Source organism: Chanodichthys erythropterus, chromosome 2 (genome assembly GCF_024489055.1).
Source record: "Chanodichthys erythropterus isolate Z2021 chromosome 2, ASM2448905v1, whole genome shotgun sequence".
NCBI classification, from domain to species: Eukaryota; Metazoa; Chordata; class Actinopteri; order Cypriniformes; family Xenocyprididae; genus Chanodichthys; species Chanodichthys erythropterus.
This window is the reverse complement of record NC_090222.1, coordinates 3,530,338-3,591,403: the sequence shown is the minus strand read 5'-3', so window position 1 is coordinate 3,591,403 and position 61,066 is coordinate 3,530,338. Positions and strand designations below refer to the sequence as shown.

The 61,066-nt window shown below is 39.0% G+C and overlaps 2 protein-coding genes across 2 annotated transcripts; both read right to left on the bottom strand.

Moving 5' to 3' along the window:
- Window positions 1–3,448: 3,448 nt before the first annotated feature.
- Window positions 3,449–52,060, bottom strand: LOC137025114 (CUB domain-containing protein 1-like). The gene is made up of 9 exons (XM_067393147.1): window positions 51,991–52,060; window positions 44,695–44,910; window positions 33,926–34,249; window positions 33,471–33,833; window positions 11,841–12,038; window positions 5,699–6,082; window positions 5,120–5,473; window positions 4,934–5,015; window positions 3,449–3,836 (listed from the first exon to the last, which is right to left on the bottom strand). The coding sequence occupies exons 1-9, from the start codon at window positions 52,058–52,060 to the stop codon at window positions 3,449–3,451; spliced, it is 2,379 nt and encodes a 792-aa protein (XP_067249248.1).
- Window positions 52,061–54,715: 2,655 nt separating this feature from the next.
- LOC137024307 (transmembrane protein 158) lies at window positions 54,716–56,318 on the bottom strand. Its single transcript, XM_067391688.1, has one exon. It carries the CDS (start codon window positions 56,122–56,124, stop codon window positions 55,462–55,464), a length of 663 nt encoding a protein of 220 aa, XP_067247789.1. The 5' UTR covers window positions 56,125–56,318; the 3' UTR covers window positions 54,716–55,461.
- Window positions 56,319–61,066: the final 4,748 nt, after the last annotated feature.

Sequence of the window (61,066 nt, the reverse complement as noted above, 5' to 3'; positions counted from 1 at the left end):
GAAGTCTAAGCATTTGTGTTTTCTTTTTTATGCACTTTTTTCCCCACAGTGTTCAGGCCCGGATTGGCTAATTGGGAGCACCGGGAGAATTCCCAGTGGGCCGCGTCTGTTTATTTGGCTGCGACGGCCGGTGTTGTCATGGCACTGGGTTGAAATATGGATGCTGTAGAAACTGTCGACGCGGCCAAATGTACTAAGCTGAGTAGCCTAACTTTTTCCTTAAAACCAGTCAGTGATGGATTTAGGCCTGGACGACATGGGCAATGGCCCAGGGCGGCACGGGGCACCCACGCGGTGCAAGAAAAAAAACAAACAAATGAATGTGCAATCAAGTTTTTACCGCTCATTTGCGTAACGTCAATGATATCATGTCACTCTTTGAGTAAATTAACCTGGTCGGACTTGGGAGGGACTTGGAGTGTGCGCCTGGAGAAGACAACTCACTCAAAAGTATACGAGAAGAAGGGATGAGGTGACGTCTGTAGGGACAGCGGGACAAGTTCTAAATCAACACTAAATTATGGTAAGGCAAACAGTCTAAGCCACCGTAGACCGATTTAAGTAACGTAAATAAATAAAAAGGAAGAGGGGAAACATGCAAAAGATAAAGGCCTGTATGCAGCTATTACTCATATCATAGGCAAATAATAAAATATAGGGCCTATTACTTATGTTATTTTGCTTGCTATGCTATTACACATTGGACAACAATATTTATTTTTCTGTCCAACTAGCTTACATAACTAGACAGTAAAATGTGATTTTGTAACATAATGTAACTTTTTTTTAAACAAACTTTAAATAAATGCTTTAATATTTTACTGTAAAGTTGTGCAATTTTGGGGGATTTATGGTATTTTGTGTTATTTATTTGCCTCAAATTGTAATCATTTAAGTATTTACATTTTTATAAAATAGCAAAATTTTATGTTAAATCCACCTTAATAAAGATCTACATTTCTCAATTTCATTCATAGTGACATACATGAACAATGTGCCTGGGTTTAGTGGACGATTGCTACCATGGAAGCAAACACTAAATTACACTGTGTGCAGAATTATTAGGCAAGTTGATTTTCTGATCATATTTACTGGGTTTTTAATAGGCCTTATAGACAGACAGCTTGAGAGTGACTCCTGAAGGACCAGCACCACATCCTCTTGTACCACTGTTTGAAGAATTTATCTTCCAGAATCTGGCAGTAAGGTGTGGGAGTTCACTTTTAGTCCATCTCTTATCCTGAAATGTCCATCTTGCAGAGATGGACTAAATGATCTTCCAAAACTTACTGCCAGATTCTGGAAGATAAATTCTTCAAACAGTGGTACAAGAGGATGTGGTGCTGGTCCTTCAGGAGTCACTCTCAAGCTGTCTGTCTATAAGGCCTATAAAAACCCAGTCTTCATGTATTTTATAACACTTCAGCTTGTGATTCTTATTAAGAGCAGGTCGCTTTTTAGGATTCTTCACCTAACCTAAGTCTCTGAGATCCTGACACCTCACACTTCTGAAGACTCCAGGTAGGTTTCAGTACTGGGAAATGGTGGCGCTGGAGACTAAAAGGTTCCTGATGGTTTCACACTTAATTCTTCACCTTAATTCTTAATTATTTTGCAGTTAACGTGTCTTTTCTTCTCCAGCTGTTTTTGTATGACCCCGCTGACCCAATGAGCATTTCACTGTCCAATGGTCATGCTTTAACTTTGCAATTTCTAGTATTACATTAGTATTGCGTCCTTCTCATGAGTATTTAATAATTTTTGACTTTTCAGTCTTGAGTTAAATCTCTTTTTTGGCTCATTTTATCTGTAAAAGAAAACCTGCCTAATAATTCTGCACACCTGAATATAGGGCATTTTTCATTTCCAGCCTTCATGAACAATTATATATCACTTATAAATGATTAAAAACAATATTAATAGTAGTTATTAAGATTGATGTGGATTGGAATTGGTAAAATGTGCTTGGAAAAAAAATATGATCAGAAAATCAACTTGCCTAATAATTCTGCACACAGTGTAAATTAAAATTAAAATAACATGAATTTTTAACTACAGCCACTAGATGGCTAGAGTTAATCAATGCTTCACATTTTAAAATCATTATTATAACAATAAAAATGACTGTATATCAAATTTTCAAATTTTTTGTAATATAATTTTTATTTTTTATTATATCTTCAGTATTTGAAGATATTTTTGAAAAATACAATTAATTACAAGGCTGTATATACTTATATACTGAGGTTTTAATTACATTATTTTAATATAGTCATTCGTGAATTAAAGTGGGCCGGTCTAAGGCATGAAACTCCAGGGCTGAAAATGAGTCCCAATCCGGCCCTGACAGTGTTGAGCATTATAACTAATCACATGTTTCCGTGTGTATGCAGTGGCCAATTAGAGGTGTTTAGATTCACTACATAATTTATTTACTTTATGTGGGCTATTTACTTTACATTATAGGAACACTGAGTATGCCACCTTTGAGCTGCATTAAACAGTTGGTGTAAATAAACATTAATGCAGGTTCTATTCCACCTTTGCATTGTAAAGACGCTTTTGTTGATGTTGATAACATTTTATTTGTAATATAGCTATAGTATAGCACTCTGAATGACTGAACTAATGTTAAATTTAAGTATCTGACATAAAACACAATATACACAATAAGATACATTCAGATACAATAAGGTAATTATAAAAATGCCCTTAAAAAATGTCAAAAAAATGCTGCACCTTTAATATTAATTTCTGACCCTGATGAAAACCTAGCCTGGCCATAGTGTCCCTGGCACCGCACCACACTTTAGTTTAGTTTTAAGTCTAGATCGAAGAATCATCAGTTTAATAACCAGACACAATTAACAACAGAAGCCCCCTGTTTTAAGTGGCTCAGCAGATTCACAAAAGCCATAAAACAAGAGTAGTTTAATGGGTTTGCAGTTGAGCCTCCAGCATCTTTCCTCTTTTGGATCATCTATATTGAAATCCAGACAGCAGAAACAGACAGAATCTCTAACACTCTCATGACAATTCATAACTATATTATGTTTTGGCAAACTGGTGGCTAATTAATTAACATTTGTATGCATTTATTCATGTTTTTTTTTAATATATATCATAAGTTTTCATACAATTAAAATTGTACAAATTCATTTGAAATCACCAGCTATAGTGAAATAGTTATCTTTCCCATGAGATTGAGTCACACTCACATATTCAGTATACACCAGCGAGCAACAGAGAACACTTTGCAATATAATAACATTTCTGGCAAACAGATTTCTTTTTCTAGAAAATGTGTCTCCTAACTTTATATAAATTAAGACGTTTTAATATCAAAAACATACAATGTTTAAAATATGCAACCTGTTCAAACATAAAATCACTAAATATACAAACGTCTTAGACACTTTAAAAAAATGCAGTAGAAAATTCAGTTCCATCAAGGACTCTCTTCTCTCACACACAGTCTGGTTTCACAGGCCTCGTCCTCAGAGGTTTTGATGGGAGACTTTGGTGAGCCAGATGTAGTTGACTGTCCCTGAATATAACCATAGAGCTCATTGTCAACCATCCCGCTGCCTTTAGTGACTAGGCTTTCACCTTTCCTGACTGGTCTGTCAGGTAAAGGTGGGCTGCTTTCATCTTTACATTGTTCATTTTCAGCTTCATTTTTAAGCAAATGTGAATATACTAGAGAATCATCTATGTACACATAAGTGTGAGGATCTTCTTCTTCCTCCTGTGTTTTGGGGATACCATGGAGGCCTGGAAGGAAAGCTTTGGGATTGTAGACAGGCACTGTGGGAGTCTTATTCCTCTTCTTTTGCCTTGTGAAATATTAAGATACTTTGTTAAGAATCAAACATTACCGCACAATACTTGTCAGGGTTTCAAGGGCAAAGATCCTAATCAGAACCAAAGCAGTTCAGAAAAATTATCTCGAGATCTAATATCAATAATTATCCCCCCAATTTTTTTTTTTTTTTTTTAAATCTTGCCAAATGTTTGAAGAGGGCATGGCCACTTTCACTTGAATGTCTATAACTCTTGAATGGAATGAGATAATTTCACCAAAGTTGGCACACATGTATGGGCTCACATGTTCGGTGGTGCTATAATGGAGCAAAAGTTGAAAATGGCTACCATGCAAGCCAACTATGCAGTTGGCACAACTGTCTTGAAAATTTGCTTTCGGTGTCTTTGTCCAAGGTACTGTACCATCATTGTCTATGACGACATTGATTTTAAAAAATATGGCTACATTAAGCCAATCAACATTCAGAAGCTATTAGACAATATTATCAGAAGCCGATCAAAATGAAATGATGCTGTTTGACTCATGGCCTCAAAAGACAGTGAAAAATTGGTAAGAAATTGCCATTAGATGGTGCTATCAGGTTTTTCATGTGTGAAACTTGTATACTGATTGTATATTATTAGATATTTCACACATACAAACGTTATTCAAATCATATGTTGGATCTCATAATTTTGACAAAACTTTTGCTCACCCTCAACAAAACCAGTGTAGTACAAATCTCAGGACTCGCTAGATTAATAATTATCACAAATATGTTGAACTGTAGAATTTGGATGGCTATAGCACAGTCATTTCAAAATGGCCTTGAGTCGTGCCCCATATGCTTTACCTAAAAGCTTTTATTAAACAAAACCTCAAATCGTCACAAAATTAGAAAGAAACGTGCGACATATGATTCTAAACAAGCATGTAAACTTTTATAGAGATCAGGCAATAGATGGTGCTAATTACCTGAAAATTTTATTTTTTCATTGAATTAGGTGGTTCAAGGCTAATAAACACATAATATATTTTTACACATGCGCCTAAAGGCCTTAACATGCTTGAAATCCTTTAATTGCTTCTTTTAGCTATATTTAAAATATGTTTTTTAAAAACTCTCACCTGAGAACAATCCAGATGACCACTGCTGTTATGATCATTAACAAGATGCCTACAATACCCAGGATGATGCCCAGATGGTTCTCTGAAAACATGAAAAGACATTTCACTTTATCTTTCCCTTAGTAATATAACATATGGAAATTCTATGCAAAATCTAGTGGACAGAAGAAAGTAAGGCTCTCTCACTTGAGTTATTCTGCAGTGTGATCTCCATCATTGCTCTGAAGCTTCCTGTCGGGGACTTACAGTTAGTCATGTTAAGGTAAAAACTTTCTGGGACCAGGACATCATTAATATTCTCATCCTTTTTAGTACTGTAGACTATCATTTGAGGCACAATGGTCTGCACTGCAATGTTTGTTTGCAGCTCCGTACACTCGGGTTGGCTGACATTTCTGAACTTCAGATTGCTCTTAAGCTGTGGCTCCATGTTAATGATCCAGGACACATTGCTGGAGGGTTTCATCCCAGACGCCCAGGCTGGGGTCGCCAACACTGTAGGATTATCCAATTTTGGTGCAACAGTGAATATGTAGTCCTCTGTATGAGAAAGGCAGAAAAGCAAGACTCAATAACTGTTTTGATTTTTGATATCAAGTCACTCACACTGAATATAATCAAGCAGGTACACTACTATTGAATGGTTTGAGGTCAGTTAAATTTTCTTAATGTCTTCAAACTTGCACTTGCTTTATAGTTTCCTCAACATAAAAAGCAGTTTCCATTTGCAGTAATGTATAACAAATACATAATGAAACACTTTACCTGATATATCTTGTGTAAATAAATAAGTTAGAAAGGGTTTAGTTGCCAAATTCCAGTCATTGAAATTTGTAACAGAGGCAGTTACTGCAATCTTGGATTCACGGATCTGGATTTTCTCAATGGTTCCCTTTGGACAAAACTGTCCAACAGTGATGCCAGGGTTATCATGGGACACATTAAGGAGGAGGTTGCTGTTGCTATTGCATTTTTCCTCAGGCAGACAGTAACGCAGACCGCCTTTAGGGGACTGTAGCTCCACTGAACTGTTCTGTGGGCCATGGAGGAACCATGTCATCATCTTCAGAACTACTGGGATACAGATCTCCTTGTAATCGAAGGCTAAAGAGAATGGAATGGATGCACAGTTTTTCCATTCCTTACATTCTGTTGATAAAGAAACAATGTAAGGGATGAATAGAGGAATGTTTAACATTATAGGCCAATAACTGAAAGAGCGTAAAGGCCCATTCACACCAAGAATGATAACTTTAAAGACATTTTATAACAATAACTATATTAGCCTCCATGCCAATGGATGATAACATTCTGTTTACTGTATTATAAGCACAAGCTGCAGTTGTGTTGTCTGCCGCTTTAAATGCTTGAGCTTTTTATGTCGGTGGATTCTGACTGTCAATGTTTTAATTTTATTGGCTGGAAAAATTCTGAAAGTGATTCTAAACATATCATTCCCTCTTAGGGCTGTGCAAATAATCATATTTTCAATTTCTGCTTCCAACGATTATGAAAACAGTATAATCGAGGTAAAATGATTACTGTACCACTGCCGCATTCTGGCCAGCGCACCTTTCTTTCCTTCACAGCGGTACGCTTTCATTCTTCCCTAACCCAAACTTAACATCCAAATCAGCCGAATAAAGGCCTTTTAACACTAAACAGAAATTCGGTGCGAATGGCGCTCTTGAGTCAAAACAATAGATCCCTATGGGGCTTTTCACACCAGGTGCAAACATTTATGACGTGAAAGAGTGTGTAAATTATTAAATAAATGTGTAAATTATTAAAAAAACCAAACAGATCATTAGTAAATGGTTTATAATTTATTAGTTTATACATTATCACGATTTATTATTATAAATCATTTAATTATTTGTCAACATTGTTTTAGTATCATTATCTCAATAAACAACTGTTAATCATGAACAAATGATGAACAAACCATTAGTAAATTATCAGTATATGATTTATTGATGAAGTTGTAAGCTGGTCAGTGTTCAAAATCACAAACATGCAGGTATGCTAAAGCACTGATTTTAAGAAGAGCAATTTATTTGTTTTGAAGTGGATATACATTTATAAATGCCTCACAATTAGGTGATTCCAGTGGTTTATATTAAATTCTTTCACTCATCAGCACAGACTTGTGTTCTGTGTGGAGTGATAAAGTGAACTAGTGATAAAGTGAACCTCTGAACTAGTTTTACCTTCCACTGAAGCTCACATCAGGTGCATATAGTTAAAGACTCCATGTGTGTCAGAGAAGACAGCTGTCTATACCCTCACCAGTCAGCACTTACACTCAGTACACACTACAGTGTTCAACACCTGTTATAAATGATGTGTAAATGCATGGATAAATCATTTACAAAATACTTGGTAGCTTTCTGCATCCCCTAATCTAAAGTGTAATCTATTCATTACTTGTAAATGTGTTACATATCATCACTTTAGCCAAGCCTGAACTACATTTAAAATATATAAAAAAAATAGTACTCTGCCACCGTTTAATCAGCACTTAATCATTTCATTTTTATTTAGTTTTTATGGGACAGCTGCTCACCATAACATGAAAACGCAGCATAAATTGATCATAAACTTAGTCCATTATTTTGTGCATTTTGTGCGTTGTACGATACCACAGTGTGAGGAAAACATTCTTATTCTGTAATATAATCCTTAAATATTAATACTTGTAAATATCCGCCAACTCATATCTTTAAACTTACAAAACTGGCTTTTCAAACTAAGCGGCAACCTCCCCCAGTTTCTCTTGAAGCCAATACGGAAGTGACTTAAACTGCAATTCATCGACTGGCCACTAGGGACAGGCTCCAAAAGAGAGCAGAATCTCTTTGAGTCCCTTGTTAAAACTGCCAAATTTACAGTAGAAAAAAAAAAAAAACTTTGTCTTTTCTTTATACTGCTTTTTGTAATGTTTTAAATAAAGTATTGTGATTACATTTATCTGCCTGTTACACTTTGTATCTTGTCAAAATGGTTATGCTTAAGGCTATAGGGTGGAGTAGGGAGCTTAAAATTATTCTTTTTTGTACAATAGCATATTAACTAAGATAACAGTCACTGTAAATATATCTATATTGCGATTTTATTTTTGTGAAGTGGCTAAAAAGTGGTCATGTTTTGGTATAAGGGGTGAGATAGGGGCTCAAAGATATATAAATATCTATATAATAATAAAATATATTTGCATAAAGAATATTTATAATTTAAATATCATATAAACGGATTTGTATAGATTTTTATATCCTGTAACTGAAAGGTGTACACGAACCTTTGCATTAGGCAAATAAATGGTAAGTTTTCAAATTGCAGTTTCAAAAAGAAGATCTGCAAATTATATGTAACACATTTACAAGTGATGAATAGTTTACACTTTAGATTAGGGGATGCAGGAACCTTTGTAAATGATTTATTCATGTGTTTACACATCATCTATAACAGGTGTTGAACACTTTGTAGTGTGTAGTGCAGTGTAAGTTCTGACTGGTGAGGGTATAGACCAGTGGCAAGCAGTGACTTTTTTAACCGGGTATGCTGAGTGGTGTGTCATGTAATGTGGCCGATGCAGTTACGTTGAATGGTATTGTTAGATTAATAATAGAGACGCTTAATAATAGGGACATTCTAAAACGCTTAACGTGAAAAACACTTAACTTGGCTTAATGTGCTAAGACAGTGATATTAACAGACCAAACTCAGTACACATCATACTAATAAACCATACTATGTACAGCAAAGCAGATGATCCCAGAATATGAATGCAGTTCATTTAATTAAACATTGTGTTTTCCTCCCATAGAAAACTGTTCTAAATATGTAGCCTACTAAGTGATATTAAAAGATAAAATTCTGCACAAACCATTTTTTTCTGTATACTATGCTTTATTAGTATAGTGTTTACTAAGTTTGGTCTTTAAAACTGTCTTAATAATAGCCTACATTAAGCCACGTTAAGCGTTTTCTTAATGGGAGGAAAATGTTTAATTAAACGTGTTCAAGTCATATTATGGGCATATTATACATCTGCTTTACTGTACATAGTTTAGTTTGTTAATAACACAGTCTAAGTAAATTAAGCCACGCTAAGCTTTTTAATGTTAATCGTTTTCGAATGTCTCGGTTTAGGGATAATATGCAAGATGCACGCGTTATCTTTGTTAGTTTACTCATTTGACAAATAGTAACACAGCGAAAAGTCTTTCTAATATGTTGGACCTTTTACTGAGAGTAGCCTACATTTACCTGTTGAGATATGCCTTCACAAGCACCTGTAATAGCTTTTGTGATGTTTGAGTCAACGGAGGCGCGATATGCGAAAGGTGCGTTTGCAAAATATGCTGTATTTTTGTAATCTGCTAGATGCCGCTAGTGTCACAGAAACAACATACTTCACCTTTAAACGTTTAGGACACAGATATATCAGTTTAGGACACAGATCTAAATCAGACACCACAAATAAAAAACACCATGTCAATTTAAATGTAAGCCAGAAGTATTTTTTAAACTAATAATTAAAAGTAAATATAACATAATAAGTATTAGCAGCCTATTATAAATAAAAAATAAAATGTTATTATAATAAGAAGGCTATATTAAATAAAAAAATATCATTATTCTTTAAAAAATAAGTTGAAATTGTGCAAACTGACTTTTAACAAATGCACAGACTATTGATTAACATCCTCTGATAGGCCTAGTTACAGTAGGACTGTCTTAAACAAGTTTTCATTAAAAAAAAATCTCCGGAGAAAATGAAATACTATGAAAATAGTTTTAGTTATGATTTGTTTCCCCATTTGGTTAAATCTAGTTAGATTTGTATCAAATAAAAAGTATTTTTGGTGATCTAGATCTGGCAGCAGCTCATTTTTCCTCTTGTTTAAGCTCTCAGCTCATAGCTTATACTGGATTTAATAGTAATTTATAATGTTATTAATAGTTGCAGAGTCCACGAATAGCTTGGGTATGCGGAGCATTCACAGCTTATATGGACTGCATGCCACTGATATAGACAGCTGTCTTCTCTGACACACAATGAGTCTTTAAATCTGTGCACCTGATGTGAGCTTCAGTGGAAGGTAAAACCGGTTCAGAGGTTGACTTCATCACTAGATCCCACACACTCCACACAGAACACAAGTCTCTGCTGATGAGTGAAAGGATTTAACATAACCCACTGGAATCACCTGACTGTGAGGCATTTATAAATGTATATCCACTTCAAAAATAGTGCTTTAGCATACCTGCATGTTTGTGATTTTGAACACTGACCAACTTACAACTTCATCAATAAATCACATACTGATAATTTACTAATGGTTTGTTCATCATTTGTTCATGATTAACAATTGTTTATTGAGATAATGATACTAAAACAATTTTGACAAATAATTAAACAATTTATAAGTGATAAACAATGTATTAACAAATAAATTATCAACCTATCAATCATTCTGTTTGATTTACAGTATTTCATGATTTACACATTTATAAGATAACTTACAACACATTTGTAAATCATTAGCATACCACTTACTAATCATTTATGAACCTATAGTCATGTTTTGTAAGTGATTTGATCATCATTAACTAATAATTCATAAGTGACTTGTAACTAAATTAATAAAACATTCATAAAATATTAACATATCACCTATTTATCATTTATGAATGTATAGTCATGTTTTGTAAATGATTCGTTCATCATTAACTAATAATTTATAAGTGACTTATAACTGAACGTTATAATAAAATGTTATCACAAATGCATTGTTAGTCAGCGCCACCTAGCGTGCAGGCGTGAATTAGCAGAAGATGATCATTTATTTTGCGTTTGGTGTGAAGGGTCCATTCTTCTGCGATTTGCCTCGTATTTTGCTTCATGTTCAGTGTGAAAGAGTTGTAAGAGAGTGACGTAAAATGCAATCTACTGTTGCTAAACTGCGGGACATGCTTGATATTAAACAGTGTTATTAAAAGCGCATTAAACGATGAAAGAAATGCTGTTCCCTAGGTGGCCACCTGTGTGGCCAAGGTGGAACACGTATAAGCAAAGTATACTATGGGCTTCAGATACACGCCTAAACGGTCAAATACGATGATAGCGTAAACGATTGGCCCTTTGGCTTGTGCACAAGTTTTGAGAGGCGTTCCCTTCGAAATGAGCTGTGAAGGAGGGGGGTTGTTCTTACGCATGCGCTCATTTCAAAAACTCACTAACAGTCTTTGGTTTCTCAGTCGACGGAAAGATCCTCTTTAGCACCTTTAACCCTATTGTTTTCATTAGTTTTTTTTCCCTTCTTCTTGTGGCACTTCATTTTGAATGAAAGTTGTGACATTTAGCACACTGGTTGAGGAGGGTCAAACAAGTACCTACATTTAATAAAAAAGTCAAACTCTATAGCACCACGATATGGTCAAAATTCACTTTTGTGTTTATCATGATTATTCTTAGGCCTTTGGGTCTTGGAACATATTTATATTTCCCTCTGGTTCTTTTGGTATTGCAGAGTAGAATTAATCCATTAGTTTGTATCCTTATTATTATTATTTATATTTGGCTTAGATAATCTCCACACTAACCAAAAAAAAAAAAAAAAAAAAAAAAAAAAAAAACAGACTGAAACAAAAGTTTGCAGGGGTTATCACCACCATGTTCTGAAGGTAGCTGACAAGTTTTAGGGAATTCCTACTGATAATATTTTCACCCAAAGTCGTGTACCTGACCTGCTTAAATAACAGAAGTTAAGGTATATATAGATTTTACCGGTGAACCTTCTGTTTCGATAGTGACAAGAACATTTTACACAGTGAAACAAAGCTCAAAACATTTAGGATATTGTCTTATTTAAGGCGTGGATCATACCACACAGTTGAGTACCTATGGTCTGGATGACAGTCAACTCTAGTTCATCCTTGTTACAGTCAAGGGATTCAATGTCATAATAGTCCCCTGAAGCTATGGTGACTGTGTCCAATATGACCGAATCCAGTTTCAACACACAGGCAGACTTTGGATCCTTTTTCATCACACGCATTTGTACCATTTGGTTCTCAGGCAGATTCCTTTTGCACTGCTCTGCAACAGTGACAAGAATAAGAAAAACATAGATATCAAATAAACATTATATGAAGGCATGATGAACAATGAGCCAGTCATTTTTGAAAATTAAATAAAGTCCAATCTGATAGTTCTCAGAAAATGAACTGTAACTTAGTGAATACTAATGACACAAAAATGAGACAAATGAAATGTTGAAATGTCAGGTTTTAAATCATGTTAGTCAAATCGAAAACATATATTCTCTGTTTATGTAATCTGTATGAAAATTGAGACATGTCAGTAGTTCGCAGCTCAGCTCATTATCCACTAATTTGTCCACGCCCACGGAGCGAGAGCTATTCAGACGCAAATTCTGAGGAGATACATGCAACAGATTGAATGCCCACGACAGCTCGGAAAAACACATTAAATTTAGTCAGTTTCATGTACTTTTCATTGTTTTGAGATGCGGTGAGGAATGATTTTAAAAGGATTTGCCTCAGAGGAAGAGTGTGACTGGTTTCACTTTCATTTTAAGGATCAACTAGATCGAGCTGATGATTACGAAAGGTAAGTTGTTTTTTTATCCCAAAAATGAAAATTATATCATCATTTACTTACTCTCAAGTTGTTCTAAACCTGTATACATTTCTTTGTTCTGTTAAACACAAAGAAAGATATTTTGAAGGAAGTTTGTAACCAGGCCGCTTTGGGGCACCGTTGACTTCCATAGTAGGGAAAAGAAATTCTACGAAAGTCAAAGGTAACCCAGAACTGTTCAGGTTCCCACATTCTTTAAAACATCTTCTTTTGCGTTCAACGTTACAAAAAAATGTATACAAGTTTGGAACAACCTGAGGGTGAGTAAATGACAGAATTTTCATTTTTGGGTGAACTATCCCTTTAAGTTCTTTATTCTAATCGCGATATAGTGTCTATATGAAACCGAAAAAAAAAAAAAAAAAAAAATCAATATGAATCCAGCAAGTTTTGTTTGACTCAATGTGAATTAACGGGACAGATCGACATGCAGTTTCATTTACTACACACAACTTACATTAGTAAATTGCCATATTGGCTAATCCCAAACTATATTGCTATACTGAGATGAGTGAAATCGTATGAAATACATAATAAATATGTCTTAAATAAAATGCAATGTATTAAACTGCACATTAACATCTAGGCTCTATATAAAATATATAAAATACCATAAAGGTAATGTAGGGACCCGTTCGACAGACGTTACCAAATGGCTTTATCAGCCAGAGGCATGATTGAACAAAGCTTCATTTGGTCCAAAAGATCCATTTCCTGACAGGGAAAACCTAGCTTTTACAGGAATGATGACGTGACTTCTTTTAACAAAGGACTCTGTCTAAAGGACTTCTTTGCTCATCAGCAATAAACTAATCAGAACCCATCACGTGGGTCTGATCACATTAAATCTATTGATTCTCTCACAAAACCCTCTTGTATTATCGGACGGAACAGGAAAACACCCATCAACGGATTTAAAGACAAATCTGTCCTATCAATACCTCCCTTGTGTGGCTGTCCATCGTGACCCGGTCACCCATGACACCGGTCAAAGTTAAACTATGCTTAGGACTCAATCTTGAATCTCAAAAGGGACAATTGTCGATTACTTAAAGTATTAACTATATCCAGAATAACATTTGCTATGATGTGATTACTAATATGTTGGAGTCAATGCTTTATATGTTTGTAGTCCTGTATGCATCTGCTTTCTCTTATAATCATTGTTTTAATAGGTCATTCTAGTAATATGTGTGGAAGAAGTGTGTCGTGTTTGAGCTCTAAGTGCAGAATTTATAATTCTCTGTAATTCTGTGTGAATGAAACATTGAAATTCAGTATCAGGAAAATATTAAGAAACTTTATAAAGTTGTTAATAAAACAAGAGAATGTCCTGCAGATATCACGCGATGTGATCAATAGACAATAGACGAGGCGTGTCTAATCTCCGTAGCAACGTCTCATTGGAGGATCGCATCCGAAGGATGGAGCCAGAATTGCTCCTTTAAAACTATGCTGTCCGAACAAGCTAAAGGCGGTGGAGAAATATGAAATAAGCTGGAAGTCAGAAATCGGTCAGAAGTAGCCGAAGCACCGCTACTTTGACCACGGCGGAAAAGTCGCATGGGTCATTGAGAACTGATTGACCGGGGCTGATTTTCCATCTAACAGTCGTCGACTTGAACTACGAGCCAAGCCGCTGATCATTCAACAGCCGTTACATCCAGATTCCAAAACCCTCTGCAATACCTGACCAAAGTCTCCCAAGAAGAGAGCCGCTCAAGCCAGACGCTCGGAACAGCGCATCGCACCAGCCAGCAACATCCTTCAAAGCTTCCACGCAACCCACAGGGCTTTCCCGAGAAGACGTCACCTGAAAGACAGCCAATCCAGAACGCGGGACTCCGCTGTACACGAGTCACGGAACAACCCGATTACCTCAGCTGTCAGAGCAAACGCAGGTACAAGCAAACTTCTCTCTCCCTTGCTGGAAACTGGTGAAACTCCTTTAAACCTAAAGAGTCAGGCCAAAGCTCTGCTTTTGTGATTTTCTTCCGGTTATAAGTTAAGTTAGCACTGAACTTGGGACTTTTCATAACTCATCAACTCCGCGAATGTGTGAGCATGTATGTATGTGTGTATGTGTGTGTGTGTTAGCCTTAGTTTCCTGTAATCGTTAGAAGTAGTCAATAAATCTTGTTTTGATTTTCACATATAGTGTTTCTTGTATTGTGTGTCAAATTACTGCCTTAAACTTAAGATCAAGTTACCTCTTGCTTATAATAATATAATAATTATAATAATAATCATAATAAAATATTGTTACTGTTGGCCACAGAATAATATTTTATCCAGAATTGGTAAAATACTCTAACCTCAATTTTCGCTGGACGAATAATTGATGAAGTGTTAAATATTAATTCCGAATCATTTACAGTGAATCATTTACAGTTGATTCAATTCTTATTCCCTTTAACAATGGACTATATGCACGGGTTACTTCCTGGTTGTCGTTAAGCCAGCTCGGGCACTTCCGGTGAACCGTTAGCTGTTCATTCTGTATTCGTTGTACATCGACACAAAACCATCTATGGTTGACTTTTAATGTTGTATTTATATTTTAATGCAGTTATTACATTTACCAATTTGCCAATAAACCAGTTTTATTGATTGCAATAAAGACGAAGCTATTGGGACTGTTTAAAAATGCCGTGTCTGTAATTAGACACACACACACACACACACACACACAGACATTTTTTCCCCAGGACTTTAAATGTTATTTTTAATGCGATGACCACAAACATAATTTGTTCATCCTTCTGAGATTGTCCCCATTGTAAAACCGAACGTTTAAAAATGTAGGAAATTTAACATTTGATAAAAACACTTATTTTAAAATAAAAAAGACAGTAATTAGCACTTTAACCAGCAGGTGGCGGCAAAGTAGTATTTATTTGCGCACATATCAGCCATTTCCTCTAAACGTTTTTCACTTCGTTTTTGACTAAATATTAAACATTATAAAATAACTAGGTTTGAAAAAACATTTTGTCAATGTGAAGTATGAAATACTCACAAAATCTTATGAAAAACAATAACTTTTATTGTGAATTAATTACACAGAAAGAGAGCACCGCGCTCTCCCTTTGTAATCACAGCAGATGTCAGTCAGAGCAGCGCAAGATCAATGATTTCAGCACACTTGTGAAAACACACATTTTATTCAATTAATCTAACTTAAGTGCACAATAAATATTTAATTTTTGAAGCTTTTTTTCACATAAAAGTGTGAAAACTAATGGTCGAATTGAATTTAGCCGAGGAGGAACATTGAGGTATGTCTTTATTTATTTATTTTCTAAGCTGTCTTACGTTTGAATAACTAAATTAATGCTATGCCACACTATTTAAGTGACTATATTCTGATTAAAAACTAAATATTACATGACTGATGCTCAACACACCAGCAAATGACATCTCACCGGAAGTTTTCGAACTGGCTTATATTAATGCGGAAGTTCTAAAGAACGCTCCGTGCATATAGTGAAATTGAGCTAATAAATGACGTAAGGCTAAAGCCCTTACAGTAATATGAATGTTTAGACCCTTTGCATCACAGAAATACATAATTTTTAAGTATATTAAAATATAAAACATTATTTAGATTTCACAGTATTGCTTTTTTTCAGTATTTTTGATCAAATAAATGCAGGCTTGATGATCATGAGACTTCTTTCAAAAACATAAATAGTAATGTGTCCAATCTTTTGACTGGTACTGTAATTTTAAATGTATGCCTATACAAACTTTTTTTCACATGATGTGCAAAAATACATGCATAACATCACAAAAATTGTGTTTTCTGTTAAGGACATTATATTAACATTAATACAAAAGCTGATATGATCCTGTTATCAGCATGCTCACTGAGGGTTTTTTCTTTTATCTCACAGATGTGAGAATCATTGTGACCAAATATTTTGCCAGATGGTGAGATGGTGAGATCACTGACTTGAAGCAGTATTTATTTATTTATTTTTTTTTTTTTTTCAGTGCAGAAAAACCAAAGACCTTGGAATGCCAGGTAAGTGAAGTTCACTTATATCTTTGAACATGATTTATTTCCAGGTAAAACTCTATATTCAAAATGTCTCTTATTTATATTGTTAACTATATTCTGAATAAACTACCAAAAAACTATTTTGTACTTTGTTTCTTTCACATAGCCTACCTGACTGAAAGGGCTCATTATGTGGGTCTTTGTCTTCTCAGGTGTGAATCACAGAATTATTCATGAAGATTCACGTCACCCGCATACTGTCTTTCTTGACAAAAAGTGTCTTACAAAATTTAAATCAATATATTGTTTTATACAAAGGAGTAGCGAGTTTTACATAATTTTGAAGCAAAAATTCTAGTCTACAACCTCCAATACCCAGAAGTCTTGTGAACACATATTAGTATTTGTTTTGTGGCCGTATTTCAACGACTTAAATTTTTGTTTTTTCAATAACCACGCAAAAAGGTAATTCTCTCAAAAATACAAACATGTACATACATGTTCCTCACATATTAAGGTAGCCTAGTTTGTGCTGAATACAGTGTAATGACACTTTTTCCATTAATATGTTTATAAGCAACTGAAAAAAAGCACAAATGTCAGGGCATGTCAAAACTTCTCCATTGCCCTAAAACAGCCTCAGCCTGCCAGAGGGTTAATAAATAGATAAATAACAGACATGAATTATTGTTTTAAGTTAAAATTTGTGGTTGACCAGCAACATTTTTGAATGGTAAATACTAATATCTAGAAGACTGGGTAGCTGCAAGGCGATTTATTTGTGATACGGTACAAGAAAATTCAATGATAACAAACAAGGTACAAAAAAACAGCTGAATTTTACTTCAGTAAAATATGCAAAATTCATCTTGATTTTTTTTTTTTTTTTTTTTTTATATTAGTACTTGAAAAAGGACAAAAAATCCTCAGTACGAAAAGCATTTTTGCAGCATGAATGAATGAGTGAACTATTTAAACATCACTTGCACTTTAAAAAGGGGGAGGAGACTGAAGGAAACCAGGTTAGGTTAACAGAGTAAGTTACTCTGAGTATAAGTTACCTCTCTTTCAGAAACAGGCTTGACTTGACTGCTTTCTCGGGTTTTACATACCTTCCATTCTGAAACAGAAAACCCAGAGTTTCCCTCATTGCAGGGTTAACATACTCTCCTTTCTGAAACAGGCCAAAAGCAAACATTGTATTTGAACAATCCCAATAATGATTTTATCGGTTAATCAAAGTCAAGTCAAGTCAAGTCAAAGTTTATTTATAAAGCACTTTTTTAATTGGGTTACATGTTGTCTTAGTCATTTTATTCCTCTTACTTATTTGAATGTGTGTATGTTTTTAAATGAGTCTGGGTATGCCTCTCATGTGACGGATCACATGACAGGAATCAGGGAGTAAGCCCGTATAAAGGAGGCAGCATGGCAAACATTCAATCTCTCATTACAAACATGATCACCTACTAGCTGGACTGTGGAGTTTTATTTTATGGACTTACCTTTCCAGCAAACCACATCCCTTTTCATTGGATTAACACTTCTGTGGACTTTGTATATACACCGGTGGACACGTTCACATTGGGACTTACATCACGCTGGGATTCTTATGGACTATTTTAGGGTATGGTGCAAACAGACTAAACACTTTTAACAGCCTAAGTTATATTAAGTAAGTTCCTTGTGATTATTGTAAATGCACCTTATTCATTTCTGTTGTCTGTCTTATCTTTTTAAACACCGTACCCTCTCACACAGTTTAATCTGACCCCATTTTAATGTAAACTCGACCGATAGGGCCAAACGTTACACCCTCTTCCAACATATGTTCCATCATTTCGGTCTCCCAGAGGACATAGTGTCAGACCATGGATCTCAATTCATTAGAACGACTGTGGCAAGCCTTCTTCAAGCTCCTGGGAGTTTTCCATCAGCCTCTCCTCCGGGTACCACCCACAGACAAATGGCCAGACTGAGTGGAAGATCCAAGAGCTCGGGAGGTACCTGCGGTCCTACTGGCACCAGAACCAGGACAGCTGGAGCCAGTTCCTCCCCTGGGCGGAGTATGCCCAGAATTCCCTCAGGCAATCCACCACAGGGCTCCCCCTGTTCCAATGTGTTCCTAACCCTCTGAGGTTCCAGCTGTCATACACTGGTTCATGCAGAGCGAGAGGGTGTGGGACACAAGAGACAAGCTGACGCCCGCAAAACATCTACCCCTCATTACCAACCAGGCCAGAAGGTATGGCTGTCCACATGGGATATCCGTCTCTGCCTGCCTTGCTGTAAGCCGAGTCCCTGATACGTAGGTCCCTTCACCTTGCAGAGGCAGATAAATGAGGTCATATACAGGCTCAACTTACCATCTCACTACAGAATCTCACCTTCATTTCATGTATCACTCCTGAAACCTCACACTGAACCTTTGTCTCTCCTCACAGGATCTGGTGGTGATGAGGTACCTCCTCCTCCTGAACTGGCCGATGAAGAGGTCATCTACCAGGTCCATCATCGACTCATGGCGGCAGGGCAATCTCCTAGAATACCTCACTGACTGGGAGGATTACAGCCTTGAAGAACATTCCTGGGTTGCTTGTGATGATGTGCTTGATCCATCCCTTCTCACCCAGTTCCACTCAGAACACCTGAATCGTCCAGCACCCAGAGGCAGAGGTAGGCCCCGTCAACCATCTCTGACACCAATCAAGCCATCGCCACCAGATCAGCACACTCTGCCCACTCTTTCACAATCCCTTGAGTTCTGATTCTCTGCACCTGCATTTCCCCATCAAGTCATCACATATAATCCTCCTCAACCTGCACTCCCTTGTCTGGTCTCGTCATTCCCAACACGTACAGACTCCTTATGCCACTTACCTAGATACTTGCCTGCCATCTTGGATCCCGTCTTCAGTCTTCTCTGGTCTGCCTTTATCCTCAGTGTGTGTCTGTGCTTCCCTACACCCTGTCATCACCACTGCACCTGCAAAGACATTTCAATTACTCATAGGAAAGTCATCTTTTATGTCTCTGAACTGCCTCACTTATTCACACAACCTCATCTTCTCAGTGTTCTGTGTTCAATAAACTCTGTTTAGGACTTCCGGTTATGGCGTCGGAGAGGTCACAGTTTCAAGCTCTCATGCAATAACTGCATTTAAATCCTTTTCAAACCCACACATCACTTTATCCAGTCCCTCCAGGATTTCACAATATTTTTTTGTGATTTTTGCGATCAAAATGACTGATTTTGTTGTGGTAATTTCCAGAAATTTGTGAAAAATTTATTTATTTATTTATTTTTAGAATACAACATTAACCATGTATTATGTTAGATGCACATTAGTCATAAATGGCAATAGAACAAACAAAATGCACAAATCTTGTTTATTGTGGTGTCTTGCGAAAAAAGGTTAGTCCAGTGCTGTACTAGGCTATCTAGCTATAATACCAATTTCAATTACAATGGGAAATGTGACCAAAATCTTACAGGTAAGCCACGGCAATAAGCAAATGCCTAATTATAAAAAGTTCTCAACTAATTAAGAATCAAGAAAACAGTCAGCAATAAAATAAGAATAAACAAATTACAATAGGACAAATAAATACAACATAAAGATACAGATACAAACAGTGCTTTAAGTTTAAGTGCTGTTTGTTTTTCCCCTGTTGTTGTCGTTGTTTGATTAATATTAAAGACACAGACAGGAGCGGGTATATATTAGGTTGCTTTTACTTTAAGACCTACTGTAATGAGCGGAGCAAACACTGACACACCTCCCAAATTTGTTCACTCAAGACATAACCACCAAGATGGACATTTAGGCATAATTATGTGTATTTGACCGTTCAAGGCTGATAAGCCTAGAAATATAACACATTTTGGTATGCACACGCAAGCGTTGACAGGCGGCAAACGCATGCACAGAATCTGCAGTCAGTCAGTGTGTCAGAGCTGAATTGAGTTCTTGTAGCCTATACAGCGCTTTTATCAACTCTTTTTTTTTAGAGCTATCAGGCATATCATACTTTTGCAAAATTTGCCCTTAGGGAGATTGTTCAATTAAAGACTAGAGCTGATTTCCTGGAAACGCAGGTGAAATCGCTGTCAGGTAAAGTTGATGATTTGGAATGCAGAAGTCAGAGGAATAATCTCAGATTGGTCAGGCTTCCAGAGAAGGAGGAGGGAAAGGATATGAGTGCTTTCTTGGAAAAGTGGCTGCCAGAGATTTTGGAGATGGATCCATCTCACTGTTCACTTATCATAGAGAGAGCACATTGGATACCCAGCCAGGGTCGTAGAAGGCAAGCTGGTAACATGCCACCGAGAACAATTATCATGAAGTTTCTTAACTTCAAGCAAAAAGAGCAGGTTCTGAAGGCCACTAGAGCTAAGGGAATCATCAAGTATAAAGATCACAACCTCTATTTTTTCCCTGAGTTATCTGCTGAGGCTCACAGAAAGCAGAGAAGTTATGATGCAGTTCATCAAAAATTACGTGACAAGGGAATTAGTCGACACAGAATCTTTTTCCCAGCTCGACTGTTGCTTATGCATGGAGACTGTACCGTGACACTAAATAGCACAGAAGAAGTGGAAAATTACAGCTCAATTGCTTTCTAAGATCATAGATTGTCAATATCATAGTATTGTAATTTCTGTCCATGCAGCAGTGTCATTAATATATACAGATACAAAATTGTCTAGGGACCTTCCAAAATGGCGGTTTCAACTCGGATGGTTGTTGGACCCAGAGTTTGTTGATTATTTAGGTAAACAAATTGATCTACATTTTGAAACAAATTTACCCGAAACCTATACTGGGGTTCGTTGGGAGGCATTTAAAGCTTTTCTATGGGGACAGATCATTAGTTTTTGTAGTTCAAAAAGCAAGCAAGAGTTGATAGCATTAGAGATGAAGATTAAGAAGCTGAAGAGTGAGATTTATCAGAATGATTCTCCGAGTACAGTTCTGCATAAGCAACTTTTGCTGCTTCGATCCGAGTATAACACACTGTGAGCAAATAAAATGGTGATGAAATTACTGAAATTGAAACAAACCTTTTATGATCAAGGAGAGAAGACAGGAAAGGTGCTTGCATATAAAAAGTAAACAAGCTAAGATAGCTATTGCTTGTACTGAGAATACTGATGGTAGTAGTATTGTCAACCCACGGCAAATTAATGAATCATTCAGGTCTTGTTGTATGCAGTTATATAGTTTGGAATGTTTACAAGGTTCTGATGTAAGTTTGCAAGAAGTAATAGAAGCCATCAAAATGATGAAAGCAGGGAAAGCAGCGGGGCCAGATGGCATCCCCATAGACATGTATAAAAAATTTAAAGACAAACCAATAAGACCTATTTTAGATATGTTATTGGAAGCCTTGGAAAAGAATATGCTGCCTGTCTCTATGAGCGAGGCTTTAATTATTTTGCTGCCTAAACCAGGAAAGCCTAATAATAAATGTGAAATATGTGCCCTATAAGTCTACTAAATTCGGATACAAAAATTGTGTAAAATTTTGTCAAGAAGATTAGAAAATCTATTACCATACTTAGTAGGGAATGATCAAAATCAAGCATTGCGTTGGTTCAGGCGGGCCACGTCAGTCAAGCTTGCACCAGCTGACAGTCAGCTGTTTCATGACGTGTACCAATCCAGTTGTCACACCTATCACAGCGGTTCATTTAAATCCCCATTCATTCTGCCTCTCTCTATTGCTTAGCTGCACGCTGCATTTAACTCCCTCCTCCATCCCCAACTCCACCTGTCTGGATTCTTTTATCTAATCTGTTGTCTATTTACGACTGTCTTTTGCATACAGTAATTTTATTTATCAACCTTCCCTGTGTATTTAGCTGTTTACAACACTAATGTAATTGTGACTGTAATTATGTATGTATGTATGCATGTATGATACTGGATCTGTTCCATACCCTAAGGGGGGGTTTGACTTAGTGCTCTCCCCGCTCTGTCCAAGCAGGGCTGCATGGACAATGTGTGGAGTTTGCCCAGAACAGATCCATACCACTAACACTAACTGTATGCATTTATCATTATAATAAATATACATTTGACGAAAGTGGCCTGACTGAAATGGGTTTATGTTGCATAGACAAAGATGCCATAACGTTAGAAGAGTACTGAATATTTTGCATGACCAGAGGGGAAGAATAGATACTGCTCTGCTATCATTAGACGCAGAGAAAGCTTTCGACTGAGTCGAATGGGATTTTCTGTTTGTGTTGAAACGTTATGGACTCGGAGATAATTATTGTAAATGGGTTGGGTTATTATACAAGAATCCCATAGCTGAGGTCCTGACTAATAATATGGTATCAAAGCCATTTAATATTTCTAGAGGATGTAGAAAGGGCTCTCCTCTCTCCCCTCTACTTTTTCTTTTAGCCATTGAACCATTTGCAATCACAATTAAAACAAATAGAGATATTGAAGGTATAACAATTTCTGGTGTTGAACATAAAATAGCTCTTTTTGCAGATGATGCTTTATTATTTTTAAAGAGGTTAGGTACATCTATTCCTGCTCTACTTCACTTTTATAGAGATTTTTGGGAAAATATCAGGGTATAAGATAAATAATTCAAAGTCCTCTATTATGATGTTGAATAAGGAAGAAGGGCATCCTAGCAGTAATGTTAACATGTTTAAAACTTCCAGAGTCTTCACATATCTGGGTATTAAAATAACCCCAGAGGTGGGAGATGTTGTTGTGATAAATTATGACAAATTATTGAACGATGTACCCATCTTTGTAATAGGGAGAATAAATATATTAAAAATGAATATATTGCCAAAACTTTTATATCTTTTTCAGAATATCCCTTTAGCACCTCCAACTTATTTTCTAGACTGAAGAGGATTGTTACTAAATTCATATGGAATAATAGAAGACCAAGACTTAGACTATCTCTTTTATATCTGCCTTATGATAGAGGCGGGCTTCAGTGCCCTAATTTCCAACGGTATTATCTGGCATCTCAATTAAGATTTATTATGTATTCTTTCTCTCCTTCTCATCATCTACCAAAATGGCTAGAATTGGGGGAAAAATATTCAGTGAAATCAGATTTGTCTCTGAAAACTTATATGACTCACACTGTAAAGTGTTAAAGAAAATGAAGGAAAACATTACAAATCCAATAGTTGTAAACATGGTAAAGGTGTGACATAAAAAAAAGGAAGTCACCAAAAATTGTTATAGTTTGGGTCAGATTTCACTTTTTTATAATATGTATGTAGAAGGATCTCATGAGTCTGCAAACTTTCGATTAGAAGCATGGAGGAAGGACCTCAATGAGGAAATATTAATGGCTGACTGGAGAGAGGTCTGTAGAGATGCTCAGACGCAAACTGTTAATACAATATTAAAGTTATTACAATATAATTGGCTATTGCCAGTATATGTAACTCCAGTATTATTAAATAAATTGGACCCACTTTATATTAAGTGGCCTTAAACACTATGCACTTACATTTAAATTAATCATTTGATACAATGCACTTATTGTGTACATACATGTTTTTACATTGTACTTATATTTTAAAAACACCTGCATGTAATTACATCTGTAATTAATTTCTGTAATTACATTTATAATTACACTGTTGCCCATCCCTTAACCCTAACCCCTACCCTTAAACCTACCCATTCCACCAAACCTGTCAATAATCTTACAAGTATCCACCTCAATAGCTGAAAATGTGTTTTGCAATTCAATATGAACCCAATAAGTACATTGTACTTATTTTTTGATGTAAGTACATAGTAGTTAAGGCCACTTAATATAAAGTGGGACCAATAAATTAAATGAAAATATTACAGACATCTGTCCTAAATGCAATTCATGTAAAGGCACTTTCTTTCATTGTGTATGGGAGTGTGAATAGATCTTGAAATTCTGGAAGGGAGTGCAGATTATGATAGACAAACACACTTTCTCTTGAACCAAACATTATTATATTAAATACATATCCTAGTAATCTTAATTTGAGGAGAAAAGAATATATATTTGTCCAAATGTGTACTCTACAAGCTAAACGTCTTACGGCACTTCACTGGAAAAAAATTAGAGGCACCAAGTAGGGAGATTGGCTCAAAGAAATGTCAATGAATATGTCGCTGGAGAAAATAACATATTATTAAAGGCACATATAAGGCTTTTGAAGATGCTTGGAACCCCTTTATGATTTTCCTAGGGGAAAAAAAAAACAGTGGGGATATATCTGATGGGATATTAGTATATATGTAAAAAAAGTATTGTTTTATATTGTATTAGGAGGCCTTCATTCTATTTTATTTATTTTTATTTGGGGGGGGGGGGGGGGGGGCTTGTGTATGTATTTGTGGGTGTAAATATGTCTATATGTTGTTTTCCTTTATGTTGAGTAATTGTATCTGAATATGTGGGTTTATTTCAAAGTTTGTGTTGCTATTACATGTTCTCTTTGTTTTGTAATCTAAGAAAGCAATAAAAATATATATTTTTTAAAAATAAACTTTTTATATTTTACCTACCTGCATGCCCTCTTCTGTTGTGTGACAGACATACTAGACATAAGAAAATATTTCAAAAATGGATGAAATTAAACTAAAGCAAATTCATAATGCATTTAAAAAATAACCAAAAATGTCTGTTGTGACTGTCTGCTCAGTGTTGAAACAATGTCTTAAATCAGTCACTGTTGCTGCAGTTTGAATCAGTGACTGTTGCTCAATAGTTTCCTCACTCTAATCAAACAAGTAAAAAAAAAAGTAAGGTTGACTAAAAGAAGCTACAACTCATGTGAGGCCTGAGACTCTTCAAAATCCACTGAATAGAAGGAAAACGCGCTTCTCATATCCTGTATCCATGAGTCATGACCAGGACCTGCTTGGGTTTATCATAATGACACAGCAGATCTTAGCCATGTGTAATCAGAGTAAATCAAAAATGAAACAATCAATCCATAACAATAATAGTGTCTTGAAAATCATCACAATGCACAGGATGAAGTTAAACATAGTGGCTTAATTTTTCTCTTCATTTTAGGGTATAATAATACCTGTTTACATGAGATTCACTCTACTAGTGATAAAGAACACTACAGTAAGGTGATGGTTACACTATTATTCAACCAAACTACAGGTATACTCATATGTTCACATACCCCTTCTGTATATGCATTCAGTGGGTTTAACCTTTTTAAATTGGATAGTCTGGGTAAATTGTACTTATTTTCTCTTCAGGACTAAAAGGCAGAATAAAAATAAAGCCCTATTCAGATTTTCTTTCTTAGTCTTACTATTTTCCTCAATGATGTTTGAGTTACTCATCATGACTCATCATTGAGTTATCTTGAGGTCTGTGATTCCATGTACCGTTTCTAACAGGACTAACATCTCTGTGTTTATTACAGAGGTGGGAGTGTGTGTTTTCTAAATGTGGATGTTACAGAAGGTCATCTGCTGTGCTTGCATGCATCTCATATGACATACATGTCTTTTAATTTATTATTGATATAATTTAAATTTATTATCAAAAACCCAGATGAAGTCAGCAAAAATGGGACAAATAATCATTTTGGTGTAGTGCTGTTTAAAAAAAATAACGATAATAGTGGGTGGTCTTTAAATGTTGTAATACCAGTACTTAATTTGAATATCAACATTTGATTGGTCAAATGTAAATCATGTGGGTGTGGTACTATTCAAGTGCTGGAATGTCTACAGTATAATTTTCTGTTCTGATCTCAACAAGTCTGAGCAAACTACTGAGTGGGCTCCAGACAGAGGTTGCATTTTTATGATGTCATCTAGACTTTTTACAAAGTATTTTACAGTACATTAAAACTACAAAAATACAAAACACAAAAGCATTTTGATAAAAAAAAAAAAATATGAAGCCAATTTCTTCAACCCTATCAAAAACAAATTACAAAATACTATTTTATATTTTAAATACATGTATCAGAAATACTGCCCATCCCTGACTATAGGCAGAGATGGAAAAAAAAAAAAAATTGGAAAAAACATGTCAACCTAACAAAAGAGGAGAGGTATAATCAGTGTTGTAAATAAAGAATGAAAGGGCTTCAATAAGTACAGGGGAAGAGTTGAGGCAGGACAAGAACCTATACTTTGTTTTTTTGCCCAGTGCATGGAATGTTTCAAAATCCACCATTGAAAAAGAGTGAAAGGAGCTGTTGAGTGACAAAAATGGTTTTCTGCCTGAGGCATAACTACATCCAGAGTCATCTGAAAAATAACTGACAAAAATATTAAAGCTTCTTTCGTAGAGATGTGCGCAATATAGCTTTTGAATATGCAAAAACTAATGGAATTAAAGCGTTTTCTGAAACAAACAAGAAAAGGAACCCAGACCTGAACATGAAACATCAACATAATTTACTAGTGCTTCAGTATTTATAAAGATATTCTTTTATTTAAAAAAATTCTTTATTTAAAAAAAAAATATAAAAAAAAAAATGGGGAAGCATTCCCATTTTACCAATTGCACTGTCCCAATTTACCCGAAAGGGCTGTAGAATAAAAAATAGGTTTTATAATTTTCTGTATTCTGTGTGAGCATTTGTTTAAAATATTAATAGTGTAGGTATGGCATGGTTAGCAAAAAAGTGAACAGATTACCAATTTTGCTGACTTCATCCATCATCCATCATTGACTTTGTCAACTTCACGAGTTTGGCTGGATTTATTTGCTTTATACATGTAATTTTTTTTTTATCGGATAGCCTACCATCCATATTAAAATGAAAGCATGCCAAAGATTGGTGTGAAAACGGTGGCTCAGGTAGGTCAAAAACACATGAGGAAAAGCGTTAGGTTAAAAGATTAGTTCATTTTCAAATAACATTTTACTGATAATTTATTCACCCCCATGTCATCCAAGATGTCCATGTCTTTCTTTCATCAATTTAAAAGAAATGAAGGTTTTTGATGAAAACATTCCAGGATTATTCTCTTTATAGTGGACTTCAGTGTACTTCACTGTTGAAGGTCAAAATTACAGTTTCAGTGCAGCTTCAAAGAGCTTTAAACAACACCAGACGAGGAATAAGGGTCTTATCTAGCGAAACGATAAGATATGTAAATGTATATGCTTTATATAAACAACAGATCGCCTTCCAAGTGGTTCCACCAAAACCGTACTTTCGTATTCTTCAAAAAAGCTTATACGCTGTATGTCCTACGCCTTCCCTGTTCTACTTACGGAAAAAATGGAACTGGCACTGCGTTCATTCCGTAAGTAGAATAGGGAAGGCATAGGACATACAGCGTAAACTTTCTGAAGAATACGAAAGTGCGGTTTTGGTGGAAGCACTTGTGGAAGGTGATCATCTGTTTAAATAAAGCATATACAATTACAATTTTTTTTTTAAATGACTGATCGTTTCACTAGATAAGACCAGTAAGTGGCGCTACTGGTTTAACTACATTTTTCAGTAGCTCGTATGTAGTTCAGCTACTTTTAAAACAGTGTAGCTTTTCCAGTAGTTAACTACATTTTCCAGCAAGTAGCGGTGTAGCGCGACCAAAAGCTACAAGCTACTTTCCGTTTTGCATTCTGACGAGCCTAATTCATTCATAAAGCAGCACAGCGTCTTCAGATCATGAACTAAAATCATGCATTACTGCCATCTATTGTTATATAACGCATTTTGCGGCTTTATCAGTTCAGTTCATCAGCAGTTCATTGAGAAGCGATCGCCTGATGATTATGTAAAAGACAGGAGTGGGTTCACACTGCACGAATCGATTAGTAAAGGTTACGCTTAATTTATAAACATGATTAAAACGCTGTCTGTGTCGAAGACTTCAAGCACATACAAGTGAATAATAGCCTTTTTAAATTGATTGTTCTGCATTATTGCAGTCTATATCAAATGTATGCGAACTATTTTATTACAGGGGTGACCCGCCATAGTCTAATCTGTCCCGCCAGTTTTATAATGAACATAAGTTCACTAACGCTGTGTTTTGATTCATTTCATTGGCAAAGCATCCGTAAATTAAACAGAAAACGTCTCAGGTTACGTCTGTAACCCTGGTTCCCTGAATAAGGGAACTAGACGCTGTGTAGTCGATTTGGGAATGCCTCTGCATGTTTTGTCTTGAAGCACTCATGAAATCGAAACAAAAGTGTGACGGGACGTCAGAGCGGTTGACGTCATGGACCAGGAAACTATAAAGCACTCCTGAGAACAAAGAACGCCAGCTTCTGATATGGATGAAGCAGACGCTCACAGGCGTGCAGGGAGTATGGCTAAGCTACGCAGAGTCTCATTCCCTTATTCAGGGAACCAGGGTTACAGACGTAACCCGAGACATTCCCTTTCATGGGAACATCGACGCTGCATAGTCACTTTGTGAACGCTATCCCAACTAGGCCATAAGACCAAGTGCCTGTCTGTTATCTTATGACGAGAGCACCGAGGACCCTGGAGTGGAGCCCAAATCAAGGTTATAAAACCTAATGAAGGTATGCTGAGATGACCACCCAGCCGCATCACATATCTCGTTGATGGGAACCCCCGAGATCAAAGCCTTTGAGGCAGCCATACCCCTAGTAGAGTGTGCCTGGACAGCCAAAGGTGAAGGCTGCCTGTATGACTCATAGGCAAGGGAAATGGCCTCGACCACCCACTTGTTCATTCTTCCTGATCCGGATTAGTCAAAGGAGGAGGACAAAAGGCATGCAGTACAGTCGGTCCTGGGACGTTGGTGTGGACCTTGGGTTTATAACCAGGTCTAGGATGAAGGAAAGCCCTGAACATACCAGGCGCAAATTCCAAACATGAGGGAGCAAGCGAAAGTGCTTGAAGATATTCAATTCTTTTGAGAGATGAAATTGCCAACAAGTGGACAGTTTTAAGAGAGAGGAATCTTCCAGACACCTCCTCTAATGGTTCAAAGGGAGCCTCAGCTAACCCTTCCAACACAATAGCCCAGTCCCAGACCAGAGTTTTGTACACACAGAAGGCCTCAGCCTCTGGGTACCATAGAGAAAGCATATAAATAGGGGGTCTCTTCCACAGAAGAGTCCTCCACCGGAGCATGATAAGTGGAAATAGCAACTATATAAACCTTCAAGGTAGAAGGAGATAAACCATCCAAGATTTATACTTGGAGAAATTGCAGCACAAGACTGATAGAACAGGTCCAGCTGAAGTTGTCTACAGCAAGTTCAATTTATATGTCTTCCATTTATATGTCTGTATAGCTTTCTCGTGGAATGAGCTCTGGAGTGGAGTATGGTCTCGACAACCTCAGTTGGGAGACCGGATTCTATCAGAGGCCAGGCTCAGAGTTTCCACAACTCCATGCGGGGGTAAATTATCATGACACCGGCTTGAGACAGAAAGTCCTGTCTGATGGGGATATCCATGGAGGAGCCGTCTAGAAGAGACACTAGGTCTGCAAATCAAACTCGGGTTGGCCGGAACAGGGCTATCAGTATGAGATAGACCCTCTCTAGGCGAACCCTCTCCAGAACTCCTGGGAACAGAGTGATCGGGGAAAAAGTGTACAGACGTAAGCTCGGCTACAACTGCACCATGGCATCCAACCCCAGAGGGGGCAAATAGATGTTCTTTCAAAGCAAATAGGTCAACTTCTGCAAAGCCGAAGTTCTCAAATGAGCACCATCACCTCAGGGCGGAGACTCCATTCCCCGGGCCTCGGCCCCTGCCTCAACAGGATGTCTGCCCCCACATTTTGATGCCCCGGGAAAAGTGCTGCTCTCAGGGATAGGAGCTTCCCCTGGGCCCACAAGAGGATCCGATGGGCTAATCTACACAACTGGTGAGACCTCAGAGCCCCTGATGGTTGATATAAGACCACTCATGATCGCCCCCCAGCCTGTGAGGGAAGCATCCGTCGTTAGCATTACACAACGACAAGGAGCCCCCAACACAGGTCCCTGGGACAGGAACCAAGGCTTCTTCCACATGACTAAGGCACGAAGGCATTGCCGCATGAACTTAATCATGCGAAAAGGATTTCCCCTCTGAGAAAACCCCTTGGTCCTGAGCCACCACTGTAAGGGTCTCATGTGCAGCAGGCCAAAAGGTATCACGTTGGACGCAGCTGCCGTCAGACCCAACAGTCTCTGAAACTGTTTTACAGTGTGTGACTGGCCTAATTTCACCCCATTCACGGCCAAGAGAATGGAACGCACCAAAGCAGGAGACAGACGTGCCTGCATTGTGATGGAATCCCAGACTACCCCTGGATAGTTGGTAGTTTAAGCTGGAAGAAGCACACTCTTCTTGGCATTAAGTCTCAGCCCTAGCCTTCTGATGTGAGACAGAACAACATCTCGATGTTGGACTGCCATGTGCTCAAACTGAGCTAAATTCAACCAATTGTTGATATAATTCAACACGCGAATGCCCTGGAGTCTCAGAGGAGCCAGAGCTGCATCCACGCATTTTGTGAAGGTGCGGGGTGAAAGAGCTAGGCAGAAAGGAAGAACCCTGTATTTATAAGCTTCGCCCCCAAAAGCAAATCTGAGGAATCTCCTGTGAGGATGGATGGATACATGAAAGTATCCTACAACCCTCTTTGGAACAAAGTACAGACTGTAAAACCCTGACAGCTTGCTGGGAGGAGAAACCCTTCTATAGCTCCTTTTTGCAAGAGCACCAGAACTACGTCACCTGCTCTGACGTCCCGTCACATTATTGGTTCGATTTCACGCGTGCTTCAAGACAAAACATGCAGAGGCGTTCCCAAAGCGACTACGCAACGTCGATGTTCCCATGAAAGGGAACAACAACATAGCTTAGTGCGCTGATCTAATAAAATCGGTTTCTCGGGTTTAAGAATGTTCACGCGAGAAGCGTATGATTCGCGTAGTGAGACATTTAAGATGTTAAATCATTTTACAAATAATTGGAATAGAATTTTACAAATATTGCTACAGAAATTGTAATATTTTTGTAGTCTGCATTTACATTGCTTATTATTTTTATTATTGCATATTTTTGTCCCGTGTTATGGTTATGGTAGCAATTTTGAGCATGAATCCTGCATTTCTATGTAGAAATCATTTCTGAAACTGCAGAGTGCAATTGGTCGTCGGTCTTCTCATAGCATGAAAAACAAAACTTATAATACATTCAGAATTTTAATATATATAAAGCGTGCAAAGAGAGTCAGTGTGAGTTATAGGAGTACTGACTTTTGAGTATATACATTTGAGTATTGTATCTTTTGATATAGTTTACAAAATAAAATAGTATGCTTTGAAATCATAATTGTAGTGCATTGCTTTGTTTTAAACCCCAAACATCTTACTTAAACATTCTTCATTAACAGTTACCCAGTTATTTGTAATAAGCTATGTCATAAAAAAATTAAAATTAAAAGTAGTTTCAATGTAGCTAGCTACTTTTCGATAGTAACCTGTAGTGTAGCTAACTACTTTTTCAGAAGGGTAGCTTGACTGTAGTTTAACTACTTTAATTTATTAAACTATAGTTTCAGAGTAGCTTCCCCAACACTGGATAAGACCTTATTCCTTATCTGGTATCGTTTAAAGCCCTTTGAAGCTGCACTGAAACTCTAATTTTGACCTTCAACAGTGAAGTCCACTGAAGTCTACTATAAGGAGAAAAATCCTGGAATGTGTTAATCAAAAACCTTAATTTCTTTTCCACTGAAGGAAGAAGGACATGGACATCTTGGATGACATGGGGGTGAGTAAATTATCAGGAAAATTTTATTTGAATGTGAACTAATCCTTTAATACAACATCAGCAATCACAGACATTCACATTCAGACAGGAATTAATTTCTCAAAGGACCATTGAGCCAAAAAACAGTAGGATATTTGTGCAGGAATTTTCACACAAGTTGTGTTGCGGTCTGGAGCATTATTGAATGTTTTCACCTTTTTAGAATAGTTGTCTATGAAAGTCCTCAGTGTGAAAAGATGGATCTCAAAATCATGCAGTCACTGTTAGAAAGGGTTCAAAAATGCAGAAGATGCTGAAAAACCAAAGAATGTGTAGGATCTGGTGTATTTTTTTTTTTAAGAACAGTCGGCTGTTCAGGACAAACAAGAGACTCATGAACAACTATCACAAACAAAGCTTGTAGTTGATCACTTAGGGTGTCCTCACACTAGACTTTTGCCATCATAATGATGACAGTAGCACACACAAAAGTAGTAGATGTTCTGTGCTCCAACACGGTTAGCGCTCACACTGCATGCGTACAGCACCTGAGCCCTACTGAACCGTGCTCTGGCCCACCTCCGGGCCAGGGACGTCTAAATAAACCATGCTGGGGCAAGGTATGGAACGATCACACTAGTCAAACGAACTGGGCTTTGAGAGTCAAACACGCTCGGGCACAGTTCAGAGCACCTAGTGTGAGTACACCCTTAAAGAGTGGAGACCCCTGTGGTGAAAATCAAGTTTTTAATGTTGTTTATATGTCTAAAGGCCAATTCACACTGCACAGACAAACACGCCTGTTGGGTTTTGTTGGATCAGAGTGTTACTCCTGACGCCGTCTGTTGGCATTGGTCGGGGTTTGTTTTCACCCAAGTGAACATGTTCAATCAGTGTTTGTTGGTGTCTGTTGGGGCAGTGTGAACATGACAGTTATTTTTAATAAAATTATAAATACAACAGCCAACTTGTTTGCTGGTGTTTGTGTAAATTCAGTTATTATTTTTAAATGTGGACTCTAAGTAAACATTTGTTGTGTGAAACAGCTTATTCAGGACAGACTATTCACTACATAAAAATAGCCTGTAATTTTTATGATCCCTTTTATTTTGTTAATATTATTTATTAACATCTTGCATAAAAAAATGTCACATACCGTGTGTTCTCCCCATGGCAGAGATTTGAAAGTGCACCATTAGGCCTTCCGATAGAGGATCTGTCTTGGACATTTCACAGTTCTTTAAGACGAGGGTAAAGAATCCAGTCTCCACCAATGGCTGGGTTACGTTCAGTGGTTTTACCAAAAATTTCTTGCCCACCCAATGGTACCTCATTTCTGGGATGTTTTCAGGTTGGAGGCATGTTGGAACAGTGTAGTTTATAATGCGCACATCTGTGTAGTACGCATGGGACATGCTGAAACGCCACGTTGTCCCTGCATTTTCAGGAAAAGGGTTTAGGGTAAAGAAATCCTGGGTTGAACTCATCTCTGGGAGAACAACTTCAAAAACAGCCACCGCTGTAAAACAGTGAAAGTTCAACCATTTACATATGACTATTTTTTAAAGACAATTTGTGCTTATTTATGTAAGATTTACCATTGCTACTTACCACCAATGGCACGTCCCAGTAATACATCAATATCTTTCATGTCCAGAGGTTGACCTCCAGACACTTCCAAAGACAGTTTTCCAACATTTTTCACTTGGATTTCTGTAATTGCTCCATTCTGACAAAACCTCCCAACAGTGACATTCTCCGATGTGATCGTGTAAACGTGTTTGTCTGGGCAGCTGTCTGTATGCTGAATCTGCCGTAAACCAGTACTGAATTTAAAATGGGTTGTCCTTTCAGCCGGAGGATTCAGATTCCAGGTGAAGGTCCGACTGAACTTTTGAAAGGCATGGTGTTCTTTGGGTTCAATGATTGATTTCACTGTTGAACAAATGCATCATGTCAGAGAAAGAACCAGTAGATTTATTAAGTTAACAACAAGCGCACAGTGTTAACCAAGCAGCAGTCAGCAATCAGAAATCCATGTCTACCCATATATATATATATATATATATATATATATATATATATATATATATATATATATATATATATATATATATAATTTATATATTATATATATATATAATTTTCAAAAATATTGGGACACCAGGGGCCCATTTAAGAAAGGAGGTTAAGTGAAAACTCTGAGTATGTTAACCCTGAAATGAGGGAAACTCTGGGTTTTCCATTTCAGAATGGGAGGTATGTCAAACCCGAGAAAGCAGGGTAAGTCAAGTCCGTTTCTGAAAGAGAGGTAACTCATACCCAGAGTCAGTTACCATGGTAATTTACTCTGTGAATGATCAGAAGAAATGGACATCACCTGAGTTAAATATATGAGTGTCACAGCAAAGAGTCTGAATACTTAGGACCATGTGATATTTCATTTTTTCTTTTTTAATAAATCTGCAAAAATGTCAACAATTATGTGTTTTTCTGTCAATATGGGGTGCAGTGTGTACATAAATGAGGAAAAAAAAAGAACTTGATTTTAGCAGATGGCTGCAATATAACAAAGAGTGAAAAATTTAAGGGGGTCTGAATTTTCCGTACCCACTGTAAAGCGGTGCTATCTAACTGGGTGATATGTTTACTTACTTGTCAACTAGTCGTCCCATTGACACCATCATTTTTTCATTCAAACTGACGTGCGGAACACGCTCGTCAACAAGAGGCGGGATTTATCGCACAAACCAATTACATCCAATCATAGCGCACTGGAGACATTGCCTCCTCTCACGTGACTTTCCCCCATTCATTCGTAATTACCCCCCACATAACCCACCGCACGCTGGGGGTTTATTGGTTTTCTATGGTTTCCTATGAGTGGAAAGGGAGGCATGCCTCCTGCTGTAACTTTACCTACAGGTGTCGCTGTTAGGCAGTGTTCCTTAAGAAATACGAGTGACTTGCGCTCTTTTTAATGTCAAAATTTTTAATATTTGTGTTGTTTTATATGTAATATGGATTATTTTCTCATCCTATTTTTTTTTTTTTTGAGGAGGAGGAGGAGGAGGAGGCAATGCCTCCCTTGCCTACTCGGAGGAAACGCCCCTGCTATCTACCAATCTACAGTGCTGGTCAGAATTATTTGAACCATTTCTTTAGGACACGTGTGACATACTGAGAACCGATGAGCTGGAGATACTGAGCATGTGTATTTTTTTAGGTCAGGAGGACAAAATGTTTCTTAAGTATTTAGAAACATCAGAAGTGTAACAAAATAAATCATATTGGAAATATGTTTATGTCTTATCACTGTATTTTTTTTAAAGATTGGAAAAGTGATAAATGGTTTGTAAAACTGTCAAACTAAATATTTATTTGTTTTATTCAATATTGCAGTATATTTTCAGGAACAGCTTGTTTAATTTCTAAATAAGTTGATATAAAGCTTAAAAAAGGGGGGGCAAAGTAAATGTATAAAATGTATTAATAAAAAAAAATCATACTGGAAACAATTTTTTTTTTTTTTTGTCAACTTTATATTCAGGTTGCAGCAGTTTTCAGCTCAGCAGTAGACATACACATACTGACAGTGTTGCTGTTTATGATGAGCTGAGACATTATTACAGAGGGTTTTTTTCACAGCCTACCTGACTGAAAGGCCTCATTAATATGCAAGTCATTTCAGGTCATTATTATGTGATTCTTTTGTCTTCTCAGGTGTAAATGGCCCATTATATATGCAGATTCACGCCTCCACACATACTATGTTTCTTGACAAAAAGTGTCTTACAAAAACTAAATCAATATATTGTTTTATATGAAGGAGTAGGCAGCATAATTTTACACAATTCTGAAGCAAAAACTATAGTCTACAACCTCCAATACCCAAAAGTCTTGTGAACACAGATTTAATATACTTTTTTTGGCCTTATTTCAGTGACTTAAGTTTTTTTTTTTTTTTTTTCAATAACCACGCATAAACATTATTCCTTCAAAAATACAAACATGTACATACATGTTCCTCACATATTATTGTAGCCTAGTTTGTGCTGAATACAGTGTAATGAAAACTTCTCCAAACCCCAAATCAGCCTCAGACTCCAGAGGGTTAACTATCAAGTCAAGTCATCCTCTTTTTTTCATACAGCTAATATAACCCTCAAAATGGATCTTTACAAAGTGTTCATCATGCAGCATGTCTAATCGCGTAAGAACAGTATTTATTCGGATGTTTACATTTGATTCTGAATGAGTTTGAGGCTATGCTTCGTGGCTAAAGCTAACATTACACACTGTTGGAGAGATTTATAAAGAATGAAGTTGTGTTTATGAATTATACAGACTGCAAGTGTTTAATAAATTAAAATAATGACAGTCTTGTCTCCGTGAATACAGTAAGAAACAATGGTAATTTTAACCACATTTAACAGTACATTAGCAGCATGCTAACGAAACATTTAGAAAGACAATTTACAAATATCAATAAAAATATCATGTTATCATGGATCATGTCAGTTATTATTGCTCCATCTGCCATTTTTCGCTATTGTTCTTGCTTGCTTAGTCTGTTGATTCAGCTGTGCACAGATCCAGATGTTAATACTGGCTGTCCTTGTGTAATGCCTTGAACACGAGCTGCCATATGCAAATATAGGGGGCGTGCATATTAATGATCCCGACTGTTGCATAATGTTGAGAGTCACTTGTTCTTCGGAGATCTTTTAAACAAATGAGATTTATATAAGAAGGAGGAAACAATGGTGTTTGAGACTCACTGTATGTCATTTCCATGTACTGAACTCTTGTTATTCAACTATGCCAAGGTAAATTCAATTTTACTTTACCTTTAATAACAAATAAATTGTGTAAAACATCCACTTTTGCACATCAGTGCCTGTATTAGGGTGCTTTATTTGCAAAACGTAATGTTATAAACCCAAGATGGTGATGATTATTATTATTTAACTTAAGTTATAATTACAAATGACTTTATTTGAATATGTCTGAGTCTATTTTCATCTACTGGGATGATATAACTGACATAATTACGTGAGGTTGTAAAGAACTGGTGAACCGTTTTTTTTTTTTTTTTTACCTGTTCATTAAATCAAACTGTCAGAAAGAACCGCTTCCCATTGCTACCTCAAATTTATTTTTTTTCGCAGTTAAATCAATGCAATATATTTTGGTTCAGTTATATTTTTATTTGATATTTACCATTAGTGATGGCCAGATCAAGGCTTCGTGAAACACTAAAGCAGTGAAGCAAATGTGCTGTAATGTGTGAATGTCACGATCTATAGTGTGAGTGCCCTATCTGCCACTTGAGGGCACTCCATCCTGGACTCTTTCACCCATTGACTACACTACCCATAACGCACTGCCGGACTCATTATCCCTTTATCACTTCATTACACCCAGCTGTCATGTATTTTGTAATCAGTGTCTGTCTATTTATACCCTGTCTGTTTCTGTTCACATCCTGGAGTTTTCAGTTCACATTCCCTGGTCTGTGTTGTTTCCTGTTCCTGTGTTTTGTTTTTGTTTTTGTTGGACTGATCCCTGGCTTTTGACCCATGCTTGTTGTGGACTACGATTTTGGATTTCCCTAATAAATTACCTGCAATTGGAACTGTCTCTCGTCTCCGTGTTTGCAACCGTGACAGAAAACTCCAGCATGCAAGGATCCAGCAGTGTGGGGTTCCGTATCCTTCCTCCAGCCAATACCAGGGAGCGTTTGGATCAACTGCGGGCGGTGAGGGCTCTACGCCAAGAGGGATGGGAGGTAGGATGCTTCGCCAAGGTCTTTTGGACGATGGCGGTGGGGCTGGGGTACAATGATGCGGCTTTGAAGGATTTCTTTAATTGCTGCCTTGACGATCCTCTGCCTCAATGTGAGATGGAAGGGCTTCTGGAGATTCGCCGCATATCTCCGCCATCGGAGAGAATGGACCTCACCGAGTCAACCAGGCAGTGTGCATGCTCCAGCCCAGGAATCCGTTTCAGAAGGCACAGGGGAGGTGGGCACTGAGCCTCAGCTTCACCCCGGTAAAGGGAGGAGGAGGAGGAGGAGGAGAAGGAAGTCTCCAGCCAGTGAGTCCACTCCAGAGCCCGCTTCAGTCAGTGAGTCCGCTCCAGAGTCCGCTCCAGTTAGTGAGTCCACTCCAGAGCCCGTTCCAGTCAGTGAGTCCACTCTAGTCAGTGAGTCAACTCCAGAGCCCGCTCCAGTCAGTGAGTCAACTCCAGAGCCCGCTCCAGTCAGTGAGTCCACTCCAGAGCCCGCTCCAGTCAGTGAGTCCACTCCAGTCAGTGAGTCCACTCCAGAGCCCGCTCCAGTCAGTGAGTCCACTCCAGAGCCCGCTCCAGTCAGTGAGTCCACTCCAGAGCCCGCTCCAGCCAGTGAGCCCGCTCCAGCCAGTGAGCCCGCTCCAGCCAGTGAGCCCGCTCCAGCCAGTGAGCCCGCTCCAGCCAGTGAGTCTACTACAGAGCCCGCTCCAGCCAGTGAGTCTGCTCCAGTACGGCATGCTCTCCCTATCAGTCCGGTGATGGCCAAGAGGGCTGTCCTCACGTTCTATGTTTTGGCGGTCTTGCGTGCCTGGAGGATGCTCTCAGAGCAGCCCCAGCCTGAGCCCGCTGCCGTCCCAGAGCAGCCCCAGCCTGAGCCCGCTGCCGTCCCAGAGCAGCCCCAGCCTGAGCCCGCTGCCGTCCCAGAGCAGCCCCAGCCTGAGCCCGCTGCCGTCCCAGAGCAGCCCCAGCCTGAGCCCGCTGCCGTCCCAGAGCAGCCCCAGCCTGAGCCCGCTGCCGTCCCAGAGCAGCCCCAGCCTGAGCCCGCTGCCGTCCCAGAGCAGCCCCAGCCTGAGCCCGCTGCCGTCCCAGAGCAGCCCCAGCCTGAGCCCGCTGCCGTCCCAGAGCAGCCCCAGCCTGAGCACGCTGCCGTCCCAGAGCAGCCCCAGCCTGAGCACGCTGCCGTCCCAGAGCAGCCCCAGCCTGAGCACGCTGCCGTCCCAGAGCAGCCCCAGCCTGAGCACGCTGCCGTCCCAGAGCAGCCCCAGCCTGAGCACGCTGCCGTCCCAGAGCAGCCCCAGCCTGAGCACGCTGCCGTCCCAGAGCAGCCCCAGCCTGAGCACGCTGCCGTCCCAGAGCAGCCCCAGCCTGAGCACGCTGCCGTCCCAGAGCAGCCCCAGCCTGAGCACGCTGCCGTCCCAGAGCAGCCCCAGCCTGAGCACGCTGCCGTCCCAGAGCAGCCCCAGCCTGAGCACGCTGCCGTCCCAGAGCAGCCCCAGCCTGAGCACGCTGCCGTCCCAGAGCAGCCCCAGCCTGAGCACGCTGCCGTCCCAGAGCAGCCCCAGCCTGAGCACGCTGCCGTCCCAGAGCAGCCCCAGCCTGAGCACGCTGCCGTCCCAGAGCAGCCCCAGCCTGAGCACGCTGCCGTCCCAGAGCAGCCCCAGCCTGAGCACGCTGCCGTCCCAGAGCAGCCCCAGCCTGAGCACGCTGCCGTCCCAGAGCAGCCCCAGCCTGAGCACGCTGCCGTCCCAGAGCAGCCCCAGCCTGAGCACGCTGCCGTCCCAGAGCAGCCCCAGCCTGAGCACGCTGCCGTCCCAGAGCAGCCCCAGCCTGAGCCCGCTGCCGTCCCAGAGCAGCCCCAGCCTGAGCACGCTGCCGTCCCAGAGCAGCCCCAGCCTGAGCCCGCTGCCGTCCCAGAGCAGCCCCAGCCTGAGCACGCTGCCGTCCCAGAGCAGCCCCAGCCTGAGCACGCTGCCGTCCCAGAGCAGCCCCAGCCTGAGCACGCTGCCGTCCCAGAGCAGCCCCAGCCTGAGCACGCTGCCGTCCCAGAGCAGCCCCAGCCTGAGCACGCTGCCGTCCCAGAGCAGCCCCAGCCTGAGCACGCTGCCGTCCCAGAGCAGCCCCAGCCTGAGCACGCTGCCGTCCCAGAGCAGCCCCAGCCTGAGCACGCTGCCGTCCCAGAGCAGCCCCAGCCTGAGCACGCTGCCGTCCCAGAGCAGCCCCAGCCTGAGCACGCTGCCGTCCCAGAGCAGCCCCAGCCTGAGCACGCTGCCGTCCCAGAGCAGCCCCAGCCTGAGCACGCTGCCGTCCCAGAGCAGCCCCAGCCTGAGCACGCTGCCGTCCCAGAGCAGCCCCAGCCTGAGCACGCTGCCGTCCCAGAGCAGCCCCAGCCTGAGCACGCTGCCGTCCCAGAGCAGCCCCAGCCTGAGCACGCTGCCGTCCCAGAGCAGCCCCAGCCTGAGCACGCTGCCGTCCCAGAGCAGCCCCAGCCTGAGCACGCTGCCGTCCCAGAGCAGCCCCAGCCTGAGCACGCTGCCGTCCCAGAGCAGCCCCAGCCTGAGCACGCTGCCGTCCCAGAGCAGCCCCAGCCTGAGCACGCTGCCGTCCCAGAGCAGCCCCAGCCTGAGCACGCTGCCGTCCCAGAGCAGCCCCAGCCTGAGCACGCTGCCGTCCCAGAGCAGCCCCAGCCTGAGCACGCTGCCGTCCCAGAGCAGCCCCAGCCTGAGCACGCTGCCGTCCCAGAGCAGCCCCAGCCTGAGCACGCTGCCGTCCCAGAGCAGCCCCAGCCTGAGCACGCTGCCGTCCCAGAGCAGCCCCAGCCTGAGCACGCTGCCGTCCCAGAGCAGCCCCAGCCTGAGCACGCTGCCGTCCCAGAGCAGCCCCAGTCCGAGCACGTTGCCGTCCCAGAGCAGTTCCAATCCGAGCCCGCTGCCGTCCCTGAGTCCTCCGCTCTCCCTGATTGGGCCACGGAGGCCGTCACCGAGCTGTCCGCTCTCCCTGATACGGCCACGGAGGATGTCACCGAGCTGCTCGTTCTCCCTGATACGGCCACGAAGCACCCTTGGCCAGCCCTGTCGCCGCCGTCCAGATCTTCTGTCCTGCCGCCGTCATCCAAACCTTCTGCCCTGCCGCCGTCAAAGCCTTCTGCCCTGCCGCCACCGCCCAGATCTTCTGTCCTGCCGCTGTCATCCAAGCCTTCTGCCCTGCCGCCGCCACCCAGGCTTTCTGCCCTGTCGCCACTGCCCAGGCCGTCTGAACCATTGGAACCAGCCTGGTCAGTTCCTCCGGCACCACCCTGGCAATCAGCCAGGACTCCAGACCCGCTGGAACCAGCCTGGCCAGTTCCTCCAGCGCCACCCTGGTATTCAGCCAGGACTCCAGAACCGCTGGAACCAGCCTGGTCAGTTCCTCCAGCGCCACCCTGGCTCTCAGCCAGGACTCCAGAACCGTTGGAACCAGCCTGGTCAGTTCCTCCAGCACCGCCCTGGCTATCTGTGGGGCACCCTGGATCTGACCCGCCATCCCTCCCCCTGATCCTCCTCCTGTCCACCTCCCTCCTGAGCTGTGTTTTTGTTTTGGCTGGTGGAGCGTCTGGTAGCCGCTCCTTTGAGGGGGGGGTAATGTCACGATCTATAGTGTGAGTGCCCTATCTGCCACTTGAGGGCACTCCATCCTGGACTCTTTCACCCCTTGACTACACTACCCATAACGCACTGCCGGACTCATTATCCCTTTATCACTTCATTACACCCAGCTGTCATGTATTTTGTAATCAGTGTCTGTCTATTTATACCCTGTCTGTTTCTGTTCACATCCTGGAGTTTTCAGTTCACATTCCCTGGTCTGTGTTTCCTGTTCCCGTTTTTTGTTTTTGTTGGACTGATCCCTGGCTTTTGACCCATGCTTGTTGTGGACTACGATTTTGGATTTCCCTAATAAATTACCTGCAATTGGATCTGTCTCTCGTCTCCGTGTTTGCAACCGTGACAGTGAAGGCTTTGAAAAAATCTAACACCCATCTTCACAGTGAACCCTTTGGTCAGAACAGTGTAAATGCAACAAAACCCAGGCCAAACACGCATAACACCTTTTACAAATGTATTGCAAAAGTTTTATTGAAAGTGAAATCTATTAATTAATCATCTAATAAGAATAAATATAGAGTGTCTGTATAATATGTGTTCGTTTGTCAATTTTCAGGGCTGGTTTTCTTTGTTCTTTGGCTCAAGCTAAATAGGAAAAATAATAGATTAATAACTACCATTATTAATTTTAATTGTTCTAATGTCTAATTAAAACATCTACAAATGTATAAAACTGATCAGAGATCAGGTAAAACCATAGGGTAAAGCCCATAGACACTTACAGTGCGTTCCAAATGGGATATATCGCCCTCTGAAGGGCCCTTTGGAGTGAAAACAATTATGGCCGCCATATTGAAGGGTTGTTCCGAACCGAAGTGCTCAAAACTGGCCACTTCAAAGGGCCCTTTGGAATGAAGGATTTCGAAGGGTACAACTGATGGACACTTCGGAACCCCATGATACTTTGCACAGGGACGTTGTTTGACATCACAGAATAGGTACAGGAGGTTAGGAGTTCGATGTTACCTATAAATGTATATATAGTATTTTTCTATACTGTTATATTTATAAGAGTTAGATTTGGTACATTATTATGGTCAAAATACTTCAACAAAAATACTTTACAGCTCTCTTGAAACATTCAAATGTTTCAAATACATAGACACAATATACATTACATTTAAGTAAAAGACCGGAAGTAGCTTATAATGTTACTACAGTAAAATAATGCATATTAATACAAAGAGTAAACCAGGGAAAAAAGACGAAGGCACCTCCTTTATTGTCTCGTTAAGATGACGCTGAAGTGTGTTCTAAAAAAATAGTTTTTTTGACCTCTACATCCTTCATCCCTTCGAAGCTCTCACTCCGGAGGGTAAACCCTTTGAAGTGATTTGGGCATAGGGATGAGCCCTTCCGAATGGATCATGCATATGTCAACACTGGTAAGATCAGAACATTCACTGCTAAATTGAATCATGCTTTTGCGGTTTGGCTGCGGGGGCAGCACCCATTGCGTGTTATAAATCAACTGACATGATTTAAAGGTGCTAAAGAGGATGTTTTGTTTTATACATTTTTGCAATATTACTTGAAACTCTCTTTACTACACGAGCCGTGTGGAGAACATATTTATAATGTATGGATGTGGATGGAAGCACTTTCTTCAGCTCACACTCATTGATCCCATTCACTGCCATTATAAAGCTCAGATACGTCAGCGTATTAATATTTCTTTGATTATGTTCATCAGAAAGAAGAAAGTCATATACACCTGGGATGTCTTGAGGTGAGTAAAGCTTGGGCTAATTTTCACTTGAAAGTGAACTAATCCTTTAACAAGTTTTTAAATATTTTGAATAAAAAAGGCAAACTAAATAAAAGTGATACTGTATATATCTATCATAGAGCACTATTGTGCCTGAACAACGCGCCGCCCCCCCACATTAATAATAAATGTGCACATATTAATTAAAAAAAAAAAACAGTAACCTAGCTTTCTTGGTAGCCTTCAGTAAATTAACTTCTCTAAGAAAATGATTCATAAAACATCAGTTCACCATATGTTTACTTTCATATTTCTATATTGATATAAATAAAGTTATAGTTCACCCCAAAATTAAAATTCAGTCATCATTTATCATCATTTACTCACCCTCATGGTCCAAATGTTTGTGTAATAAAATCTCTGTTGAATCAAGTAAAATATTTCATTCTGAATCTACTTTTTGTAATATCTGTTTGATGCTTTACACAACAATGACTTCAAATTTTCTTTTGAGGATAATTCCTGTCAAATTTGATGTACAATAAATTTGTGATTTATCAGATTACCACATCGCTAGATCGCCACATCAGATTAAGAAATTGAATCACTTCCCAGCCCTAATTTAAACAAATCTTTGAATATATTTTTTTTTGTCTTAAAGGTGCTAAAGAGGATGTTTTGTTTTATACATTTTTGCAATATTACTTGAAACTGTCTTTACTAACTGATAAAAGACTATTTATTAGGTGCACTGAAAGGAATAATATTAATATACATCATCTGTGCACAAGGTAGGGCCTTAAAAACATCAGCCAATCGTTGGCCCTCTGGCTTGTCAATCACTGCCATGACGTTCCTTGTGAGAGACGTGTGCGGCTGCACGCTCCAGTAACTTTCCACACTCCACAGGCGCCGCATGCAATGTTTTTGTCCGGAGACAGGAGTAACAACTGCAGATTATGAGTTACCTGTGGTGAGTCCGACATAATGAATCCACTAACACGACACAGTGAATGCCAGTGGTAAACACTCGTGTTCCAATACTCGTGCACGAGTTTTGGGAGGTGTTCCCTCGAAAGGAGGGGGGGGTTGTTCTTACGCATGCACTCATTTCAAAAACTCACTAACTAAGACTAAGTCTTTGGTTTCTCAGTCGACGAAAAGATCCTCTTTAGCACCTTTAATGACCAGCGAAATATGATTGTCTAAATGAAAAATGTAAGGAGTAAAAGGATTACTTTCATCTGACAGCTCTCCAATATCTCTGATGATCTGCACGGTGAACACATTCTCTGGCTGTGAACAGCTGAAATTCAAACTCGTATCATTTCTGAGGATCACAGAAGACTGGCACTCCTGACTTATACAAACTTCACACTGTGTGTTTATGCCAGCACTTGTATTAATGTGGATGCTTGTGCCCTCTTCAACAGTAACGTTGAGCTCTGCACCACCTGAAATGATGAAAAGACAAACGTTTTTTTAAGCAAACATTAAGATTTTAGGTATAACAAGGAGAAAAAAAAAATATGCACACACACACACACACACACACACAGACACACACACACACACACACACACACACACACACACACACACACACACACACACACACATATATATATATATATATATATATATATACACAAATGTGGACAAAAATTGTTGGTACCCTTGATAAATATGATCAAAGATGACTGTAAAAATCTGCATTGTTTATCCTTTTGATCTTTAATTCATAAAATTAGCAAAAATCTAACCTTTCATTGAAGGAAAAAAGTGGGGGGAAAATCACATTATGAAATAAATGTTTTTCTCCAAAACAACGTTGGGCACAATTATTGGCGCGGTGAGGAGGAGAGTTTGAGTGGCCAAAGACTCTCCAAGGATCACAGCTGGAGAATTGCAGAGATTAGTTGAGTCTTGAGTCTCAGAAAGCCTAAAAAAATGATCAAACAGCACCTACATCCCCACAAATTGTTTAGGAGGTTTTCAAGAAAAATCCTCTGCTCTCCTCCAGAAACAATCTCCAGCATATTCAGTTGTCAGACACGACTGGAACTTCAAAAGGGACTGGCTTCTATGGTCAGATGAAACTAAAAAAAGAGATTTTTGGCAGCAAACCAACCAGATTGGTTTGGTGCACACATGGATAAAAAGTACCCCATGTCCAAGGTTAAATTTACTGCTGGATCTTTAATGTTGTGGGCCTATTTTTCTGCTGGTGGTCCTTGACATCTTGTTCAGATACATGGTATCATGGATTCTATCAAATACCAACAGATGAAAAATCAAACCTGACCGCTTCTGCTTAGAAAGTTTATAATGGGCCGTGGTTGAATCCTCCATCAGGACAATGATCCAAAACAAACATCAAAACCAACACAAAAATGTGTCACTGAGCACAAAATGAAGCTTCTGCCATGACCATCCCAGTCCCCTGACCTGAACCCTAAAGAAAATGAGTGGAGTGAACTGAAGAGAAGAAGCACCAACATGGAGCTGGAAATCTGAAGGACCTGTAGAGATTCTGTATGAAGGAATGGTCTCTGATCTCTTGTTAGGTGTTCTCCAAACTCATCAGGCATTATAGGTGAAGACTCAGAGCTGTTATCTTGGCAAAAGGGGGTTGCAAAAAGTTTTGAATAAAAGGGTATGATCAATTGTGAGCAGTGTTTATTAGAGAAAAACATTTATTTCATAATGAATAATTTTAAAATTATTATTCTCCAATGAAAGGTTAGATGTGACGAGTAGAGAATAGCTGTGAGGCTATTCGCAGCTGATAATGAGCATCAGCTGCGTGTTGCACCGGTCTCGAATCTCTCACAGAGGAGCCCCAGAAGCATAAAAGGGGAGCGACGACAGTGAAGGACGAGAGAGGACCAGGCCTGGACTTTATTTTATGTTTTTTTTTATGTTTGTGTTCCTCACGAACAACTGCTGGCATTTTACTTTCGTTTTGTATTTGTTTATTTTATATATTAAAATTGGGTTTAACGTTTGCCGGTTCCTGCCTCCTTCTTCCCCTACATACAAACTGTGTTACATTAGATTTTTGCTAATTTTATGAATTAAGGATCAAAAGGATAAACATTTTTTACAAATCACCTTTGATCTTATTTATCAAGGGTACCAACAATTTTATCCACGTCTGAATATATATATATATACACACACACACACCCCTCACATTTTTTGCAAATACTTTATTATATCTTTTCATGTGACAACACTGAAGAAATGACACTTTGCTACAATGTAAAGTATTTGCTACAAGTGTACAGCTTGTATAACAGTGTAAATTTGCTGTCCCCTCAAAATAACTCAACACACAGCCATTAATGTCTAAAACTCTGACTACATTCCTTCTGGGATGACAGCCATGCAGACCAATTTGATGCAGTGTGCGGCGTATGGTCTGAGCACTGACAGGCTGACCCCCCACCCCTTCAACCTCTGCAGCAATGCTGACAGCACTCATATGTCTATTTCCCAAACACAACCTCTGGATATGAGGCTGAGCACGTGCACTCAACTTCTTTGGTCGACCATGGCAAGGCCTGTTCTAAGAGGATCCTGTCCTGTTAAACCGCTGTATGGTCTTGGCCACCATGCTGCAGCTCAGTTTCAGGGTCTTAGCAATATTCTTATAGCCTATGCCATCTTTATGTAGAGAAACTTTTTTTTTTTTCAGATCCTCAGAGGGTCCTTTGCCATGAGGTGCCATGTTGAATTTCCAGTGACCAGTATGAGAGAGTGAGAGCGATAACACCAAATTTAACACACCTGCTCCCCATTCACACCTGAGATCTTGTAACACTAACGAGTCACATGACACCGGGGAAAGAAAATGGCTCATTGGGCCTAATTTGGACATTTTCACTTAGGGGTGTACTCACTTTTGTGGTCAGAGGTTTAGACATTGATAGCTGTGTGTTGAGTTATTTTGAGGGGACAGAAAATTGACACTGTTATACAAGCTGGGGTGTGACGAGATCTCGTGTCACGAGACTAATATGTGACGATATATTATATATAGATATCGCGAGACTAATACGATTTTTTCATCGAGGCGAAAAGTAGTCTCGTGATGTTGCCATGACAGAGTGTTAGGATGATTAGGAAAGAATATGCCACCGCTACGTATACATTACGCCTCCACTATGGTTTTACTCTGTATTTAAATAAAAAAAAACCATTTAATTCAGTTGGATAACAGTTGCCGCCGCTCCATATTTACAGAGTACACGCAATTGTGAAAGTGAAAGTAAACGCAAGCGCGCATTCAAATGCGATTTCAATACCCCGCATATTAGCATATTCTGTCATTATAATCTATAAATCGCTCATGTGGGAACTGTTGTAAGATCTTACAGAGCCAGTGAATATGCAGTGGATACGGAAAGTATTCAGACCCCCTTAAATTTTTCACTTTTTGTTATATTGCAGCCATTTGCTAAAATCATTTAAGTTCATTTTTTTCCCTCATTAATGTACACACAGCACTCCATATTGACAGAAAAACACAGAATTGTTGACATTTTTGCAGATTTATTAAAAAAGAAAAACTGAAATATCACATGGTCCTAAGTATTCAGACCCTTTGCTCAGTATTTAGTAGAAGCACCCTTTTGATCTAATACAGCCATGAGTCTTTTTGGAAAAGATACAACAAGTTTTTTACACCCGGATTTGGGGATCCTCTGCCATTCTTCCTTGCAGATCCTCTCCAGTTCTGTAAGGTTGGATGGTAAACGTCGGTAGACAGCCATTTTTAGGTCTCTCCAGAGATGCTCAATTGGGTTTAAGTCAGGGCTCTGGTTGGGCCATTCAAGAACAGTCACGGAGTTGTTGTGAAGCCACTCCTTCGTTATTTTAGCTGTGTGCTTAGGGTCATTGTATTGTTGGAAGGTAAACCTTCTGCCCAGTCTGAGGTCCTGAGCGCTCTGGAGTAGGTTTCCGTCCAGGATATCCCTGTACTTGGCCGCATTCATCTTTCCCTCAATTGCAACCAGTCGTCCTGTCCCTGCAGCTGAAAAACACCCCACAGCATGATGCTGCCACCACCATGCTTCACTGTTGGGACTGTATTGGACAGGTGATGAGCAGTGCCTGGTTTTCTCCACACATACCGCTTAGAATGAAGGCCAAACAGTTCTATCTTGGTCTCATCAGACCGGAGAATCTTATTTCTCACCATCTTGGAGACCTTCAGGTGTTTTTAGCAAACTCCATGCGGGCTTTCATGCGTCTTGCACTGAGGAGAGGCTTCCGTCGGGCCACTCTGCCATAAAGCCCCGACTGGTGGAGGGCTGCAGTGATGGCTGACTTTCTACAACTTTCTCCCATCTCCCGACTGCATCTCTGGAGCTCAGCCACAGTGATCTTTGGGTTCTTCTTTACCTCTCTCACCAAGGTTCTTCTCCCCCGATAGCTCAGTTTGGCCGGACGGCCAGCTCTAGGATGGGTTCTGGTCGTCCCAAACGTCTTCCATTTAAGGGTTATGGAGGCCACTGTGCTCTTAGGAACCTTAAGTGCAGCAGAATTGTTTTTGTAACCTTGGCCAGATCTGTGCCTTGCCACAATTCTGTCTCTGAGCTTTCCAGGCAGTTCCTTTGACCTCATGATTCTCATTTGCTCTGACATGCACTGTGAGCTGTAAGGTCTTATATAGACAGGTGTGTGGCTTTCCTAATCAAGTCCAATCAGTATAATCAAACACAGCTGGACTCAAATGAAGGTGTAGAACCATCTCAAGGATGATCAGAAGAAATGGACAGCACCTGAGTTAAATATATGAGTTTCACAGCAAAGGGTCTGAATACTTAGGACCATGTGATATTTCAGTTTTTCTTTTTTTAATAAATCTGCAAAAATGTCAACAATTCTGTGTTTTTCTGTCAATATGGGGTGCTGTGTGTATATTAATGAGGAAAAAATTAACTTAAATGATTTCAGGAAATTGCTGCAATATAACAAATAGTGAAAACTTTAAGGGGGTCTGAATACTTTCCGTACCCACTGTATGCTGCATGAAGATAGAACAGGTATAGTTTAGTTTAATTACAGTTATAACTTGTCATTTTGTCATCTTGTAATGCAGTAACATGGCCTCACCCCCTTTGTTGTGTTCTCGGAGGTGGGGTTTATGTAAATTTTAGGGTTAGTGATGTCAACATGTAACAACATGTAAACCTATTAAAACTCGTAATATACATAATCATTATAATATATAGAGCGTTTAAAACATTGTCTCTTGTGTGACAGTGTCACAATGTAGCTTATATTTAATTCCAAAAAGACAAAGACTATGTATTTTCATTGTGATTTATAACCCTTTAAAAGTATTATTTATGTTTAAAGGTTTAGTTCACCCAAATTCTGTCATTAATTACACACCCTCATGTCGTTCCACACTCGTAAGACCTTCGTTCAACTTCAGAAGACAAATTAAGATATTTTTGATGAAATCTGATGGCTCAGTGAGGCCCTCATAGCCAGCATCTTCATTTCTTTTTTCAATGCCCAGAAAGGTAGATACACAGTTCATGTGACTGCAGTGGTTCAAACGTAATATTATAAAACCACTAGAATACTTTTTGTACACCAAAAAAAAAAAAAAATAATAATAACGACTTTATTCAACAATATCTCGTATCTTTTCATGTTTTCATATCTCGTAACAATATCTCTTCATGAAGCTTCAAAGTTTTACGAATCTTTTGTTTCGAATCAGTGGATTGTGTATTAAACGATCAAACTCAAACTGCCAAAGTCACGTGATTTCAGTAAATGAGGCTTTGTTACGTCATAAGTGTTTCGAAATTTCAATGGTTCACATGACTTTGGCAGTTTGAGTTTGATAATATTCACTAGATATTGTTGAATAAAGTTGTTATTTTGCTTTTTTGGCAAACAAAAAGTATTCTCGTCACTTCATAGCATTAATGTTGAACCACTGTAGTCTCATGAACTGTTTTAAATATGTCTTTAGTAGCTTTCTGGGCATTGAAAGTGTAAATTATCTTGCTCTCAATGCAATCAAAAATATCTTAATTTGTGTTCCAAAGATGAATGAAGGTCTTACGAGTGTGGAACGACTGGTGGGTGAGTAATTAATGGCAGAATTTTCATTTCTGGATGAACTAACATAAATATAAACTAATATACTAAAACAAATATAATATAATATAAAAAATATATAACTTTCAGGACTATGTGTCCTACAGTGAGATCCACGGTGCGTTCCAAACGGGATATATCACCCTCCGAAGGGCACTTCGGAGTGAAAATAATCATGGCCGCCATATTGAAGGGTTGTTCCAAACCAAAGTGCTCAAAACTGGCCACTTCAAAGAGCACTTCGGAATGAAGGATTTCGAAGGGAACAACTGATGGACACTTCGGGCCCCCATGATCCTTTGCACAGGGAAGTTGTTTGATGTCACAGAATGGGTACAGGAGGTTAGGAGTTCGATTTCAACTATAAAGGTATGTATAATATTTTTCTGTACTACTGTAATATTTATACGAGTTAGATTTGGTACATTATTATGGTCAAAATGACATTGCACTTCAAAAAAAAAAAAAAAAAAACTTTACAGCTCATTTATCAGTCCATTCAAATGTTTCAAATACATAGATACAATATAGCCTACATGTGGTAAACCTAAAATAAATAAATAATAACGTTAAACAAAAGGCGCAGCTTGCACAATTTATCATCCTTGATTGTCTCGTTAAGATGACGCTGAAGTGCGTTCCAAAAGAACAGGTTTTTTTTACCCCTACACCCTTCATCCCTTCAAAGCTCTCACTCCGGAGGGTAAACCCTCTGAAGGGATTAGGGCATAGGGATGAGCCCTTCCGAATGGAACGCAGGGCCAATGAGCAGGAAAAAGAAAAGGGTCCTCAGAGTTAAAGATGACCATGACATTGCCTGATTTATTCAGAATTATGATGGAGTTGATGCAAAGTGAGGAACAACTTTGACAGCCATTTTAATGGAAAATATAATTAAAGACTTACTTTTGTATTGTTTGATATATTACAGATTTCTGCCATTCAATATATATATATATATATATATATATATATATATAATTTGTTGCCGTTTTAAACACTTGCAGTTTTTGTTGCAGTTTTAAAAGAACTTCACACTGTTTGGCAGTTTTACATTGTGACCTCATGCCTGAAGACAGGCTACATTACATGTATTTTCCGAGTATAGAGCATGTGTTTAAAACAAAATAATTTAAAAATAAAAGCAATGAATAACCTGAGTATCCAGATTTCCTTTCGATGTAAATTTTTAAGTATTTCTATTTGATGAATTTATTTACTTGTAACATAAAGAGGGCGTTTGTGTGCAGGACATGTTTTGCCCCTTATCTCAGTGAAATACATATTTGAGATGAACACAAGTGTGAAGAGGTAAAGATTAACACCGACTGAATGAGCATCGAAATGGATAGACTACTGTGTGTCTGTAAGTGTTGAATGTTAGAGAGGGTTTGGATGTGATGTTACCTGTGAGCTCCGAGAATGACGACAGGAAAATCCCCAAAAGAAGCGAAAAGCGCGTGAACCAGACACCCATGACTTTTTAATATCCAATAAACTCCTTACAGTAGACTAGAAATGTAAGAGTTCGCCACTGACTGCAGACTTTAGTTTCACTGTTAGAAAGAAGGAGGGAAGAAAGAAAAACAAAAAATCGGCATCCTCGTTTGCGACAGAATTCCAGGTTAGTCATCCATGTGAATCCCTGCAGTACAGTAACATACCTGCCACTAAAACCGGACATCGGCTGCTGTTTACAACCAGAAGTATGAGTTAACCTATCTGTAACTTGTTGGCAAATAATGGCAAGTGTGAATAATACTCATAATTGTGCTTTTGATTTTAAATTATTAAACCATTTAATATAATAGTATAATTTTATATATGTATGATATAGGATACAACGGGGTTAAAGGCTCCACGGTGTAAAAGGCTTTGATTTTATTTCCCTCTAAACCACTAGATGGCACAAAAACTCGCCGCATCACTTTCCTAAACATCCGCTTCTCAAGATGCACGTGGAAATCTGGCTGATCCTGGCGCCATCGAGAAGAGCAGGGCAAAGTTAATTCTGCGCTAATTAATATTTGATGTTTTTAAAATCTTGTAGATTGAGCAAATAACAATCGATAAAATTAGATAATATATATTGAGACAAAGGTGTTCTTAATGATTTTCAGTTTTGTTCAAGGCAATTAAAGCAACAGTTTTTCAATAACGGAAGAATGTAAAAGTGTGGTATTTGGGGTATAATGATGATTTCATTATAAATATGGTGATTATCACAAGGTGGACACACAAGTTGATATATGATATTCACCATCTGAATCCATGTCATGTCAACAACTGGAACAGGCCAGCTGTTTATCATAATGTTAATTATGGTAAATATTATATATCAAGTTGGATGTTCTCCCACCATATTTATAATGAAACCATCATATTTAAAAAAAATATGATATTAATCATATAATTTAATAAAATGTGATGTATTGTTACTACTGTAGGCTATATTAAATTATTACGGGATCTCCTTCAGTGCTTCCAGAATCTTTACCTTTTAAAATGATTTTGTTTCTATATTTTTAAAATATAGGCCTATTTCTATAAAAATATTTAAATGACAACATATTTATTGAACAAAACAGAAAATATATTTTGCTAAAAAAAAAAAAAAAAACGATTGAAAAAAAAATTTAATTGTTTTGAACAAGTATTAAGTTAGACATTATTAAAAACATATTATTTTAGCTAGTATTTGTATGAATACTGTGTGTCTTTTGCCCCATGCTGGTTTTACCCTATGTGTCTGTGGGGTAAAAGGCCACCCCATACATTCGTAAGATTTTTAAACAAAATAAGCCACTTTTATGATTTATGATCTGTTCAGATCAAAATCTGTTGCTCCATAAATGTTCAATACACACATACAGCTATGGAAAAAATTAAGAGACCACTCCAAGTTCAGAAATCAATGTTAAGTGGTCTCTTAATTTTTCCATAGCTGTATATTTTTTCTACAATCATACACTATGGGAGTAGTGAAAGCTAATTTTTCTAAAGATGTGCCTTTAGGCCCATTGTACCCTATATACACACCAATCAGGCAGAACATTATGACCATCTTCCTAAAATTGTGTCGGTCCCCCTTTTGCTGCCAAAACAGCCCTGACCCGTTGAGGCATGGACTCCTCTAGACCCCTGAAGGTGTGCTGCGGTATCTGGCACCAAAATGTTAGCAGCAGATCAGCAGGTGGTAGGCCTGTCGCAATAATCAATATATCGACTTATTGTGCAATATATGTACATGACCTCAATAATTTTTGGTGACGCAATATATCACCCATTATGTTTAGATTATAATGAATGTCACCAACATTTTGTCAGTCAGGCGTTATAGTGTTTTCCTGACAACTACACACCATTTGGAAGAATGCTCTCAATTTCAAAGCCACAATCCACTGTTCTGGTGCAAATGTAAATGTCTTTCTGGGTGCTAAGTAGGGTTTGGGTTTACAGCAATAGTGCACCCTTACTTTACTGAGAAAAGAAATGTCAGGGAAAAAATCTGTAAATGGAAATTCTCCATGGTGCTTTTTGTGCATTTGCAGATTATTATTTTTTTTACTTGTTACTTTGCACTTTTTTAGAAAATATTTACTATTTATTCAGGTTTTTTATTTAGGATATTTAATTTTTTGATCCTTCATTTCCATGATCTAAAGAATTAAATGGTTGTTGTCATTTGAAAGTGTATAGGCCTACGTGCATCTCAATGTGAGAGATGAAGGACCGCAAGAGGGTCCGCTTTAATGGCTTTTTTTGAAAGTCAGTTGTCTCTTAGAACTACAATATTTTTTTGAGCTGTTTCATCACATGTACAGTATGACTTTGCAGTAAAAACACAAAATATTTGGAAAGACGCACGTCAATCTCCCATATAGCCATATTGGTGGTTTTTGTTCGCCGCTTTCAGCTATATTTGCACTTTTATTGTTGATTTTGTATCCTTGCTGTGAATTACTAAACAACAGAGTGACTCTTCCTCTATTGAGACTTGCTACAAAATCTCCACAAAGGAATATTTTATGCATTTATTGATACTACAAATAACAATTATGACAGATCTACAAAGTATAAACCTTATACAAATATGTTCACTTCATTGTTTACAAATGGATTGCCTGTCACCTTGTTGCTCAAACTATAGTTGAGTTTTCAACATTAAAGAAATGTCAATCACATCCTATTATTATTTATGCAAACAAATACAAACACAAGAAATCTGTCCTCAAACTTTTAAAAGTGCAACACTCTTAAAAATAAAGTTTTTTTTTTTCCCGGAATGATCCTAGAGAAGAACCATTTTAGGTTCCTCAAAGAACCTTTCACTCAACAGTTCTTAAAAAACAAACAAACAAAACTAACATATAATAATAATAATAATCGATAAAGCATTTTTCTCCTATCAACCATTTGCAGAATGGATGTTAAAGGTTCTTCATGGGACCATCCATGCCAACAAAGAACCTTCATTTTTACGAGTGTAACTGGAATATCGTGTGTTTTCGTATTAATTCACCAACTAACTGCATTTACACACATTGTAAAGAGCTTTGTTTTTCCTGAGACACACTCCATATTTTATTCAAACGCTATAAACACTTGAAATCAGTCAGGAATCTTCAGATAAAAACATTACAAACATCTGAGAATGACATTTATATTGTATTTCTATAGCAATCAATTTATAAAAGCAAATCTAGTAAAATATCTCAGTCCATTCAGGAGACGTGGGTATAATAGCTGTTTCAAACACGAGAATAGTACTGTTTAAGCAAATATATGACATGTTTTGCCACTAAGCATAAAACGTTTGGCAAGTCGACTAATTTAGGAACTCCTTTATTGTAGATAAAGGTGCTGATTTCTGTTCTATTACCTCGGCCTTCTCTGCTCCATTCCATTGGGCAGAAATCCTGCGATAATGGGAACTGGCCATATGAGGGCAGCGACGCTCCATATTATGATGACTAAAGTCATGAAACAAGCCACCAGAGTGGATTCGATGGGTTTGCGGTTGAGCCTCCAGCTCCGGTCCCCCTTCAGCTCGTCCAGAGCGAAATCCACGCAGCAGAAATGCACGGAGTCGCCCGTCTGCTGACCCTCTGACCTGCCCCGTCTGAATCTCCGGTACCTGGACAGACCGCATCCGACGCACAGCCGGAACTCCTGCTGGCCGCCCGTGACGCCCAGGTGCTCGATGTACACCGGCGAGATCGCGCGATTGAAGGCGGCGGAGAAGAACGCCTTGCCGTGGTTGTTGGTGGTGTACATGAGCACGTCGCATTGGAAGCCGAAGTTGCTGTCCCAGCGCGCCACGAGTTTGGTGGGGAGTCTCTCCACGCTCACGTTGCACTGCGAGGAGGCTTCGGGCTCCTCCACGGATCTCTTCGAGTAGCCCACATCCACCTCCAGGCTGGCCAGGAATCTGCCGGAGGAGTTGATGGGCGGCAGCAGCAGGTCCTCGTCGCTCCAGCTGTTGGAGCAGCGGGCGGTAGCGGTCAGAGCCAGTAGGAGAGTGAGGGAGATGCTCAGCATGGCAGAGCGCGCGGTTCCTCCAGGCGCATGGTGGTCTCGCACTCGCTCTTTATTCCGTGGTAGATGCTGAGCAGTCCGTCATATATCTGCTCCATCAGTTACGCGTGTGTCCTTTGCGCTTCCGTGGACGTGCTGCTGCTGCTGCTTCTGCGCGCTCAGAGAGCGAAGTGCCCGAGCGCACAGTTGCGCTTCAGTGTGTGTCTGTCTAGAAAGCCGAGTTCTGCTCCTTCACCTCACTGCTTCAGCTCGTCGACAGGGGTAGGAGGCTTCAAGGCAGAGTCAACTGTACACTTCAGATGACAGTAGGATATCACGTGGGCTCAGAAAGACAATTTCACCCACTGAAGATGGATACCCTTTAGGATTTAGGTTCCAAAAGGGGACTTTTTACAGACATTTTGGTTCCCCAAAGAACCATTCTTAAAAAAAGAACAATTTTTATTCTTCTAGATGAAGAACATTTTAATGATCTAAATAAACATTTTTCACTATAAAGAACCATTTGTGGAAATAAAAGATTTTATGGAAGTTAAAAGTTCCATCAATGCCAATAAAGAACCTTTATTTAGCAGAGACCTAACTTTATACAGTTTTGAGTCATGTTGGTTTCCAACACTTAGTTCAAAACTGATTTGTTTTTCAATTATTTAAATTTCAACATCAACTTATTTTTGTATTATCTATTGAGTGAGAGGTGAACCATAAAAGCACACTTCATTTAGACATCTATAAATTAGGCTGAACTGTGTTCTCAGGACAAGGGACAAGTTGTCATATGTTTATATATTTTTAAATATATCTCTGCAAAAACAATGGTATCCTTTACATGTGTTTTTTTATTATATAACTGGTTTACTATATTTAACTGTCACAGAAAGGTCATTTTAATAGTGAATTTCTGACATTTTATCCCATATAGTGTGACACAAAGACAGAACACAAAAGATCAGCATGTGTTAATGACCTGTAAAAGAGCTGGCAGGAATGTTCAGTAGCTTTTTGTGCTTTGTGTGTAGTACTCGAGACCGGTCTTAAGACCATTTTTTGAAGGTCTTGGTCTTCTGTCGGTCTCGATCACATTTGTACTCGATCTTGTCTTGGTCTCAGAAGAGGACTCAGGATTTTATTTCGAGACCACAATTGCGAGGATATCACTAAATCATTCAGTATAACTGGAGATAAAACTTATTGCTTCAAATGCAATCAATAACTTATTTCTAATTTGATTTATTTATACCGGGTAAGACGTTTATGAGGGATTAAAACAAATGGCCATCAAATACAAGATATTGCTGCAACAAAAAAGAACTTGTATGAGATCTGGATTTTTCTCCATATGACATAATTATTAAAAAAGCAATATAACAAGAGCAAGAGAGCTGTTTTCACCAAATGTGATATCGATTTTATACAAACGTTCAATAAACAAAACTTTGTTTAGACATTTGTAATTTTACCAAGTCAGATGCAGCTTTTAATAAGCTTTTTCTTATTATTCTAATTGTAGCTATTTATTGATTAAAAAAGACATTTCTCAGGCAGTAAATGTGGATCTTTCAGATTAATTTGAGTGCTTGGTCTCAACTCGTTCTCGCCCTGCCTTGGTCTTGGTCTCGACTTGGTCTACAACACTAGTGCTCAATTGACTGATTTATGTTAAATTATGGCAACTAGCCCCAATTTCTGCTATATTTGGGTCAGTGACAAACATAAGTGTTCAAGATAGTAAAAACAACAACTTTAAAACAAAGGTTTTGATTAAATGACTTTAATTTTCACATGTTTACAGGGGTCCTCTATCAATTCCTGTTTTATGGTTTTCATGTTAATCATCATAATTTCTAACAGAAGTGTGTCAATAGTTGTTATTCTTTTTAAGAAAAACAAATCAATGCAAATAATAAAATGTTTCAGGCTTATTGTTTTTCTCTGTTACAATACAAAAATATCAAAGCGAATTTTAATTAAACTGCTGAAAAACATGTTGAGATTGATGTACTGTATAAAGGTTAACCAACATGAACCTTTGAGGGATTTTTTTATCTGAGGGAACATCTCAGCAAATATTCATATGTTTATGGACCCTGAGGCGTAAAAATGAGTCATGAGAAGTTCAGCATTGATTCATTGTGGAATGAACTTTACAGTGAACTTCTTTACAATATGCATACTGAAGTAAAGAATATTTGAATGATGTTACATTAATAAGAATTTTACAACATCTCGTCTCTGCGAGATTTTAAATATATTGCTGATTGCTTTTCTGAGGAATACATATATGAAGCATGTTTTCTTCAGGGATGTTTAAATGGCTTAATTAGTGCTTGAGTACCGCCTGCCGTTTGAAGCGAGAGCCAGCTTATGTGACGAACACATTACCTCCATTTGCACCTGAAAGATGAACTCCTGTCTGCCCTCCATGCTGGATTTTAAAGCAGAATGGATTATTCATCCTCTCACTTTGCCGATCCCTTTCCTTCACACCGTCCAAATTCCCAAATACTGGCCACTGAAATAAAATATGCTCCACACAGTGTGGCAGTGAACAGAGGAAAAATGTAAATGGCTTTCTTGTTCATTAATTATGCTATAAAAATGTAAATTGCTCAGTGCCAAAAATGCTAATGGGACCAAGATAAAAGCCTCCTTTGTCAAAGCAGAATGTATGAAAGATTCAGAATATTTCTTTTCTTTTTAACATCAGGAAAGAGAGAGACATATTCGTAGATTCTCGGTTGCTTTGGCTTTTTGAAGAAGCCCACTTTCTGAAAAAAGAAAACGCACACATTTACTATTGACTTACTGTAATTAGGTATTGGCTGTCAATTGTTTTTCCCCCTGCCAGTTCAAGTTCCTGTGTGGATTAGGCTCTAGGTGTTTCATTGATTACGGGTCTTGCATTTCCTTCACGCCACTAAAGACTGATTGTTCCTCTGTCCCGTCACAACACAGAAACCAGAATACCTCTGTCAATATGCCGAGTCTGCTGTGGCACAGATTTAAAGGACTGGAATAAGGAACTCAGCATGAAGGGTTATTAGTAAGGCTCCGATATACTTCAAATGAAATCAAAAGCACAAACTGGTGTGATGTCATTTTACGGAGCCCCTAAAGGAACATGGTGATGAAAAAATATCAGACGAAATTATTTGTCAATGCTTTTGCGTTCTGTCGAGAAAGTTTGCGATCACTCGCAATATGTTTTGCGGGAAGGCAAAGGTCATAAAGCATTTTTTTTCTTCATGTCCCTTTAGGAACTCCGTACATTTAGAACAAAATCAGGCCAAAACCAAGGTAGTTTGGAGTTTGCTTTGGAAGTTCCAAGCAGCATGACAAAGCAAATGTTTCAGAAAAGTCACTCTGGCTGGTAAACACCTTCAAACTACCATTGGTCCTTATGTCGATGATGTAATAGGTAGGTGTGACCATGGGGCCCCGCCTTGTTTGATGTAAAAAAACTTCTGTTTATTTCTTCTGTTCTTCTTCTGTTCTTCGTCTGTCGAGATCAGACGAGAGTAAAAACATGCTGGAGAGCTGCTTTATAGAAATTTAAGTTGTAATTCTGTTCTTCATGTTTAATATGGTAAAGCTGCTGCTTTAAATGATTAGTTCACTTCAGAATGAAAATGTCCTGATAATTTCCTCACCCCCATGTCATCCAAGATGTTTATGTCTTTCTTTCTTCAGTCAGAAAGAAATGAAGGTTTTTGAGGAAAACATTTCTAGGATTTTTCTCCATATAGTGGATTTCACTGGGGTTCAACGGGTTGAAGGTCCAAATGTCAGTTTCAGCGCAGCTTCAAAGAGCTCTACATGATCCCAGACAAGGAATAAGAGTCTCATCTAGAGAAACCATCTGTCATTTTCTAAAAAATAAAAATTATATACATTTTAACCTCAAATGCTCGTCTTGCACTGCTCTGCGATGCACCACGCATTACGTAATCATGATGGAAAGGTCATGTGTGACATAGGCGAAAGTACCAATCCAGTGTCTACAAAGTGAACGTGCAAAGACTAAGTTAAACGCTCTTTACAAAAAAAAAAAAAAAAGTAAAACAGCAATTTCGGATTATTTTGAAGTTGAAGGAGAAAATGACATTTTTACCCTACTGCGGTACTTCCACCTACGTCATGCGTGACCTTTCAAACATGATTACATAATGCGTGGGTTATCACAGAGCAGTGCAAGACGAGCATTTGTGTTTAAAAAGTATATATATATATTTTTTTTTTTTCTAGATAAGACTCTTATTTCTCGTCTGGGATCATGTAGAGCTCTTTGAAGCTGCACTAAAACTGACATTTGGACCTTCAACCAGTTGAACCCCAGTGAAGTCCACTATATGGAGAAAAATCCTGGAATGTTTTCCTCAAAAACCTTAATTTCTTTTTGACTGAAGAAAGAAAGACATAAACATCTTGGATGACATGGGGGTGAGTAAATTATCAGGAAATTTTAATTTGAAAGTGAACCAATCCATTAAGGCATTACATTATATAAAGTGCTATACAAATAAACATGATGTGACTTTACTGCCGAATTGCAGAGCTGGTGCAAGCATATCTACGTTGCTATGATCAGATGCTTTCTTAACTGCTGTTTTCTCACTGCTGTCATATTTGTTGTGTGTTTATTGTAATATTGAGATGTATATGACTATATATAGTCATCTAAATGGCGCGTTCAGCAGCGTGAGCTTCCTCTGGATGTTCACTAAAAGTGTATCACTGCAAAGTTATTTCCAACTACTTTTTTTACCCTGAGCGAGGAATGCAAAAAGAGCTTTGCAGTGAGTAACTTCAGGCCTTTAGAGTTTGAATCACTAAAAGTGATTCTTGCCTGATGATTGTTTCCAAATAGGTTTCCCTAGTTCCTGAAAGCACCAGAGTCAAATTTATTTTAAAAACATTATTAGTTTTAAATTGTGTTTGATTTGTT

Excerpts from the sequence above, each read along its gene's own strand:
- LOC137024307 (XM_067391688.1), bottom strand. The coding sequence starts at position 56,124 with ATGCTGAGCATCTCCCTCACTCTCCTACTGGCTCTGACCGCTACCGCC.
- LOC137025114 (XM_067393147.1), bottom strand. The coding sequence starts at position 52,060 with ATGGGTGTCTGGTTCACGCGCTTTTCGCTTCTTTTGGGGATTTTCCTG. Across the intron at positions 33,834-33,925 it reads ACTGGGACGTGCCATTGGTG|CGGTGGCTGTTTTTGAAGTT; the intron begins GTAAGTAGCAAT and ends ACTGTTTTACAG. Across the intron at positions 3,837-4,933 it reads GTCATCTGGATTGTTCTCAG|GCAAAAGAAGAGGAATAAGA; the intron begins GTGAGAGTTTTT and ends ATATTTCACAAG.